We start from the raw sequence: 72,089 nt of genomic DNA on the forward strand, positions 1-72,089 counted from the left end.
TGGTTGGTATTACTTATCCCGGTATACGTTTGATACCATTTTATTATAATTTTTTATGTGATTTTGTGCAATTTCAATAAAATGAATATTTGTATTTATATAGCCAGCATCTCAATAGCAGCACTCTTATTTTGTTTCATGTGCTTTGGTTGCAAGATTCCAGGACTTGCTAGTTTTAAGTGCAGCAGCTGAGTGCAGTATGGATTTGTAAATTTGATACTTGGCGTAGCGCCCATTTCTTTCATATCAAAAATAGTGTAATACGTTCAGAGATTTTAACCATAGAGAGCACCAAAATAAATCCTTAAAGACAACTCATCATATACTATACCTGTGGATTTTTCTTCCAACATTTAGAAGCATAGAGCTGTGAACCCCCGGGTACTGGGTGTAAATATCTGCAGTGTCACAGTGTATCGTACATTACACTTATAAACATTTTCTGCCAAAAACCCAAGTCTTACCTGGGTTTACAGACATGGGGCCTGATTCAGACCCGTTTGCTAGGCTGCATTTGCACATAGCCTGCCGATGATTGCAATCTGCGCATGCGTACAAGATGCAGTGCACGTGCGCGAACTAGTCCATGAAATCGAGAAGCATTTGCACCCTGTACACAGACGCTCCGCTAGAATGAGTGACAGGCCATGCCGTTTGTGAGTGGTGACACGGGGTGATCGATGGTAATGGGGGTGTGGTGGTGTTGCGAATGCAGGCGTGTCTGTGCATCTGAAAGCCATTTCAGGGGCAGTGCTTGCGGTAGGGTATGGTCTGATGTTACTCGATGTTACCAATTGTTTCATACACTTCCTGTAGATGACACAGCAAGACATAGCGGGCATGCTAATGTCTTGCTAGTGATCGCGGGATTTGCATACTTTGGCTGCTGATGGCTGCGTGCGAACACATCCTAGCAAATGGGTCTAAATCAGGCCCATGGTTCCAACCCAGGTCAGACCCTGTTTACACTGCACCTTCTATCTGGGTTATTCCTTGGTCAGCCCCATTCACACTGAACCCGGGTCTGCCATTCTAAACATGTGAGGTCATAAAAGTGTCCCAAGTCAGATAACCCGGTTCGCGCCATTTATACTGCACCATTACCCAGGTTCATCCCAGGTCCAACCCTGGTACTGTAGCTACCTGGGTTGGATTCTCAGATCACTTCATCCATATTAAGTTTCAGGGACCCTTTATCACTGACCTGATACCCGAGAAGACCCAGCAATAACCTGAATTATTGCAGCAGTGGAAAAGGGGTATTACTCTGCTCCAGTATGCAGTGTGGTGTAGTGGGTGCCAGTGTAGTGCATGTAGATAGTTTGGGCATCAGGCCATCTCATAATAACAGCAGTGAATTAATCCATACTAATATAAGAAAGTTATGTCTGTCTTTGTTCCAAGTTGGCGCAAAAATAACTGAACCAATTTTCATGAAAACTGCATCATTTTATAGTAAAAACTAATAGCAATAACCTGCACTTTGTTTCATATTGATCTGCCAAGTTAAAGCTGAGTAATAACAAAAACAAAATGTATTGACATTAATGCAAGAGATAGGTGTGGCACCATGCCGTGCGGCCAGTAAGGGGTGGGGGGAGAGGTTCTTTGTGCCCATGTTCACTTGAATAGGATAGGCTACATAGCAGTCTGTGCACAGGGCACACAGTGACATTGGTGTGATTGGTGGGTGAAGGCGCTGCTGCCACCAGTCTGTATCTGTAGTGCTGCTTGTCATGTGGGCCTCTCCTGCGACAGGGCCCCCATGCAAAACAATACAACTAGAACATGTCAAATAAAGAAAATGTTGGCAGAAGCAACTTCATTGTGGGCGAAGCTGTCGGCAACAGTTAGACTAGAATAAAAGCAGGCATTAATTAATGGTTACATGTTTGGTTACTTATATCTCGCCAACTCCTCCTGCACATGAATCATATCGGTTACATCAGACCACAGTGGTACACTCTACTCCATACTTGCCTACTCTCCGGGGATGGTTGGGAGCCTCCGAAAATCAGGTGCCACTCCCGGCTGCCAGCAAGAGTAAATAAGTCTCCCAGAATGGCTGCCGCTCCCCGTGCCCCCCTTGTCTGCACCCGGTAGCACCCACTTAGCGATCAAAAGTGGGCAGTCCCGGGGGGACAATGATGCATTTCGCGTTAAATTACATAATTGTTTCCCTGCTCAATCAGCTTTGAAAAATGGGGCAGCGATTATGCGATTGCACTGGCATGACCCTACACCGCCCACTTAAGCTACCCCCATGCCCCCTGCTGCACCAAACTGGCTGCTCTACTTTTTCCAACACAATAATTTGTTACAATGGCATACAGGGCCTCCATCAGGGGGGGACTGCCGGGACTGGAGTCCCAGGCCCGGACACCTGGCAGAAAGGGGGGGGCCCGCTCCACCTCCCCCCCCCATCATTTCTAGCATTTTTTTTTCATTGTACGGAGAGCAGCAGCAGCGCTGCTGCGCTCTCCATCAGATTCAGTTGAGCCGGCGGGCACTAGGACCCGCTGTGGCTCTAACAGCCCATGAAAACATGCAGGCACGCCAGTGTTCAGGGCCCGACCAGGACTCAACAGAGGAGACAGCACACAGCAGCAGACGCCAGACAGTAAGTTTAAAAGTGCTGTGCTTGTGAAAGTGGAGGAGCACGGGGCTGGCTGGACACACACAGAGGAGGGGGCTGGCTGGACAGATAAGTGGGACTGGCTGGACAGATAAGGGGGGCCTGGGCTGGACACATAAGTGGGGACTGGGCTGGACACATAAAGGGGGCCTGGGCTGGACACATAAGGGGGACCTGGGCTGGACACATAAGGGGGACCTGGGCTGGACACATAAGGGGGACCTGGGCTGGACACATAAGAGGGGCCTGGGCTGGACACATAAGAGGGACCTGGGCTGGACACATAAGGGGGACCTGGGCTGGACACATAAGGGGGGCCTGGGCTGGACACATAAGGGGGGCATGGGCTGGACACATAAGGGGGGCCTGGGCTGGACACATAAGGGGGGCCTTGCCTGGACAGATAAGGGGGACCTGGGCTGGACACATAAGGGGGGCCTGGGCTGGACACATAAGGGGGGCCTGGGCTGGACACATAAGGGGGGCCTGGGCTGGACACATAAGGGGGGCCTGGGCTGGACACATAAGCGGGGCCTTGCCTGGACAGATAAGGGGGACCTGGGCTGGACAGTTAAGGGGGTCTTGGCTGGACAGATAAGGGGGTCCTGACTGGACACATAAGGGGGTCCTGGCTGGACACATAAGGGGTCATGGCTGGACACACACAGAAGGGGGGCTGGTTGGACACACACATAAGGGGGACTGGCTAGATACACATAAGGGGGGCTGGCTGTATGTACACAAGAGGGATATGGCTGGATGCACAGAAAGGGGGACTGGCTGGATGCACATATGAGGGCAGGCTTGATATTTTTGGGGCAAATTTTATTTTGAAGGAATAAGGTAGTGGGGGAAGGAGGGCCCAGACAATTTTGCCAGTCCCGGGCCCCACAATTTCTGATGGCAGCCCTGGTGGCACATGCTGTAAAACAGGCAGCAGTACATACCACATTCTGGGACCAGTAGTGCCATGGCATCACAGGTTGCAATCTCAATAAGACACACAGCAGCGAGTCCCTTCCAACAGGGACTCACTTACTGGGTGCACCACCTTCTTCTTGCTGGTGACCATTCTCCACACTGTTGCTTCTGAGACTCCATACAGGCATACTGCCCATGCGATAACCCCCACTTACTATGGGTGCACTTATCAGGGGTTTTCTACCAATACGAGGACCCAATCCTAATGGGAAGCTCCAAATTATGCCACGTGACATTGTAGCAACTTAATGACTGTCCTCATACACATCATACATCTGGATCACTTTTAGGGGTCTATTTACTAAGCAGTGTTAGGAGATAGAGTGAAAAGTGATAAGAAAGTGATAAGATGCCAGCCAATCAGCTCCCAACTGTGTTTGAAATATGACAGTTGGGAGCTGATTGGCTGGCACCTTATCCCTTTCTTATCACTTTTCACTCTGTCTCCTAACACTGCTTAGTAAATAGACCCCTTAATGAGGTAACCCTAAAGTTGGACCTAAACTATCCCCCAATTGCTGGTTACTGCCAAGGTCTTTCACTAAGTCATTTCTCTCTTTTACGTGCCCTTCTATTGTGACTGGCAGCACTCTCCGTCATACTTTGCAAGGGTTCTCTCACTCAAGCTGCAGGCTCTCTCACTCAAGGTGCAATCACTTGGTACAGCTGCAGCCTAATTACACAGGCATCTTATATTATATTACAGGGGTCTTCCTCTTTTTTAAATAAGGGGTTTCATTCTAATGGGCCTCTTTCTCAGTTGGGCTGCCCCTATTATAGATAAAAAATATACGGCTACTTACTTACAGCAATGCACCTCCCTCAGGGGATGGAGTTAAGGGCCTGATTCAGAGTTGGGAATAGAGAGAGATCTCTCTCTCTCAACTGATCATCTTGGTGAAACCATGCTGCACTGCAGGTGGGGCAGATTTAAATTGTGCAGAGAGATTTAGATTTGGGAGGGACATGTCCAAACTGACATCTAAAGTGCAGTGTAATAATAAAGCTGTGCAGTATTTGTGGGCTACATGTAAAAGCAGCCAGTATTTACACTACATGCAAAAAAATGTATGTATTTACACCCCTTGCATTGCAACATGGTTTGCCCAGGTACACAGTTAAGTGCTATCTCTCTCTCTATTCCCAACTCTGAATCAGGCCCAAAACCCGGGCAAAAGCTGGGTCCTACACAGCTTTAGACTGCCATTCTCACTGGTTCCTTAGAAGATGTTTACAGTAGGGATTTCTTTATCAGGTAATGTCTCAGAAAGAAAGAAATATACAATAGTACAGTATATCCAAGTTGATGAGAATTATTGTATAATTTAAGAACAATACCTTTTAGAAAATGAAAAACAGCTTATCTGTATATTAGTGCAGCTCCAGGTAACGATATCCCTCTGTAGGACAGCTATCTTCCACAGTAGCCAGTGTAATGCACACTTCATGCTGTACAATGTGAAAATGTCAGAAAAAGGTGAAATACTATTTAAAAAAAATATTTTTTACTGCCAAAGGCTTAAGTTAAAATGTCCATTTATTATATACTGTAAAAGAAAACACAGCTTCTCTGCAGCAGCAATAGGGTCAGTCTCTTAGTGCAAAGAAAAAGAGCTCCAAGCGCAGTGTGTAACTACTGGAGATGATCAAATGCTCCAGAGTATCCTCAATGCATCAAGTCTGCCAGAGACTCCTTCAGAAGAAGTGGTGTCTGGCAGAAATAGGTTTATATTTAAATAAACAGTACAGATACAAAGTATACAGAGACATGAAGAATAGATAGATAATTATTTGACGATGTTGTTCAAAGTAAGTAATGTAAAGCAGTATTACATTTCCACCACCATCACAAAGAAAAGAAAAAATATGTTACATATGCATGGAAAATGGATACAGTTTTGCCACAGCTTGCAAGCATCTTGTTCTGGCCATTTACTGAAACATTTCATGTATGTAAACAAACATATTACTATGACTATTTTTAAGGGCTAGGCCAACATACAGGAGATAGTAATGATATAATGATTGATGTACTGTATGCAGTTCATACATTACATTATACACAGTATATTACAACAGTAATTCAAATAATAACAGATTCATTTGTAGAAATTTTGATATGGGGCCCCAATAGGTCTTGCAAAAAAATGGATAAAAAACATATCAACCCAATATTTAAAGAGGACACTCTTTCCCAGTCTTGACCGTGATCAACAATACAAGACTACATACAAATGCAGGATGTTTGATCAACCATAATACTTCTGCATCTTTGATCCTAGGCAGGCTTGGACTGGCCCTACAGGTCCTAGTGCGGGGTGACATGTTGACAATTATCTGTATCTGAACCTGTGAGTAATAAAAAGAAAAGTTTTTTTGGAAGAAGCCTACTGAGTTCCCTGTCTTTACAAATATATATATATTTATGTGTGTATGTATTTTGGGTGGAGAACCCGGCACACCAATAATGGGACAATTGAGTAGGTAATGGCCATTTAACAGGCTAAGGCAGGGGTGGCCAACTCGCGGCTCTCAAGCCACATGTGGCTCTATTGTTTCTAAAATGCAGCTCCTCCCACTGGAACTGGGAATGCTGGCCTCTTAAGCGATCAGAGACTAAAGAAGACTCTGATTTCTTCAGCAGCCAGCGTTCCCAGTGATGCATTGCGCTGGTGACATGATGTGAGGAGCCTGCCCTGCGCACCTGCTGGATCTAGTTAGATCCCGTCAGAGGCTGCGGCAGTGGGAGCCAGAGTGGGAGTCAGAGCCAGCATGGTCAGGTAAGTACTTTAGGGAGCACAAAAACAGGGGACACTGCTTAAAGGGCACTACTTTAGGGGGCACAAATCCAAGGGGCACTGCATAAGGGGCATAATACAGGGGGCACTGCATAAGGGCCAAAACTACAGGGGGCCCTGCATACGGGGCACAAATACATGGGGCACTGCATACGGGGCACAAATACAGGGGGCACTGCATAAGGGGCACAAATACAGGGGGTACTGCATAAGGGGCACAAATACAGGTACACAAATACAGGGCACTGAATAAGGGACACAAATACAGGGGTACAAATACGGGGGCACTGCATAAGGGACACAAATATGACATGCTCCTGCAAATGTCATACCAAAGGAGTGCGCACAAAAATGGGCGTGGCCTTGTGACAGCTAGGCCATGCCCCATGTTTTTGTGCGTGTCTCCTGTAGGCTCTTTAGCTTAGCTCCAAGTATATTTTGGCTCTTTGCCTCTGGTTGGTTGGCCACCCCTGGCCTAAGGTGTCAGTGAGAAACTGTGGGCACAACAATGTGGTATGATGTGAAATAAGGACACTATACAAGCATAATTATGCTTGTATAGACACAAGCATAATTATGCTTGTATAGACCATAATGTTAACTAGGGTACTACTATGGGGCATACAATGAAATAGGGCACTACTGTGCTGCATAAAATGAAGAACTGATGTGAAAAGATGTATCTCTCTAGAAGCATTAAGGTGGGAAACCCTTCAAAAGGGTTGCTATGGGACCCAGAAAGTTCTAGTTACGCCCTTGACTAAAGGACTGCCTTGGCCCATACAAGTTGTCTCTGTGTACATACAACTGCTGTGATGCCCAGTATCCTGCAATGCTGAGGACTTTCTTATTCAGTGCAGAAAATTCTCAGCAGTGTCACTAAGCCAATTGGAGCACAGATACGCCCCCACATTCACCGACTGACAAAATAGGAAGAAACAAGTGGTTGCTGCACAATGGAGCAGAAAATGCAGGCAAAAAACAGTGTCATATGTGTGTGTGTGTGTGTGTGTGTGTGTGTGTGTGTGTGTGTGTGTGTGTGTGTGTGTGTGTGTGTGTGTGTGTGTGTGTGTGTGTGTGTGTGTGAGAGAGATCAGTGTGATCTGTGTATTTTTCAGCATATACAGATTGTTTGAAATGTTAATTTTAAAAAAAATATTACATAGTGTCCCCCGAAAAAGCATAACCCGCGGCCAGCACCTGTACCTTACTGTAAAAATGTAATAAAAAAAATCACAATATTTTACAATTTTATTACATACCTACCACATTCACATATACTTACATGTGCTGTCCCCTTGTCCAAGTAGAAATCCAATTGATTACCTGTGAAAAAATCCTATACTCACCTTCCACAAGTTCCAAAGGGCAGACACACTGGCACCAGTAGTTCCACTGTAAAAAATAATAGTTTACATTATTATTATACCCATTATTACCCCTGCACCCACTGCCCGGAGCAGGGAAGAACCTTGGGCTTCAGCTTAAGCCTGGGGTGCATGGGAGTGGGAGTATCCCTTTATTGGGGGTTCCCCACCTTCCCTGAGATCCCTGGCTTTGGATGACTGGCTTGGGGTGATAATGCTTTGAACGGGGAGACTCGGTGAAAGGTTTCCCTGGCTGTGACAATACATCCCGGCTAGATATGAGTCCGGTGCTGATTTTAAAGATAGGGGGAACCTTATGCAATTTCCTCCCCCTACTTTAAATCCAGGACTGGCTTAGCAGCCCAGTGTGGTTCCTAAAATACGGGGGAACCCTACACATTTTTCCCCCATATTTTAGGAACCAGGACTGGCTGAGTAGCTCGGGGCTGGTTATGCTTTGGGGGGGGGCTACATCATTTTTTTTTACAATTAAACCTTTTTTAACATGTAAAACACACAAGCAGCCTTCACATATCTCACTGATATGTGCAGGCTGCTAGTTCGGGAGAGTTTGGCTGCAGTCAGACACTGCAAACTCGGGTGAGAAATCTCGATCAGATACATCATCGGAAAACGCGATTTCAGCAAAACATGATTCTTGGTAAATTTGAGTGTTTCAGAGGCCTTAAATCACCTGTGTTTCAGCGAGCGATTCTTAGCAAATTTGCCCCACAGTGTGTGTGAGAAAGACACATGTTTGTGAGAGGACCAGAGTGTGCATCACTGCTTGTTAGAGACACCGAATATGCGGCAGTGTTTATGAGAGGCACAGAGTGTGCATCAGTGTGTAGGAGAGGCACAGAGTGTGTATCAGTGACTATGAGTGGTACAGATGGTACACGCACTATATGGACAAAAGTATTTGGCCACACCTGTTAATTATTGAATTGAGGTGTTTCAATCAGAACCGTTGCCATAGGTGTATAAAATCAAGCACCTAGCCATGTAGTCTCCATTTGCAAACATTTGTTATACAAAATGAGTCTTTCTGAAGAACTCAGTGACTTCAAGTGTGGTACTGTGATAGGATGCCACCTTTGCAATAAGACGTTCATGAAGTTTCATCCCTGTTGGATATTCTATGTTCAACTGTAAGTGATATTATTAGAAAGTGGAAGCATTTAGGAACAACAGCAACTAAGCCTCAAAGAGGAAGATGACGTAAAATCACAGAGCAGGGTCAACGACTGCTATGGTGCGTAAAACTCACCACCGCTCTGCTGCTTCCATAGCTGAAGAGTTCCAAACTTCCACTGCATTAATGTAAGCACAACAACTGTGTGGCAGGAGCTAAATGGAATGGGTTTCTATGGCCGAGCAGCTGCATGCAAGCCTCACATCACCAAGTCCAATGCCAACCGTCGGATGGAGTGGTGTAAAACACACCGACACTGGACTGTGGAGTAGTGGAAACGTGTTCTGTGGAGTGATGAATCACGCTTCTCTGTTTGGCAGTCAGATGGGTGAGTTTGGGTTTGGGGGATACCGGGAGAATGTTACCTGCCTGACTGCATTGTACCAACTGTGAAGTTTGGTGGAGGAAGGATAATGGTATGGGAATGTTTTTCAGTGTTTTGGCTAGGCCCCTTATCTCCAGTGAAGGGCAATCTTAATGCTCCAGCATACCAAGAAATTTTATGCTTCCAACTTTGTGGCAACAGTTTGGTGAAGGCCCTTTTCTATTCCAACATAATTGTGCCCCAGTGCACAAAGCAAAGACTATAAAGACATGGTTTGATGAGTTTGGTGTGGAAGAACTTGACTGGCCTGCACAGAGCCCTGACCTCAACCCTGTCGAGCACCTTTGGGATGAACTGGAATGGAGATTATGAGCCAGGCCTTCTCATCCAATGTCAGTGCCTGACCTCATAAATGCTCTACAGAATGAATGGGCACAAATTCCCACAGAAACACTCCAAAATCTTGTGGAAAGTCTTCCAAGAAGAGTGGAAGCTGCAAAAGGGGGACCAACTCCATATTAAAGTATATGTATTTGAATATAATGTCATTACAGTCCCTGTTGGTGTAGTGGTCAGGTGTCTGAATACTTTTGTTCATATAGTGTATAATCATTAGCCTAAAGTGTGCACAGGTTATTATTAGTATTAGACTAAAGAGGGCACAGATTAACATTATTATAATTCTACAATTCTGCCACTGATTACACTCGTCAACATGATTTTTTTCACAAGAAAACTCAATAGTGACCCTAGGGCAGCTTTAAATTCTAAATTCAAATATGTGATTAGAATTTTTCCATTAGGCATAGGGCCGTATTCAATTATTTTCACATCCGCAAAAAAGTTCCGATTACCTGACTTTTTTCCTACATCGCGTGTTTTAGATGCAAAAACGTATCGTGTGCGTCCCCGCTTTTCACCGTATTCAATTACTAAACAAACGCAAACGGCAATCGGCGAATGCAGAACAGGTGGAAAGTACTGTCAGAATTGGGGAAATCAGTCTGTACCCCAAAAAAAGATGCACTAACATTGGGGATCAATGTAGAAGTGTTCCAATAGCACTAATAAAACTATTTGGGGTACTGAAGTTGTTTCAAATCCTTGTTATTAGCGTCCTTGCAAAAATGGTGAAGAATGGCATTAAGCAGTGTTTTTTTTGTAAAAATAAGTAGTCTTGTCAAATATGGATACTTGAAAATGGCACTAGCATATTTTAATGTCTCTAAAGTGAAGTTTTATCAATAGTGCAATTCCTCCTGCATACAAGCACCTGCAATCCCCAAAACACTTGGCCCCTTCTTACAGCACCCCCAGAAGCTTATTTTGCTAGTTTTTTAAGTTGTTCCCCCACTTTTTTCATTTTTGCTCCAAATTTCTAAGGCGTTTTTTGTAGTGTTCCTGGAATTTTTTATTTATTTCTTGGGGTGAATTGTCCTTTGGGGGGTACCAAGGGTTATGAGAGGTTTCCCAACATCTGCACCCCAAAATATAGGTTTTACGCTTTTTTTCTCCTGCTATTCTGTGGAGAAAAGTTTCGCCTATTTCAGTGCCTTGACTTTTTGCATAGGCGAAAGCGGAATCGAATTGAATACGGAGATAAAATTTTCAGGTGAAATATTCGCAAAAAAAACATGCGAAAACGGCTTTTCACACCTAATTAAATATGGCCCATAGTGTGTTTGAGACAATTACTTTTCTTTTTTCAAATTTCAGTGTTCTTTATGGCCTGTCATACACAGACAGACAGACAGGGGTATACAAACAATATGTCTCCCTGTAGTCCCTCCCCACTCTCCCCTCTCACCTTTATGTGGAGCCTCCAGCAGCTTCCTCTTCCTCCTCCTCCTCCCCCATGCAGCCTGACTTGCTGGTGTAGCCCTGTCCCCAGTGGCGGGATGGGCCGGGGGGCAGGGTGCCATGTGCCCCCCGGGCCGCAACGTCATGCGGGCCGCGGGCAGTCTGTGTCACTGTGAAACAGACTGCACCACGTGTGTAGCACTGACAGACGGGGTTCGGTCAGAGCTACACAAGTGACAAACACACAGCCGCCGGCTTCGGCAGCTGTGTGTTTGTTGTGATCAGCAGCCAATGAGAGTCTGACAGACTCTCATCGGCTGCTGCTCCCACTGCCAGAGCCAGACATCTTCCGGTTTCCGCACTGGATACTAGGAGTGACAGGTCACTCCCATGACACGTCACTCCCATAATGCAAAGCAGCGGACGGAGGAGCTGATCTCGGCGGCGGGACCAGGACCAGGAGCGGGTGTCAGGTAAGTGTTTTTTTTTTTATATTATGTGTGTCTACTGCGGGGGGTCTGGCACTATAAGGAGGAGACCACTACTGTGGGCACTACAAAGGGGGGGACTACTACTACTGGGGGCGCTACAAGGGGGGGACTACTACTACTGGGGGCACTACAAGGAGGGGGGAATACTACTACTGGGGGCACTACAAGGGGGGGGACTACTACTACTGGGGGCACTACAAGGGGGGACTACTACTGGGGGCACTACAAGGGGGTACTACTACTGGGGGGACTACTACTAGGGGCACTACAAGGGGACTACTACTAGGGGCATTGCATAGGGGGAGGGAACTACTACTAGGGGCACTACATAGGGGGGAGGGGATTACCACTGGGGGCACTGCATTGATGGACCACTGCTGGGGGCTCTATATAAAGGGCAATAGTGGGGGTACTGCATAGGGGGAAGACTACAACTGGGGCCACTATTTAAGGGGCACTGCATAAGGGTTACCACTACTGGGGGCACTATATAAGGGGCTTACTACTGGGGGCACAAGGGGCACTGCATAGGGGGGATCACTACTGGGGGCACTACTTGAGGCCTGCATAAGGGTGTCCTCTCCTGAGGGGGGGGCGCCGTAGCACGCACGTTCTTTCGGGCACCCTGGCTACACGCTACTCCTCTGCCAGGGCCGCCTGCATGCATTTGCCCCCCAGGCCAAAAGTTGCCAGCCAGCCCCTGCCTGTCCCCCTGGTCGGGTCAAAGAAGCATGTGTGGGGGGCTCCTCCAATCAGGGCTCATCAAATTGTCCTGTGGCGCATGGGTGTCTCTCACCATAGAGGAGCCTGTTAGCACAAGTCACTATTTAAGCACTAATTTTATAAAACTTTAAATGTACGTCACAAACAAACCCTGCCTGATGGAAAAAAAATCTGAATACATATTCGAATTCAGCACAAAAAATACTTTTAGATTCAGATTATTCGTTTTTGTGAAAGAAAAAAAGTTTATTTTTGTAGACCAGTGTTATTATTATTATTATTATTATTATTATTATTATTATTATTATTATTATTATTAGACTAAAGGGGGTTCAGATGAAATGTATTAGACTAAATTGGGCACAGTGCTGTGTCTGGGAATCTGAGTATGCATAATATACAGTGTCCTTTGTGGGTTGTTAATCCCCTCCCATTGATGACCACACCTACCCAGTGGTTGGTCACATCCCTTCCGGGGACCCCTGCAGCTGCATTTCCCTGGTGGCCCTTAATGCTGACACTGACCCTAGGTAATCATCAACATTCACATATTGTAACACCCATCTTATTTTCAATTTTTTTTAAATATATATATTTTTTATATGGTTTAAACTGTAACACTTTTCTATGTTCATGTGCATGCTCTTTATAAAAGTATACTTACAAATAAAGTATGTATTCAACACATATTGCTGGAACTTTCATCCATGTGGCAATTCTAATGATATGCCATGACCTCCTGATCCTCAAACTCCTGCGTATCGGCCAGTTCATCCTATGGCACATCCTATGGCACTCTTCTTTTTATGACGATATCATGAAACACCACACGCAGAGTGATAATTTCACATACTACATCTGGTACATACATGAGGGCTCCTCCAGACCAGTCAAGGCACCATTAGAGGGCCTTCATGAGTCCATAGGCCCACTTAATGACCTATCTGGTGGGTCATAATTCTGGAATCAGTAGCCATTGGTTACAAGAATATCCAATCTTTCCTGCAACATTAAATTATATGATTAGTTATACAAAATGGAGATTTGTTTTATAACTTATACATTTAATTTAGTTTAATAATGAATTACCCAAGAAGTATGCATCTCCTCCTTGCCTCATTAATAATTTCTGCCATAACACTGGTTGCTACATTACAAAACATTGTGGGAACTTCCCAGAAATTTGGCAAACACTGAAAGAATCTGGAGGGAGGCTCCTCATACAGCCATTGCATTTAGTGAGTGAAAATACTTCCTATTGCAGAATACATGCTAATTTCTCATTATAGGCACTAGGGCTATATGGGTGCCATGCACAACCCCTATAATGCATGGGAAAACAGAAATTTCCCTAAACTGCCGCTTTGTCACAAGTAGGGAATCCTCGTCTAAAGGAATGTTTATAATCTGGCAGTGGCTCAACAGGAAGGCCTTCGAAATGCACTTCAGGGTCTAACTGAAAGTAGGCTAGGAAATGCCAGCTACCACAACAACCTTGGGCCCATATTCAATTTGAGGTGAAAAGTCCAGACTTTTCACCTGCTGGACTTTTCGCCTCCTTTGCCTGTATCTCGCGCATGCCCACTATTCCCTCAATTCAATCAAAAAATAGGCGAAATCAAGAACAGGCGAAACTTGGATCGGCGAAAAAATCTGGGAATTTTCAGGAAATAATTGATGTCTAGACCTCGGAGATTACTATGGGTACCCCCGTTTTTGCCTGTAGAAGAAAGTCGGCTTTTTAAATAGATGCGGCAGGTGGTTATTTTTCCCGACATTGAAGTAGTGATGCAGAAGAGCACTTAGGTTTTTTTTCGTTTTTAAAAGTGGTCTCATCAAATTTGGGGTACATGAAAATGGGTACTAGCATATTTTTAAGTCCCTAAAGGTAATTTAAAAAAATCTTCAAAAATACAGCTGCCGCTACTCTGCGCAATGAAAAAAACACCTGCCACATACTTGGGGACCACTCCAGAATGAATTTCGTTAGTTTGGCATTTTGTTTTCCTATTTTTTTTTTTCACCCCAAAATTTTGAAAACATTTTTTGGGGTGTCACGATTTTTTTTTTAATTTTTTTTGCACATTTCGTTTTAAGGGGGCATTCCCAAGGGTGCAGGCTATTTTTTTAAGCCTGCACCTCTAAACCCCAAATCTGCACTTTTTTTCACCTGCTATAGGTAATTCAAAAATTATCCCTGTTTTTTTTAAAATGACCCTTCACCCCATTTACAAAAAAAAAAACGGGAATTTTTGGTAAATATGCCTGGGACCCCCCTAAAGATGCCCAGACATGGGGGATCACTATGGGTACCCCCATTTTTGCCTGCTGAAGGAAGTCAGGGTTTGTAATAGCTGCGCAAGGTGCAATTTTGCGGCTATGAAGAAGTGGTAAAGAATAGTAATTTTTAGGGGGAGGAAAATAACTATTTCTATAAAATTTGGAGTACATTAAAATGGGGATAAGCATTTTTTTAAGTCCCTAAAGTTATTTTTTTTAAATCTGTTAAAATTGCACCTGCCGCTTGTCCCAGCAATGAAGAAAACACCTGCCGCATACATGGGGACCCGACCTGAATTAATTTAGATAGTTTGGCAGTTTGTTCCCCTATTTTTTTTTTTACCCCCAAAATTAAACATCATTTTTTGGGGTGTCCCAAATATTTTGAAACTTTTTTTTATCTCGTTTACATTTAAGGAACTGTCTTAAGTCTGTACCAGGGTTCCCGCATTGTTGTACCCCAAAACCGCAATCCTGCACTTTTTTCCGCCTGCTTTTCATAGGTGAAACTTTTTTGCCTATTACATTGCATTGACTTTCTGCCTAGGCGAAAAGTCTTCCAAATTGAATATGGAGGAAACTCAAAACAGGCGAAAATGATCTCATCGCCGAAAAAGTATCGCGGAAACTGAATTTTCACCTCAGATTGAATACGGCCTTGGTTTGAAAAGATACTGAAGTGCAGAAGTGTAACAATGACAATAACTGTGTCAGCGGTGGAATTGCTGTTGAAATGTCAATTAATGGCTCAATGTCGCTCTCCACGACATGGAGTGTTTCCAAGATGACGTGAGCTAGAAACTTTAATCAATGCACCACCTCATTGTCAGGTATTCCAAATAGGGAAACACATGGACGGTAAATATGCTCCCTTGGCCGGTAGTGGCAGCAGAGTTGCTGCTGCTGCTCTATTTGAGGATGAGGAGAAGGGTTGGGGTGATTCCTGGCCCACACTACTTACCACTCCAATTCTACATATGTAAAAAAATTTAAATAATAAAAATTTTACAGCATTTTACAGCATAATAATTACAGATTAACACATGGCCATGTATATTTGAGCATGAAGGATTTCATGGTTAAAGTCTACAAGTCTAAATAATTTAAATAAAAAAGTAAATTGCTAATATCATTTACTGTACTAAGGGCCTGATTCAGAGCTGAACGCTCTGACCAGAGCGCTCGCTCTGAATCAGGGCCCTCCTCCTTGAAAATGGAGCGGCCTCCTGGCCGCTCGCATAGCTGTGGGTGACCACCCACAGCATATGTGAGCGGCCAAAAAGATGGTTGCGATGGTCTTGACCATCGCAACCATCGGACTTGCGACGGAGACCCAGCGGTAGGGTCTCCCTGCCACAAGCCCTGGAGTGATTTTGGCTCTATCAGAGCCAAAATCACTCCCACTGACATCACTAGTGATGTCAGTGGGGCCGGCTTCAGACGGTAGGCGTTCCCATGGGAATGCCTCCATCTGGCAGGCACGCCCCCGGCATGCCCACCAAAGGGGGCGTGCTGTCAATCAACATCGACAGCACGCCCCCTTTGGTGCGAGACCCGGGGCGATGGTGAGCCCGTCGCTCCCTCCGTCGTGCGCATGCGCAGTGGGGAACATCGACCCGCTCGCGAGCGGGTCTGAATCACCCCCTAAATCCTTAATGAAAGATAAAAACATGACTGACTGTAGGTATTTAGAAACTGGTTTCAAACAGACCAACAAATCATAGCAGTATAAGGATAAACACCTGAAGACATGTAACTAGATAGCATAGAACGCATAGTTGAACAGAGAAATTCAAAGAAAAGAAGAAGATATTGCCCTAACCTAATGTATTGAAACATATTCCCAAATAATAAAGCTAGGTAATTAAGCTGTTACAAATGCATTCTGTCAGACAAGTATATATTTGAGCTAATAATAGCATGAGAAACAAGCTCACAAGCACCCAAGCATAACAATCACAGCACACTATTTGCTCAGTGTTCAGAGGAACAAACGATCAGTCATAATAGTATCAGTGCTTACACCAGTCCTCAGCCAGGTGCAGTGATTATATCAGCACAAGACAGACTGAGCATGGCACCTAAATAATTGCTGTTCCATTCAAATGCCCATGTCCCCGCTCATAACACACCCACAGTCCCAACTTCTTGCAAACTCTGTGAACAAGCATTGACATTGGTTGACCCATGCACTGAGGACATTTTCACCTACATTTGTATAAATTAAGTGTCAGCCCCATTCATCATTCCTGTATTGCAGGATATATCACATATATTTCCTGGTTACAATTCTCCCCCTATAATTTGCACAGTCCCCATACTTTAGTATGGGGAAATGGAAATTAAGTAATTCATCAAGTTCTGAAAAGCATTTTATTTGGAACTGGTGTGTGAAACTGTAAGCCACTCTGAGAAGGTGTACAGCCCCCGATACCATTCACAAGCTGCCATTTACATGGCAGCTTGTGCAGTAGAGGGATCTTTTCAGATCCCTCTCTGCTGTGTTCTCATACTTTCTGTGGCCGCAGCTGTCAGCTCTAATCCCGTCTTTCCTCTGCTCCGGGTTCCTGGTGCACCCAGCCTCTCCTCTGGTTCCAGCTTCCGGCGCACACAGCCTCTCATCTGGTTCCAGCTCTTGGCACACACAGCCTCTCTGTTGGTTCCCAGTGTACACAGCCTTTCCTGTGGTCCTGACTCCCGGTGCACACAGCCTCTCCTGGTCCTGGTTTCTGGCGCACACAGGCTCTCTTCTGTTCCTGATGCACACAGCTTCTCCTCTGGTCCTTGCTCCCAGCAGACACAGCCTCTCCTTGTCCTGGCTCCCAGCTCATACAGCCTCCCCTCTGGTCCCAAATTTCAAAAGGATCCGATGGCACTAATCAAAATTTTTACATTATAACTAGGGATGAGCGGGTCCGGATTTACTCGGATTTACTCGGTTCTCAAAACGGCATTTTATTGCCTATCACGTGTTTTGGATAGTAAATTGTCAGAGTTCAGCCAGGGATCGGCCATCCCTTACCGGCCCGCCGGCTTTCTCTGACTTCCCGTGCAGTCGGGCGGCTGGTGCGGCGACGTGGGAGGTGCTGAGCATTCTCCCTGATGCTGGTGTGTCAGGGCGGCCTGGTGCGCGGGGATCAGAGTCTACGTCATGGGCGCCGCCATGACACTTCCTTCTCTGACTAGCCTTCCTTCCCTGACAATCTGGCCAGTCAGCTGACGCTGTGGACCAATCAGTGGGCTTCCAGGGGTATACATCCGACTCCTGTGTATCAGGTAGTTGCCTGAACAACCATTGTCGCTGCTAGTGTTACTAGTGGTCTCTCATTCCAGGTTCCCTTGCTTCCAGTGATCTATCCCTGTGTGCAGCTATATTGTCCATCTCACCAGTGCTTTACCACCTCAGCCTGTGTGCAGCTATATCATCCATCTCACCAGTGCTTTACCACCTCAGCCTGTGTGCAGCCATATCGTCCATCTCACCAGTGCTTTACCACCTCAGCCTGTGTTCAGTTATATCGTTCATCTCATCAGTGCATTACCACCTCGCCTGTGTGCAGTATACCTCCATTCCACCAGTGCATTAACATCACAACCTGAGTGTAGTTACGTACCCATCTCTCCAGAGTCATCATCTCTGGCTGGTCCCAGCACCACTACCCACCTTGTTACTGGACTCTGTGGTCCCTACCTATGTGCTACAGTATTGCACAGTGGTGTACTCCTTCTGACCGGCAACCCAGTAGAGTGTGTCCATAGTGCACACGTCCTTGTACCTCAAGTACTGTATCCCGAACTAGGGGTTCCACCCATGTCCTCACGTGCCTCTTACTGGCACCGACCCTTTGGGCCACCGACCCTTTTTCCTGCGGGCTTTGGTCACCTAGTCAAAGGACCGCGACCTGCTTACGAGGTGCAGCTCAAGCCCATATCCCGATTGGTGGGGTCACTGGCGAACACCATCTCGTGGGTTAGATTCCGCACCTTTGACTAGGTCTCACCAATGACCAAGACCCGTGGATGCGGAGGTCATGCATTCAGGCCCCTCGCCTCCGTTTCCTCCCACAGCCTCAGGCCTCAGCTTTCAGAAACCTGCCTCCCAGCATGACACCAATAAAATAAATCTGAACTTGCGGTAAAGTGACGATAAGAACCTAGTAAATCTGAACCCGCTCATGCCTAATTATAACAGATAATAAAAAAGTCCAATTCAAGACTGCAGCAATTATAAATGGGGTATCTGTATTCCCCTCACTCCTGAGATTCAGAAACAAAGCATAACAAACACATAATTGTGCTAGTCTGTATAGAGGACATTCAATTAAAATACTTAATGGAAGTCTGGTTTACATATTAACACATATTTAATTATATTGCAAATATAAAATCACATAAACATAATATCAAAACATCAACAAATCACCAATTAGACGGTATACTAAACACTTATTCAATGGCATTAATCCTTGTAGGGATCAATACTGTCTAAAAATGGGGACCACTGCTCCTAAAAAATCCAGTATTAGAATTATACCAGCTGGATATAATGTATCAATTTCTCTAGCAAATGCCTTTAGATACCAGCCACAAAAATCAATCACGTTAATTTGGTATACAATGTTGCAGACAATAGTAAATGTGTCAATAGATGATATTACTCACTCTCCACTCGATAGATCAAGTTCCACGCTGCTTGCTGCTCACAAGCTAAACAGCATTGTTTATACAAGCAGCACCTTCAAGGCAGCCGTGGCCTCCAATAAGTATATAAGGTCACACACAGGCAGCTCCTCCAATAATGGCATGTGCTGAACAAATCTGTGCAGGGTAGTGATGTATACCAGACAGACTGTGTAGCAATTTTAAGTGGCATATGCCTGAAGTTACAGGACCTGGCTCTCTCACTAGTCTGCACCAAGCAACGGTGTCAGTATAGCGGTTGACTCCGTGGTGCTAGTTAGCAGGTATACCAAGAAGTGCAAGTTTGAGGACCCAATTCGGAAAATGCAAAGGTCCGCATGAAAGGCTCAATGCGCTGGTGGCCGGTAAATCACTGTAGTCACAGCAGGTGGCAGATGATTTAGCTGGAACTCCAAAGATGAGAGCAGTCTGGAAGCCCCACAGTACTAACACGTTTCTCTTCATTAGTGAAGATTCATCAGAGGATTGTGACAGACTAGCACAATTATCTGTTTGTTATCCCCTCTGGTCCTGGTTTCCAGTGCACACAGCCTCCCCTCTGGTCCTGGCTCCCAGTGCACACAGCCTCCCATCTAGTCCTGGCTCCCAGTGCACACACAGCCTCCCTTCTGGTCCACACTTCAGGCACACACAGCCTCCCCTTTTCTCAGTGGCTGTCACTCCCCCAACTAAATGGCCTAGAAAGCAGGGAATGGTGACAGCTCTCAGGCATCACATCCATGGCCACATAGCAAGCAGGTGGTGTAGATGACGCCGCAAAAAGAGTAGCTTTTTGGAAGTGATGCTTTTGTTAATGAGGCATGATGAATGCCTCCCAAACTTTGTTTGAACTCGCAGCAAGTTAAAACCTTAATTATCAATAGTGATCAGTAACAATTATTACTAAAACTGCTCAACATGGTTCCTATTCTTTACTTGCAAGTATATTTATTATGTATTATGCTCTCCCTATTCATACCCATGCATTCTATGTGCCTTCAGCATATTACAGGCAAGCAGGTAATTAAGCATATTCTATCCAACAACATGAACACCCATATGGAATATATATATATATATATATTGGTATCTAACAATAATACAATAATAATGGTGACTAATTTACAAACTAGAGTACTTTTGAAATCTTCTTCCCCAGTGATGGTAGGCTTATTAAATGTTGAAAACCCAGGTTTAAGGGGCAATTGTTGATTTCCTAGATATATATATATATATATATATATATATATATATATTCACTTCAAAGGTTGCATACAACTATATATATATAAATATATATATATATAAATATATATACATATATATATATAAAAATATATACATACATATATATATATATATATAAACTTCAACAGTAGGTTAATGCTTTATTTTTGTATATATATACATATATATATATATATATATATATATACCATAGCAGACATGCTGGCACTCGCTAAGTCCATGCAATTGTTGGCGCCGGTGCCTTCCCTTGTCCAGGTAATATACAACAGAAATAGGAGGGGCGGCACTCTAAGCGACTTGTAAATAGACAATTAGTCTCCTTTAGGTTAGCGGTTATGGACGTTTCATGAATTTAATTTATTTCATCAGGATATAAAAAAACATAAACAGTGTACATACCTTTATAGCCATCACCTCGTGAAGACGTTGTCCGCCCGCCCGGAAGCGGAAGATGACGTCAGCATAAAACAAAAGTGAACCCATCACCATGGTAACTGACAAAAAATAATAATAAATGACCAAAACATAAATACAACCATATCAACATACAATGTATGCACAATAACATCTGTAAAATGATGATGATGTGCAAACATGAATAAATGTGATACTAACTTGATCACTACAAGCAGTTGCAACATGCGGCAGCTGATGTCGTATAATTAAAGGACACAAACAGAATACGTGCTTTAAATAGTAACCATCGGCATGTAAAATGGTCCCAGGACTATAAAGAAGACAATAATAGAAAACTGTTACTGTGCTGTTAGTAAAAGAAGTTAAGTATTATGCGCTTATGCATAATCAAATACAATGTAGCTAACTGCTAGACCACAATCATACCGTGGTTGCCTTGATGGTATTGTCAGGGGAACTTGACATGGAGCGTTTAACCTGTCGAGCGTAGAACTACTATCCCCAAAACTACTAAACGAAACATTGCAAACCCAGATTTTCGTTCAGCCCCCGTGGGGCAAGAGTGTTAAGACAAAAAATCCAGTGAGATTCTAGTCTTAATAGTGCTTTAGACCTGTCTCCCCCTCTTGTAAGTGGGGGGACATGGTCTATAATTTTGTACCTTTAAGTTGCCAAATTGTGTTTGGCTGATAAACAGTGACGTGCTACTGGTTGCTCGGAAGAGCCTTTAGATAAAGCACTACGAATAGCACTTCTATGGAGTGCCATTCATTCCTTGAACATCCGTTCTGTTTTCCCCACATAGATCTTACTGCATGGGCAACTAATTAAGTAAACCACATACTTAGTAGTACATGTGAGGTAATGTCTGATTGAATACACTTTGCCTGTCAATGGATGATTAAAGGAATTGCCCATTAATAAATCTCGACAGGTTAAATAATCTGGACATTTGAAGCAACCCTTTTTCTTGTATTTAGATTGCTGGGATTTATCTTTATGCATGTCTGAGATGTCAGTTTTAACTAACAAGTCCCTTAGGTTCTTGCCCATTCTAAAACTCTGCATTATTTTTGTGTCATGAAAACCCTTTAATTCAGGGTCGGAAGTAACTATTGGCCAAAGTTTTTTTATTTCATTGTTGATGGTGGAACTTACGGGACTATAGTGATTCGTCCATGGAATTCTAGATGTGCTACCACTGTTTTGTCTAGATTGGTTTGAAAGTTTTGCACTAGGAATAGCAAGAGCTTTTTGTTTTTGAGTTAGCACTAATTCCTTCGGATATCCTCTGCTTAGAAATTTTTCGGCCATCTTATTTAATTGAATCTCTAAATGAGCTTTGTCGCTGATAATCCTACAAGCTCTTAAAAATTGGGAAAAAGGCAAACTACATTTGGTGCCCGGAGGATGGAAACTATTAAAATGCAGAATGTTATTCCTGTCTGTCGGTTTAGAAAAAAGATCTGTTACTATGATGTTATTCTCTAGGGTAATAGTAACGTCTAAATAGTTGATAGACTTGGTGCTGCAAATGTAGGTATATTTAATTGGATGGATTAATGCATTATGGTCATTGAAAACATTTTCCAAGATAGATACAGGGCCAAACCACAGTATAAGCAAATCGTCAATATAACGTTTGTATAAATAAATATGTTTGGAAATTGAAGGATCAGTAAAAAATAATTGATTTTCTACCTCAAACATAAAGCAATTTGCCTGGGAAGGTGCCACGGCTGAGCCCATGGCACACCCTGCTACCTGTAGGTAATAGGAACCATCGAACAGAAAAAAGTTTTTGTTAATGTCAACTCCAACAGTTGTATGAAAATGTCAATATCTGGTCCAGTGTAAAATGGATGATTGGTTAAAAGTCGTTGAACTGCTCGTAATCCAGCATTGTGAGGAATGCTGGTGTATAAATTTTTAACGTCCGCTGTACACAGAATTAAATCCAATGGTGGATTAGTTAATAATTCCAAATGATTCAGTAAGGCAGTAGAGTCTTTTAAAAACGACTTGTGACTTTGTACTACTGGCTGGAGATAACAATCAAGATACACAGCAATAGGATGTAACAAAGAGCCCCGAGCAGAAATTATAGGTCTGCCCGGGGGTTTCGTCAAGGATTTGTGAACCTTGGGTACCATGTGTGTGTGTGTAAGTAGAGATAAGATGGCACCAATAACAGATAACAATCCCCCTCAATACAAAACAAATATAACACAAAACACCTATGTACTGTAAGTGTATACTGGAATGTATATACTGTATATGTTAATAGGTATAAATAAAGTGCCCTCCCTTTGTGTATCATGGTGTCAGCTTAAACAGTTTAAGAAGCAAGGGATAGATGCTATAAATAGTATATAAATGGGTGTACTGCTCTTAGCGACTGTCTAGTTTCTGGTGAGTGAGTGCACATAACTTAGTGATAAGCAGATATCATTATATAAACTGATAAGCATCTGTGCCTTCTAATATGGTTTTAAAGTGCAAGTGAATAAATAGCAATTCAGTGGATAAATAAATAAACAAAGTGGTGGTGAACATATAAGTATAAAAATATATTTATTCTGGACAATATATAAAAACAGTGATGTGCATTTAACATGAGAGAAAAGATACATATAAATACAAAATAATACTACTGGATCTAAAGATACAGTTTAAAACATGAGAGCCATAACATTAAGAGGGGTATAGATAAATTAATGGAGTTTATGACCACAATAAAAAAAAATTAAAAGCAAGCTATTAGTACAGGAGTTCATAGGATCAAATTTCATAACATAGAAGTACTCAGTAAAATAGAAAAATTCTTAAATAAATTAAATAAGAATAATGAAATGATGGGCAATAAAAAGACAGTTATTATCTGAGTCAAATATCAGCACAAAGTTCATGATGCAAGAGGAACCACTGTCCAATGCGTTTCATCCGTAAGAATTCTTGAAGAAGTCTTATGGACGAAACGCGTTGGGTTATGGCTCATCTTGCCTCATGAATTTTTTGCTGATATTTGATTCAGAGAACTGTCTTATTATTGCTAATCATTTCATTACTTATTTTAACATCTATGTTATGAAATTTGATCTTAAGAACCTCATATATATAGTGTAGTATTTTGTAGTATTTTGTTTAAAAACCAATAACATAATTAATATATATTGTGCACCAGAACAATACTTGAATAACTGCATATAATGCTGTGTATCCTGATAACTCCTTCAATATCCCATGATGGCCCCAATAGTTTGCATACAGGTAGATTTGGTCGGCTTCAAATAAGCAGAAAATGACCCTCTCTCAGAAATGCTTTTTCCCAATGGGGTTTTAATGACACATAATACAAGGGGATACAGAGTACACAAGGATTAACAAAACATTAAAATAAGATAATAGGATGCTTATCTGCAAATGGTCAGCAGTATGGAGAAAGACTGGAACAGGGGTCCCAACGTGTTTCATCCAATTAGACTTCCTCAGGGGTGCTGGTAAGCCTCTTGGGGTGCCCTTTATATACTGTACCTAAAGAGGTACTGAATAGCGCTATTTCGGCATCTAGCGCCATTCTGCACATGCGCAGTCACCCGCGGCCATTTTGTGTGATGTCATCCATGATGTCCACCATGTCCCATGATGCCGCGCAGTGCGTGTTGCGCATGTGCAGATCACGGCAGCCAGCTGACAGTGCCTGCCACAATCGCACCACCCAAATACATTGCTAGGTGGACACGAGAAGGGAAAGTCACTCCGTGTGGGTAGGGGGAAGGAGAGCACAACCTGTGCTGCTAATCGACACACAGATGGCGGTGGCCATCTTTTTGGTTTCTACTATGTCATTAAAGCGGGCGGCCATTTTGTTGGTGGTATATGGCCCATAGTGTGACAAATAGCAGCCATTTTGTTGGTTTCTAATGATTTCACTGAGAACAATGTAATCACATATTATTTAGATAGTGACTGACTACTAACAGTACAACAATAATAACATACAGTTAAAAGACAAAATGGGGATCAAACTGCACAATCATATAGATTAAATGACATAAAAAATAATAATATAATAAATAATATATACCCCTCATGATAGCTAAGATATTAGGGACTAAAATGATTTTAATTAATGAATAGAAGTAAAAATGAGATGTAAAATAGAAATAAAAACATATGGCATCAGTTTAGGAGGAAGATAAAAAGAGATATGGCACTTGACAGCATAAAATAAACCTAAATCTATACAGTAATTTAGAATTCTAAGAACCATAATAAGATGCAATAAAATTATTAAGCTAAAAACAATCCTACTAGAGACTAATAAAAGCTTATAAAAAAAGGTGCAATCTCATAGCTGTCATTGAGGCCCTGAGGTAGTAAGGTGTTCAATTCAAAGATCCAGAACATTTCTCTTTGAGACAACCTGTTAGCTAGATCTCCACCTCTCGGACCCAGTTTGACATGTTCAATACCTATAAATAATAAATTCTCGGGATTGGCATTGTGATGTGACTTGAAATGTTTAGACACAGAATGGCTCTCGATTTTGTTCTTTATATTCCTGACATGCTCCTGGATTCTGAACTTTCTCTTGGTTTTGCCAACATATTTGAGGCCACACGGGCACTTAAGTACATAAATAACAGAGCAAGTATTGCAGTTAATAAATTGTTTCATGTTGTACATTTTGGAGTTGTCCGAGTTGGAGAATTGTCTTCTGTTGGGGTGCAGATACCTACACATATTACAATGTCCGCATTTATATGCACCCAGACATTTGTTTAGGTCTTGTCTGATGGATTTTGTTTGTTGGAGCATACTGGGGGCTAAGATGTCTTTGAGGTTTCTTGCTTTCTTAAAGATAATGGTTGGTTTGTTGGGTAAAATTCCTGATAGGACAGGATCCATTTTCAAAATTCCCCAATGTTTCTTTAAGGCCTGTCGTATTCTGCCCTCTTCCTTATTGAACTGTGTGATAAAGGACACCATATCTTCCTTTTTAGGCCTGGTTTTATATTTAAGAAGTTCTTTTCTGTCCAAAATTTCTATTTTTGAAATGGACTCTGATATTAATGTTTCTGGATACCCTCGTTCTTTAAATCTATCTGTGTATAGATCTATTTGTTTAGAGCAAGTCTCTCTGTTGCTACAATTACATTTGATGTGGTGGAATTGGGTATACGGGATATTGTTCTTCCAACTTGTAGTATGACCACTTCTATAATGTAAATAACTGTTAGTATCAACATATTTTATAAATATTCTTGTGGATATGTTGTTGGTAGTTCCTTCTAGAACAACATCCAAAAATTCAATCTCTGTTTTTTGTAAGTTGGACGTGAACTTCAAATTTAAATCATTGGTATTAATAAAATCCATAAAATTGCTAACATCCTGTTCATCACCTTTCCAAATGATGATGATATCATCAATATACTGTTTGTAGAGGTGTATCATATGTTTATATGGGTTATTATTGTGTATATGCCCTGCTTCCCAGTTACCCATAATAAGATTGGCATAACTGGGAGCAAAAATGGTACCCATTGCCGTTCCACAAGTTTCTAAAAAGAACTGGTCTAAAAATGTAAAATAATTGTATTAAAATGAATAAAACCAGGTCACAGATGAAATATTTGTGTTCAATATTAATGGAAGAGTCTTCATCTAGGAATTTTCTGCAAGCTTCAATACCTTTAGAATGCTGTCTACAAGTGTATAAAGATTGAACATCTATAGTGGCCCACATGTAGCTGTCATCCCAACTAATCTCTTGTAGAATATTCAAAAGATTTGTCGTATCTTTCAGATATAATGGGAGTTCTTTCACATATTTATTCAGAAAAATGTCTAGATATTCTGATATGTATGATGTTGCGGAGCCAATCCCTGTGTTAATGGGATGGCCCAGTGGATTCCTTATATCCTTATGAATTATTGGTAGATGGTAAAATATAGGAATTACCGGGCTTGACACCATTTTATATTGATATTCATCTTTTGTGATGACATTTTTGTGTAGGCCTTTCACTAGTACTTCCCTCAGGAGAGCAACATACTCCTCTGTGGGATCTTTAGTTAGTGATTTGTATGAATCCAGGTCACATAAGAGCCTGACAGCTTCTTTAGTGTAATCTGTCTTATTCATAATCACCAGACCTCCTCCCTTATCAGCTTTTTTAAGTACTAAATTATTATTTTCTTGTAAGGTTTTGAGAGCTTGTCTCTCTTGAAGATTAAGATTGTTTTTGGTGGATACCTCCTTCTGTGTATCTATTAAGTCTCTTTTAACCATATAATAAAAGATAGAGATATTGCTGCTTTTTGATTCAAGGGGAAATAATTTGGACATAGGTTTAAGGCCTGATTTGGAAATATTTGCATAATTAGATGTGATTGCTGTGTCCTTTCTAATGAAATGTCTTTACAAGGTCAACTTTCTAACAAACTTTTTTTAAATCGATGAATAGCACTATTTCGGCATCTAGCGCAATTCTGCGCATGCGCAGTCACCCATGGCCATTTTGTGTGACGTCATCCATGATGTCCACCATGTCCCATGATGCCGCACGGTGCATGTTGCACATGCGCAGATCACGGTAGCCAGCTGACAGTGCCTGCCGCGATCATGCCACCCAAATACATTGCTAGGTGGACACAAAAATGGAAAGTCACTCCATGTGGAAGGAGAGCACAACCTGTGCTGCTAATTGACACACAGATGGTTGTGGCCATCTTTTTGGTTTCTACTATGTCATTAAAGCGGGCGGCCACTTTGTTGGTGGTATATGGCCCATAGTGTGACAAATAGCAGCCATTTTCTTCATTTCTCATGATTTAACTGAGAACAATGTAATCACATATTATTTAGATAGTGACTGACTACTAACAGTACAACAATAATAACATACATTTAAAAGACAAAATGGGGATCAAACTGCACAATCAGATAACAATAGATTAAATGACAAAACAATAATAATATAATAAATAATATATACCCCTCATGATAGCTAAGATATTGGGGACTAAAAATATTTTAGTTAATGAATAGAAGTAAAAATGAGATGAAAAATAGAAATAAAAACATATGGCATCAGTTTAAGAGGAAGATAAAAGAGGTATGGGACCTGACAGCATAAAAGAAACTTAAATCTATACAATAATCAAAATAGACAGGACATATCCTTGAGAAACAGATTCACTACACTTGAGAGATTTTAATCCAATAGTGATAGTGATTTTTTATCCCCTACCCCCACACCTTACAATCGGCGAACACAAAAAAGAATCATGTTCAGAGACCAGTCGAGAATAGCATCACCCATAAAAAGAAGACACATAGAGGAAGAAGAACAGGTTGTGGAAAGAGAACCAAAAAGAAAAAACCCCTGCAGGTTATGAAAAATCCAACCACACAGGGGATCTTTAATTTATCAGACCACCAATTAACAGCACCATAGACATCCTTATTCAGTAAAGGTCTCAATATTGCACCTACACAAAAAAACAATAGGTTCCAAACTTTCATCGATTTAAATAAGTTTTTTTAGAAATTTGACCTTGAAAAGATATTTCATTAGAAAGGGCACAGCGATCACATCTAATTATGAAATATTTCCAAATCAGGCCTTAAACCTACGTCCAAATTCTTTCACCTTGAATCAAAAAGCAGCAATATCTCTATCTTTTATGATATGGTTAAAAGAGACTTAATAGATACACAGAAGGAGGTATCCACCAAAAACAATCTTAATCTTCAAGAGAGACAAGCTCTCAAAACCTTATAAGAAAATAATAATTTAGAACTTAAACAAGCTGACAAGGGAGGAGGTCTGGTGATTATGAATAAGACAGATTACACTAAAGAAGCTGTCAGGCTCTTAGGTGACCTGGATTCATACAAATCACTAACTAAAGATCCCACAGAGGAGTATGTTGACCTCCTGAGGGAAGTACTAGTAAAAGGCCTACACAAAAATTTCATCACAAAAGATGAATATCAATATTTAATGGTGTAAAGCTCGGTAATTCCTACATTTTACCATCTACCAAAAATTCATAAGGATATAAGGAATCCACTGGGCCGTCCCATTATCGCAGGGATTGGCTCCGTAACAGCACACATATCAGAGTATCTAGACATTTTTCTGAATTAATTTGTGAAAGAACTCCCGTCCTATCTGAAAGATACGACAAATCTTTTGAATATTCTACAAGAGATTAGTTGGGATGACAGCTACATGTGGGCCACTATAGATGTTCAATCTTTATACACTTGTAGACAGCATTCTAAAGGTATTGAAGCTTGCAGAAAATTCCTAGATGAAGACTCTTCCATTAATATTAAACACAAACAATTCATCTGTGACCTGGCTTTATTAATTTTAATACACAATTATTTTATATTTTTAGACCAGTTCTTTTTACAAACTTGTGGAACAGCAATGGGTACCATTTTTGTGCCCAGTTACGCCAATCTTTTTATGGGTAACTGGGAAGCAGGGCATATACACAATAATAACCCATAGAAACATATGATACACCTCTACAAATGGTATATTGATGATAACATCATCATTTGGAAAGGTGATGAATGGGATTTTAGCAATTTTTTTGATTTTATTAATACCAATGATTTTAATTTGAAGTTCACGTCCAACTTACAGAAAACAGAGATTGCGCATGTGCAGAATGGTGCTAGATGCCGAAATAGCGCTATTCAGTACCTCTTTAGGTACAGTATATAAAGGGCACCCCGAGAAGCTTACCGGCACCCCTGAGGAAGTCTAATTGGATGAAACACATTCCAGTTCCAGTCCCTCTCCATACTGCTGACCATTTGCAGATAAGCATCCTATTATCTTATTTTAATGTTTTGTTAATCCTTGTGTACTCTGTATCCCCTTGTATTATGTGTCATTAAAACCCCATTGGGAAAAAGCATTTCTGAGAAAGGGTCATTTTCTGCTTGCTTATTTGAAGCCAACCAAATCTACCTGTATGCAAACTATTGGGGCCATCATGGGATATTGAAGGAGATACCAGGATACACAGCATTATATGCAGTTATTCAAGTATTGTTCTGGTACGCAATATATATTAATTACGTTATTGGTATTTGAACAAAATACTACACTATATATGTGTTTCATCTGGCTCTTTTTGAGCCCCTCCTATTAAGATTTCTGGATATTTTGGAGTCCCGGGTCCATCCCACCACATGGAATCCCAGTAAAAAAACTACAGATAAGCCTAAAAGTTTTATTATCTGGTACGCACATTTATATTTGAGCACATGCATTTTACCTTTAAAATTACTACACTATCAGGCGCATGTTCTTTCCAAACTTCACTTCCAGATCACATTTGTCCTGATTGACATTCGGGAACACAGGAAGACTGCTGCCACCTTCACCAGAAGTATCAAAGTGTCACATCTGTTAGCATTAAATGGATTCTATATATTTATAAAAAAAATTCCCGCAACACAGTGCAACATTATCTGAGACTTGAACCAGTGTGCCATTCTATAAATCTTCTATACAAAAAAACATATATATATATATATATATATATATATATTTACCCCTTAGGCCCACAATCAACATTTCTCAGCCTCGCTTGAATCAGGGCAGCTTGACTTTCAACTAGTGCTAATTTTCAGCTGTAACAAGCGGGAACTCAGGGCCTGATTCAGACCCACTCGCTAGATGCATTCGCACGCAGCTGTCAGCTGCCAAAGTATGCAAATCCCGCCATCGCACGGCAAGGCATTAGCACGCCCTCTATGTCTTGGCATGCAAACATGGTGTGTATTTAGATGCCCAGCAGCCTGTCTTAAGACATCCACTTTCCCTTAGTGATACACATCATCTCCAGGAAGTGTATGCAACAATCGGTAACATCAAGTAACATCGGAGCCATATGCAGCTTTTGTGGCTGACCATACCCTACCGCAAGCACTGCGAGTGCTTCAGTGTGTAAATCAGCCATGTGACGTGTATTATGATGCTGGGTCTTAATTATGCATGCCTCAAAAATGGCGTTAAGATGCTCAGACACGCCTGCGTTCGCACCACCTCTCCCCCATTTCCATCGGCCAACCCCTGTTACCACCCACAAACAGCTTGTCCTGTCACTCAATCTAGCAAGGCATCTGTGTACAAGGGGTGATCGCTTCACAATTGCATGGACTGGTTTGTGCACGTGCACTGCATCTTATAGGCATGCGCAGATTGCAAACATCAGCAGGCTACATGCGAACACAGCCTAGTGAACGGGTCTGAATCAGGCCCTCTGTCCCTGAACCTCTCATTAACTATGACATGATGTTCTGGGCCAAAATGTATTTTCCATAAGATAAGTTTAATTTTTATTTTTATTTTAAAGTTGCTTCTGAGTGCCTTCTTTTCTAAATACTATATATATGTATATATATATATATATATATTATATATATACATATGTGTGTATATATAATATATAGGTATATAGAATATATATATAAACTTGTGTTTCTATAGCTCCACGCACAGTTTCTGTGCCTATTTTTCCAGAAAAATAGCCCTGCCAAGCGGTACAAATACTTTTGACCACTGTGACTTCAATAAATGGTGTTTGCACACTAATACCTTTCTGCCTCTCATTTGTGACACCAAACAGTTACACCCACTATTCCTAAGGGCTTGACCTACATCCACAATTACCATCAAAGGTTTAGTCCATTTGCACCTATTCTTTTTTTCCCATCAGAACAAACACACACCACTGAGGCGCAGACCATCAGAATCTATTATATTTGCAACAAGGGTGGCAAGTGACCTCTCCATTTTGGATGTGCTGCCACTCCTACATTGAGCGCCTGGTACCCCCATTTCTAAGTTTTAAAGACATCCCATAGCTTTGTATGAATTCACTAGATCACTCACTATATCATGATAGTTTTCTGCTTTATGATTTTAAGAAAAACAAAAACAGATATTTTTGAGTGACAACAAGGCTGCTTTTTCCTGTGGATTTAACAGTTTCTGAAAATTTTCATCATTCATTACTGATCTTATTTGTGGTCCTTTAAAAATTCCTTCTTTTAACTTGAAATCCCCTTGCATACTGAGCACTAACTACATCATGCTTGCTGTTTGCTGCTACTAACAATTGAATTGCTACATACGGAATTGGTATGATTTACCGCTGGACGCTTGTCCGGCGGTTGGAATCCTGACAGCAGCTGCCCGACTAGGGTGAATATCCCGATCGTCCCCAGGTAAGTATTCACTAACCTAACCTCCCCCCCTAACCCTAACCCTCCTTATGGGTGCCAACCCTAACCTTCCCCCCAGTGCCTAACCATAATCCCCCCTCTAAGTGCCTAAACCTAACCACCCCTTCCCTTCCACCTAAACCTAAGTCCCCCAGGGGGGTGCCTAACCCTAAGTCCCCCCCGGGAGAGCTAAACCTAACCCTCCCTCCCGCGGCTGTCCGCACTCGGCGCCCGGCATCACTTTGATCAGATTGCCGGACGATGGTCTCCCGGCATCGGTAAAATGACAGGTGTCTAGATTTAGACGCCTGTCATTTAACCCTCGCTGGGATTACGCAGTCGGGAAGCTGGCTGTCGGGATTAAGTCCGCTGGCTTCCAGACTGCATACCCTACATACGGCTATCTCTCCATTTACTAACAGCTTTGGATTTGGACATATGTTTTGACCTGCAGTGTCTCATCAGTCCCTTTTTATTAACTGTTTTTATATACTTACAGTCAGCGGTATATTGTTTATCAACTATATCAAGAGGATACTATTGTGTGCACACAGATTGTCATTTCTCAGTATATCATTGTCTGTATTATTTTTCTTAATATTCTGCCACTTCCTGTTTTTTTATTGGATATATGTATAATAATTTTACTGTTATTGGTTGTCATTCAATTTCTATATTGTACCGCACCCTCGTTGCATTTTTTTAGGTTTCTTTTAGTTTTGCATCACTTACTTTTGGAAATTTAGATTTCAAATGCATAAATGCAGCAGTTTTTATCAATTGCTTTTCCAAATTGTTTCATCAGTCCTACTATAGTTTAATATGCAGTGAAGGTAAAAACACTTTTTCAGGATTCACAAAAGGGATATTTAACACATTTTTCGGCTCAGGAATAAGAGACTCACATTTAGGCCATTGTTTTCTAATGAAGTGATACTTCCTATCCCTGCTGTCCCATTCACACAAGAAAAAGAAGAATTTAGTGTACACAAGTTGCAAACCAAGCAATGAAGCAATGATCTTCAAATCTCCACAGATATTCCAGTTATATTTTTCATACTGGATTTTTTCTGACGGCAAATTCAAATTTTCATACGTCTCTTTCATATCAGCTGCATGTGCTACAGGTATTAATGGGAATTTATTGCCGTTATGTAGAATTTTGATGAGTCTATGAACAATCGCCACTCACCTGGCCGATGTTGATGTCCAAGAGCCTTCATAACAGAACAAAAATTCTTAGAAAAAACTACAACTTTGCTTCAGAGAAGTACATTAGTCTTTAAAATCACAATGGCAGGTACGATAACTGCATATTCTTACATCTTTGAGGAGAAGATTCCATCCTTTGAGCCTGGAAATTAAAAGTTCAGATTGTTGTTTAGACAAGTTTAAATCGTTAATAAGATCATTAAGATCTCCTTGAAATAATAAGTGAGGTGCTGATAAACAACTTGCTTCGAATGTAGGATCACTTCTCAGATTGCTGTCTGTTTCTTCTTCAGTATGAGTTAAGGCCCCTACACACTAGATGATTTTTTTAATGATTTGACCAATACCAATGCATCGGAACGACAAATCTTTCAAATTGTCCAGTGTGTACGCACTATATCATGAGGTGCGTGCTCCCGTTGGGTCGTCAGTCGCATCGTCTGATCGTCCCTATATGCATACAAGCAGACGTTGTGGCTGATGACCCCATGCAGCGGGATGCAGCAGGGGCTGACATACAGGGCAGTTGGCCACCGAATCGTACTGTGTGTCCGATATGTCATCCCGTCTGCGAGGGGTCATTTGTCGCAAAGCTGGTGCACACATCATTTAGTGTGTACCCAGGTTTAGATCAGACTCAGAGTTATCCCTTAAGGTCACAAAATCTGGACACTTTAATATAGGAAACTTCACTATGTAAGACAGTATTTCCTCTGTTAGATAAGCAGAAATAGCAATCAGTTGAATGGTCCATTGGTTCCCTCCAAATCATAAGAATTGCAAATGGCATATGATATGAACCATTTTTCCAGTCAGTGAGACACATGATACACAGTATATATGTGGGGCCCAGTTCTTGTTCTTAGTCAGATCGCCAACTTTATGCCCAAAGTAAAGTTCATAACACTTTTTTTTACAAGTAGAGTGAAATTTTGCCTCTTGATGGCTTTACCACACACATAACACAAAGTGTCTGGATGATTTAAACATTATTGAAAATATTCTAACAACTAATACACCAAATACTTGTGCTAACAGTCTTCTCTATGGTGAGAGACAACCATGCGTCACAAAACCATGTGCTGAGCCCTGATTGGAGGAACCCAGCACACATGCTCCTTTGATCGGACCAGGGGGTCTGGGCTACACCGGCAGGTTAGGCTGCATGGAGGAGGAGGAAGCTGCTGGAGGCTCCACATAAAGGTGAGAAGGGAGAGTGGGGAAGGGACTACAGTGGGACATATTGTTTGTATGCCCCTGCCATCTGTCTGTGTATGACAGGCCATAAAGAACACTAAAATATGAAAAAGGAAAAGTACCTGTAACAAACACACTGTGCCTGATTGAAACATTCTAATTGCATATTTGAATTCAGAATATAAAACTGTGCTAGGGTTACTATTCAGTTCTCTTGTAAAAAAAAAATCATATTGACCAGTGTAATTGCAAGTATTGATTTGGCTACAGTTTTACCTGTCACTATTACAATAGAATGTTACTGTTATATTAATAACTTCATGTCTGCTTTTTTAGATTCTATTGATATCTCTATGTTCAATTCTTTACTTCTTTTTTTTCTGTCTTCCCTATAGTAAAGTAGTGGGTACATTAAAGAGGCTCACTGAGTAACAGACAGACAGCTATATGGATCTGTAATAGTCATTCACAAAGGCCTATTCATGTTTTTGCACTCACACGTCCATGACAATGTGCTGGAAATGGTTGGTTACTAACAAAAGAAATAATTGGAATGTACACAGATTTTCCATTAGTTATCGGTGTTGAAGTTGTTGTTTAGTTGAATATATATATATATATATATATATATGTGTATATATATATATATATATATATATATATATATATATATATATATACTGTATATATATATTTACAACTTTGTGATTTACTTTTTTTCTCCAAATTACTTTTTTATTGCTGAAATCTCTCTAAAATTTGTGACTATCTTTGAGATACTTTGAATGAATTATCATGAATTACAATCTTTGTCCCAATAATTGTAACAAATGTTCTGTAGGTAATTGTTACTTTTGTATAGTGGGCACCTGAAAAAAATTTATATTTGGAAAATTCCCTACATTCAGACAATTCACATTCTAGTATTTGCATTTACAATTTTCATATTATCCAAATTAAGAAGCAAACTCTTTTTGCAAAGAATATAAGTTGTGCAGTCAACACAATAATATATGGACCTGGGTTCCATCTTGTTGAGTACAGAAAGTTGAGCATTATTCCATATATGATGGTATGGGCATTTATTTGTTATTTTTAATAAACTAGTTAATTTTTGACTATATAAAACTGGATGACCGCCTTGGTTTTTCATTTTTAATCATATTTACACCTGCTGGCGAGACCTTATTCTATGTGAGGATTCCGCACCAGGGACCAGAGCCGGCTCTAGGCATAAGCAAACTAAGCAAATGCCTAGGGCATTTGGAATGCCCTAGGGGCATCCAAGCCCACCTAGGGCAGGCATTAAGGCACGGGGCACCTGCTGCCGACTGGGGCAGCTGTTACTTAGTTGCGCAGCATCCACTGTTTGCTGCTGGGACTGGCAGCAACAAACAGTGAGTGGACAGGCAGTGGCGGCAGTTGCAGGGGTGGGGCACCTGGATGGTGAGGCTCTGCTAGTGGTTAGGCAACCGTGATTTGACCTCTCAGCTCCAATTGGGAAGTGGCTGCAGCAGGTAGCTCACAGCCAGAAATGGTGGGCTTCCGCTGCAGGAGCAAGCAGGTCTAGGGAGGCTGGAGCAGAGTAGCAGACTCTGCACAGTGGGAGCAAGGGGCCCTGGGCATGAATAATGGCTGCTGGTCTCTGGAGGAGGGCTGTTACACATGCCCAGCCACTCTTCCTCTCATAGACCTTTGCGGAGTCCAGCAGGCTGAGCCTGCACTGACTCCCTGCAGTGAGGAGGATTCAGCAGGAGCTGCAAAACAGCAGGGGTGGAAGCATAGGCAGCCAGTTTTAAAAAGTGACTGGATGAGGATTGCTGTGTGAGAGAGGGGTGATGGGTGTTGTTGGTTGCCTCTGTGCTCTGTGCTGCTGAATGTTGGGTGCTGTGATGTCAGGTAGAGGAGGGCTGGGACAGAGGCAGAACTAGTGGCGGTGCAGCTGGTACATTGCACCAACCTGGGTTTGCCGCAGTGAAGAGGCCTGCAGCAGGCAGCAGTATATTGAATCTAACTAACTCACTTTACGCCATTCACCTCTGCGCCATGAGCCATAACAAAGGAGGATGCCTGGAAAGTTGTATATTTTGTACGTTTAGTACGTGTTTCTTTAATAAGAAAAAATAATCACTAAACCAATGTGTTATTTTTGGTGTCCGTGTATAAATAAACACTAAACTTGGTGGTGGGATTATCTGCTAGGGGGCACCAACTAAAATCTTGCCTAGGGCATCAGATTGCTTAGGGCCGGCTCTGCCAGGGACAACTAAAGATACTCTTATATGCAAGTACTATGTTATTTGAAGTAAGCATACGTATAAGAAGCCCACCTTATATCATCTCCCCTCACATGTGGGTGAAAACTACTAAAGGATTAGGATCTGAAGCTGGGAGAGGACCCACATTCACCATCTTCTAATTGATTATACACATCCTTGTGGTAGTGTATCTTCATGAAGTGACTGTATTACACTATTGTACACTCTTGTTGTTTTTTTCATATGCTGTGGTTCATCCATATCGGAGCAACTTGGACACTGTACCATACGAATTATTGGAACAATTGATAAGCGCATATGAGGTTGTTTTCTTCTGTACAATAATATATGTGCTTGAGCGTGATTTGCGAAATGACAAGCTATTCACAAGATTTAAGCAACATACTGTAGAATGCTTTGCAAAATACAAATGACCAATCGTAACTTAGATATCTAACAATTAGCAGAGAGTGAGAGATGCATGTGCAGCCAGTTACAGTCTACTTTCCCATATTAGTCTCTCTCCATCTTGATGTATTATCTCATGAATTCACAAATAAAAAACTAGAACAGTAGTGCTAATATAGGTGCGTTACCGTACATAAAAATCACAGGGCCTAATTCAGATCTGCACGCAAATGCTGATGTTTACACACATTGAGCGATTGCTTGCCATTGCGCATGCTCGGAAGCTGAATTATGATTATGCTTGCACAGTGAATTCACTCACAAACTGAGTGGCTGGTAGTCAGCATTGGGGGGAGGTTTCGGGGAGTGGCTAGAGAAACACAGGCTTATTGGTAGCATTTAAACACTGTTGTCTGGGCGTGCATAAATTAGCCACAGGGTTCTTACTTGTAGCAGGAAAGCCCTCTGTGTGTCTGGAGACTGGCTATGTCTGCAACAGCTTAAACGTACTCAGAAGGCTGATGGCCGCCTGATCAGCGTTTGATGGTTTTGTTTTTTTACCTGAGCGGCAGATGTGAAATGCTTTCAGTGGGCATCTCCAATCAATGGATGGCAATTTAGTCATTAGCATATTTTCGCAATTGCAATCCGTGAGAGATTACAGCTGCAATGGCATTTACGCGCAGATCTGAATCAGGCCACAGTACTAATTTACTGTAGTATGAAGTAAATAATTGTTACAATTAGTAACAATATATGTTGTTGTTGAGGTTTTACCTACATTAAAATGTACATGTATGACAAAGAAAAAAAAAATTTCATAAGCTAAAATGTGAAGTATGTAATACATTGGCATAATGTAATGCAAAGAATGACTGCAATCACTGATAATGTTATACATGACAAAATAATTACTTTATAAAAAATTAAAATCTATTGCAAACACATTATTAGTATTTAGTGACCCTGTTTAAAATGCAAAAGTAGAAAAAGATAATCAACACTCAGATGTGATCAATATGCTTAATTATATGAAGATATAGTAAGTGTTTCTGTGATTAATTGTACAAAGGTGACATGATATGACCGTTAATTAATCAATCATTTCCCCAGCATGTAATGAATTATATGTAGCTTTCCAAAGACAAGATTAAGTTATTTAAAATTGATATGTTCATATTATCCGTGATAAAATCTGTATTGCCACATAGAAGATTATACAAATCTCCATGCTGATGATCCACAGCAAATCTACATATACAGAACTGATGGTAGAACCAACTAGTCCATCTAGTCTTTTGTTTTTATTATTTGATGAGAATAGTTTAATTGGTTCACATATGGTCATATTTATTAATGTCATATGTACTGTAGTGGGTCCACACACAGATTGTCATAATGGAAAATGGACAATGCTGCATATCCCCAACCCATTTGTGGACCACAAGGCCACTGAGACTCCAAGTGTACCCTATTATTTCATAAATACCTGTTGCAAGATGCAACTAAGACAAGAAATGTCTATTTTAGGGCACTCATTAAACTGATTATGGTTGATAGTAATGCAATGAAATAGTAAAACTTAACTTTTAATAGGTTACACCTCTAAAAGAGTGATTTAATATACACTCAAAAATACAAAAAAGTTTATTGTTTAAAATTAATTTCTATTAATAGAAAAAGAGTTTTTAGGAATCTGCACATAAAATGGCAAAACAATTTTTCAAAGTAAATATCAGATAATACAGATATGGGCGAAAATATTAAATGCACCCCATTGTAACATATATCTAGGTCACAGACCTCCAGGAAAATACACTATACTCCATTAGTATAAAACAACAATCTCCATAGACTGAGTTTTAGTATAGGGATAGGATTCACATGAATAAATAAAACAGTCCAAAATGTAAGTACAAATACAATGTATCAAAGCAGACCATGTTCCATAGGTCCTAATGGTCACATTTGTTTGCATGTGCACTGAACATAAACATAAACATTGGACATTAAACATTAATGGCTTATGACCATAGGGCTCACAAGCCTATTTATCACCAACTGACAGATGTAAGAGAAAAAAATTGTGCCTGATGATAACACCTGGTATGTGGAGAAATCACAAATACCATGTCATGCACAGCCTGTCAGCTCTAGATGGAATAATCACGTGAGGAAGAAAGAACAGTCTAGGGTAGCAGATAATACATCTATACACTTCTACTGTCCCAAGTCTGAATCATCGAATGGGATGAGAGAGTGTAAGATGTTAACCCGGAGAAACAACAGATGAATCTTCTGCTGTTTGGAATATCAGTCATGACTCTATCCTGTTACCATGGAGGCATTGCAGGGGAGGTCAATGGCATCAACCCAAATGAGAGAGTGCATTGGAGGGATAGATAAATACCTCCGGTCCACTGGTCCCTGGAGTAAAAGTGTTAGTAGTGGTGCAGTGGTGCTGCCGCTCTGAGGGCGGCTCGTAGTTGGACGTGCATTTCGCCCGAGGGCTTGATCACCTGATCGCTGTGGGACTAGTTAGTTTCCTGGTTCTATTTACACTGTGATTTCACCAATAGCTGCTCTCTATTGCTAACTGACAATCCTTGTAGCCAATAGTCTGTCAGTATCTTTCAACCAATAGAGACAGGACTATACAGAATGGAATGTATAATTAGCATATGTAACCAGAAGTGCTACTCTCTCATTTGCTGTGAGGCTATTCCATATATAAATACAATATTTACATGATAAATTGTTAATTAAATTAATAGTGATACTTGGGTTAATCAATTTGGCATGTAAGAAAATAAAGGTTATATTATATTAAGCAACAATTAGGAGAGAATTTAAGGAAAATTAGAGAAGATTTATAGAAGATTTATAATACTAGTATTAGCCTTAGAATACCTAAATACCAATGAGTAAAGGGAACAAAAGTAATATTAGTGTGCAAATGTCAATCATGTTTATTAATAAATAATTATATAATTATGTTGTGAGGAATCCAGGAGACCAATTTTATTTAAGATACAAGTGAGTGTGAGCACCAACTTAGTGTCCATATCCACTAATAATATTAGAAGATATAAATCATAAATTAAATATAATAATTATAATAATTAACTCTGCTTGCAAGTGAATGGATAAATACATAGTGGGTGAAAGGATTATGTTACAATTAAAAATGAATGAAGTACCTATAAAGGCAAAGTATGTAAATAAATATGCCACTGGTGACTGAATTCATAAATTGTCATATTCTAAAAAAGGAGGTCACTATATAATTGGTGATTGTGTAAAAATTGTGCATGATATAAAATTAATCGTTTTATCTAAAAAATGGATAATGCCAAGTATTGACATTGAATAAATAATGTGAAGGAAAATAGAGAATATGTAATATAATAAAAATGTATAATATATATATATATGAAATATATATATATATATATATATATATATATATATATATACAGTATATATATATATATATATATATATATATATACATACATATATAAAATAGTGAAAAATTTGTGAAAAAATTCTGGGGAATCTAAAATGAGTGCAAAAAATGTGTGTGTGATAAGTATCTAACCTTATTGACCATAGTGTGAAAGCTAATTGGACCATAACTAGCAGTTATCCTATTATAAAAAAAGATGACAATGTGAAGGACATATACAAGTTGATACCAATAAATCTATGTAAAAATAAGTGTAATAAGATAAAACGCAAAAATGAAAAATTGTAGAAATATGAAGAATAGAAAATAAAAAATAAAAAAATAAAGATATAAAACTATATACAAAAAAAAATAATAAAACCAAAAAACAAACAAAATGGGGTTCAATATCAGCATGACTAAGCTGAACCAAACAACATTTGATGAATCCCTGAATAAAGTGTGTGCAATGAGTAGTGAAATGATTATGACAAGTGTTGTCTAACAGCCAAATTGGCCTAAAATCATGTAGTGATCACTAAATCAATAACAATCTGTTCAGATTACAATCAAAGTTGATTGAGATGATTAGGTATAAACATTACTAATTGCAGATGACAAAATTTGGTTAAAAGGGGAGAAGAAAAATCAATGGGTAAGGAAAGGAAGAAAAAAGGGTGGGAAAAAGAAAAGAAAAAGAAAGATATTATTAATCTTTAAGAAATACAGAATAATTAATATTCTCATTGAGACCTCTCGGTATGGGAGTACCCATCTTACATATCCATTCACTTTCTTTTTTCTGCAGTCCTTTGGTAAGGTCAACACCCCTTAATCCCAGCTTTACTCTGTCCAGACAAAAGATTTTCATATCTTTTTCACCTCCTGAATGTTTTTGATGGAAATGTCTGGCCACAGTCATTAGTTGTTTCATTTTCCTGATGTCTGAAGTCGCATTGTGTATATTACCAAGATGTTCAAAAGCTCTTACTTTAAGCATTCTAGTAGTCATCCCTATGTACTTGATCTGACATGTATATGTGACACAGTAGATAACATTGCTAGTCCTACAACTGAAGAATTCTCTTATTTCAATCTCTTGGCCAAATTTGTCTGTGATTGTATTGACATTTATTATGTGTGAGCATGCTTTGCATCCACTGTAGGGATAGCTACCCACTTTTAGTGGTGGTTTATTTGTGGTCATAGACAAATGGCTTCTGACCCAATGGTCTCTCAGTTTGGTGCCCTGTGCCAGCTCATGTTAAATTGGTCACGTAGATTTTTCACAAGATCTTGATCCAGAAGTAAGATATTCCAATGTTTTTGTAATATATCTCTAGCTTCTTTCCAGCTATTACAAAAATCACCAATGAATCTAGTGACAGTATCCTTTTCTGTTTTTGGTTGGTCACTAAAGATGAGAGATTCTCTCTTAATTTTATTTACATCAGATTTTGCTTTCTTGATGATCTGATTACTATATCCTCATTCCTTCAGTCTCAATACCAGATCTTTGCTCTGTGATTCATAAGAGTCGTCATTAGAACAATTTCATTGTAGCCTCAAAAATTCCCCTTTGGAGATATTTTTGACTGTGGGTGGAAAATGTGAACTGCTACAATGAAGTAGATTATTAGTGGAAGTAGCTTTTCTGAAGATCTTTGTACACATATAACTATCTGCCCCTTTAAACAGTCTAAGGTCAAGAAAGACTATGCTATTTTTATTACTGTTGCATGTCAATTTAAGATTCAAATCATTGTTATTTAGATGTTTCACATAGTTATCAAGTACGACTTGAGTGCCATCCCAAATAATAAGGATGTCGTCAATATAACGCATCCAGACAACAAGATGTTGGGTGTAGTTATCTTCACAATCTTGGAATACGTATTCCCACTCCCACTATCCCAGAAAGAGGTTAGCATAAGTGGGGGCACAGGCCGCCCCCATAGCTGTGCCTCTTACCTGGATGTGGAAGTGGTCATTGAATGTAAAGTAATTGTGCTGCAACACAAAATCCAATAGTTCCAGAAGGAATTTTTGGAAATCACCTATCCATTCCATAGTCAGAAAGTATTTCACAGCTTTCAATCCTAGCTCATGTATGATGGAGGTATACAGGGATTCAACATCCAGGGTTACTAGGAGATAGCTGTCTTCCAAAATAACATCATGTAGATTTATCAAAACATCTGTTGTGTCTTTAACATATGATGGGAGACTCAAAAAATGGTGCCTCAAATGTACATCAAGAAACCAGCTGGCTTTTTCTTGAAGACCTTCGATGCCTAAGACTATAGGTCTCCCTGGTGGGTTCGTAAGATTTTTGTGAACCTTCGGAAGAAGGTAAAACATCGGGGGGTTTGGATATGGTGTCAGTAGATATTATAATTCTGGGTTAGTAATTATACCATTATTGAGTGCTTTATTGATAATTTTAGAATATAATGCCTTAAAGTTATTAGTGGGATCAAAGAGGGTGGTCTGATAGCATGTGATATTATGTAATTGTCTATTGGCCTCTCTTAAGTATAATTCCAGTGGCCAAATTACAATATTACCACCCTTATCCAATTGTTTGATAAGAACAGCATCCCAACCTTGCATTTCAATAATGGCTCTTTTCTGTAATTGATTAAGGTTACCAAAAGGTTTACATCTTTTTTTATCGAGATTATCAAAATCTCATGATACCAGATTCAGAAAAACTCCAGTTTCTGGACAGATATTGTCTGATGGAAAGAAAGTTGAACATGTTTTGCATATTGGTCTCTGATGTGGAGTCTGAGTTGATGAATCTTCAGCTAATGTCTCCAATGCTGTTAGAGCCTCCTCTTCTAATACATCTAGATTATTCATGTTTGAATTACTGTCCATGTCCATGGGCTCTGAATGCCTGGAATTGTAAAATTTAGTTAATAGGAGTTTTCTACCAAAAAGTCGTAAATTGGTTTCCCACCTGAATCTATGGAATTTATTTTAAAGGAGAAAAGGATAATCCTTTACTGAGAACTTGTGTTTGTACTTCACTCAAGGTATGTTGGGACAAAATGATAATTTTCAGTGCTGAGGTGGATGTTTCTACATTTTGTTCCTCCTGGTTGTATAGTGATTCAGAGATTGGTACTCCCATTGTTCTTTTCTTCTTTCTCCCCCACCTCATTTGGGTCTTGTGGGGCATCTGTGGGTAATCACATGATTATTCCATCTAGAACTGACAGGCTGTGCATGACGTGGTATTTGTGATTTCTCACATACCAGGTACTTACATTTCAGACTGTTTTATTTTTTCATGTGAATCCTATCCCTATACTAAAACTCAGTCTATGGAGATTGTTGTTTTATACTAATGGAGTATAGTGTATTTTCCTGGAGGTCTGTGACCTAGATATATGTTACAATGGGGTGCATTTAATATTTTCGCCCATATCTGTATTATCTGATATTTACTTTGAAAAATTGTTTTGCCATTTTATGTGCAGATTCCTAAAAACTCTTTTTCTATTAATAGAAATTAATTTTAAACAATAAACTTTTTGTATTTTTGAGTGTATATTAAATCACTCTTTTAGAGGTGTAACCTATTAAAAGTTAAGTTTTACTATTTCATTGCATTACTATCAACCATAATCAGTTTAATGAGTGCCCTAAAATAGACATTTCTTGTCTTAGTTGCATCTTGCAACAGGTATTTATGTGTTAAGCACAAATGTTTTTGGGAGCACCGCCAGCATTAGGTCATCCATGATATACTATGAGACAGACCATTAGTTGGTTTCCTTGCATAGAATAAATTCTCATATTGATTAATTACTGGTGCAGACTCACGTTTTCTGATATTAGTACCCCATTATTTCTCAGATGTCTTATATATGTATATATATATATATTGTATATATAATTTATGCACTCGGTGCCAGTACCTAAACTGATAAATTCATCACTGGTGTGATTTAAAGTAGTGAAACATAATGCAAGTAATCCCAAAGGCATTAACCTAGATGGGCATCTGCTCCTATGTCAATAGTCTGTAGTGTTGGTGATTACACTACTTTGTAAATAGAAAAAAAGGGGGGTTTATTGACTGTGGGTGACCATCCTAATATTGGTACATAGTGATAATCATATAAAAGTGCTACGTGCAATTGTGCTTAGTGATCAGCTATACAATTGTATATAAAAACATAGAATAGTAAAGTGCTTAGTGCAATGAACGTGCCATAAAATAAATAACTTTAGCAGTATAGACCAATGAAGTGACAAAAGATTGCTAATACCATTTAAATTACTAATTTAATAAAGTTTAAAAGAGATAAAAATACACACTGTGGTTCCTAGAAGAGGAACTACCACCAAATAGCAATAATACAAATATATAAACAATAAAACTATCCAGGCACAATTCAATTACCCCAAATGGGCACCCATCAAAAAATGGGAAATTATGTTATAGTAGTAGAAAAAAACGATTCTATTCATCTCTTGTCTCCTTCTAGAGGAATGGTGCGATTTCGTAATAGTCGTTAAATCCTTTGGGGACCATTGTGTCAAGAGTAAAAATCCAGTACATTTCACGTTTGGACAGGTTTCCTAAGTCACCCCCTCTTTCAATCAACATTATGTGTTCAATAGCTTTAAAATTAAGGTCTTCCGGATTGGAATTACGTTTCTCAGAGAAGTGTTTAAACACTGCATGGCCTTCTACTTTGTTCTTAATGTTCCTGATATGCTCTTGAACACGTATTTTTAATGCTCTTTTAGTTTTTCCAACATAATTTATTCCACAAGTACACTCCAACAAGTAGATAACTGATGTGGAATTGCAATTCATAAAGCTTTTAACGGGGAATTCTTTAGAGCCTGCTGAATTTGTAAAAGTTTTTCATGTGGGATATAGGTATTTGCATATGTTGCACCATCCTCACTTAAAGCTACCCTTGCAGCTTAGGATTCCACTCCCCATTTGCTTAACGTCTTTTCGCAAAAGGCTAGGTGCTAGAATGTCTTTTAAGTTTCCTGTCTTCCTAAAAACAATCTGTGGTTTGGGTGGAAGTATATCCTTCAAAACAGGATCCATAAGGAGAATATTCCAATTTTTGTTTAGGGATTTTTTAATTTTATTCTCATAACCATTAAACCTAGTGACAAATGGAACCAAATCTGTCTTGGGATTCTTATCTTTGTACTTCAACAAATTGTTTCTATCCAGAGCTTTGGTTTTGTTCAGGGCTTTCTCAAGGATCTCTTCCGGATATTCTTTATCCCTGAATCTGTCCGCATATTGTTCCAGTTGTTCATTGCATATTCTTTGGTCACTACAATTACATTTTATTCTATAAAATTGATAATAAGGGATGTTATCTTTCCATCTACTTAGATGACAACTTTTAAAGTGCAAATAACTATTGGCATCAACATGTTTAATAAATTCATTGTGGAGATTTCACCTTCATCTCCCGTTAAAAATAAGTCTAAAAATTCAACAGATTTATTGTTAAAATTAGAGGTGAATTTTAAATTCATGTTATTATTTGAAACCCGAGATAAAAACTGATTAAAAACTTCTTCTTGCCCTTGCCAAATAATTAAAATGTCATCTATGTACCTTTTATAAAAGTTAGTGTTCGCTTTGTAGGGATTATTATTGTAAATGTAATTTTTTTCCCAGCATCCCATAAACAGATTAGCGAAACTGGGAGCTAAAGTGGTTCCCATCGCTGTACCACAGATTTGTTTATAAACAAATCTGTGGTACAGCAATGGGAACCACTTTGAATTTAAAATTCATCTCTAATTTTAATAATAAATATGTTGAATTTTTAGACTTGGTTTTCACGGGAGATGAAGGTGAAATCTCCACAAAGAATTTTATTAAACATGTCGATGCCAATAGTTATTTGCACTTTAAAAGTTGTCATCTAAGTAGATGAAAAGAGAACATCCCTTATTCTCAATTTTATAGAATAAAACGTAATTGTAGTGACCAAAGAATATACAATGAACAACTGGAACAATATGCAGACAGATTCAGGGATAAAGAATATCTATAATAGATCCTGGAGAAAGCCCTGAACAAAACCAAAGCTCTGGATAGAAAAAATTTGTTGAAGTACAAAGATAAGAATCCCAAGACAGATTTGGTTCCATTTGCCAGTACGTTTAATGGCCATGAGAATAAAATTAAAAAATCCCTAAAACAAAAATTGGAATATTCTCCTTATGGATCCTGTTTTGAAGGATATACTTCCACCCAAACCACAGATTGTTTTTAGGAAGACAAGAAACTTAAAAGACATTCTAGCACCTAGCCTTTCTTGCGAAAAGATGTTAAGCAAATGGGGAGTGGCATCCTAAGCTGCAAGGGTAGCTTTAAGTGAGGACGGTGCAACATATGCAAATACCTACATCCCACACAAAAAACTTTTACAAATTCAGCAGGCTCTAAAGAATTCCCCATTAAAAGCTTTATGAATTGCAATTCCACATCAGTTATCTACTTGTTGGAGTGTACTTGCGGAATAAAGTATGTTGGAAAAACTAAAAGAGCATTAAAAATATGTGTTTAAGAGCATATCAGGAACTTTAAGAGCAAAGTAGAAGGCCATGTGGTGTCTAAACACTTCTCTGAGAAACATAATTCCAATCCGGAAGACATTAATTTTAAAGCTATTGAACACGTAATGTTGATTGAAAGAGGGGGTGACTTAGGAAACCTGTCCAAATGTGAAATGTACTGGATTTTTACTCTTGACACAGTGGTCCCCAAAGGATTTAACAACTATTACGAAATTGTCTCTAGAAGGAGACAAGAGATGAATAGAATCGTTTTTTTCTACTACTATAACATCATTTCCCATTTTTTGATGGGTGCCCATTTGGGGAAATTTGAATTGTGCCTGGATAGTACTTGGGAGGGAGACCCCCAAAGAATACCAGGTGTGGTAGATTTGCCTTTTCCTCCAATGACTACTATCAAATCTAAGTGGTGACTAGATGGTGAAGAGCCTTGGGAATATCTACTACTATACCAGTGTGCGTGTGCCCAAACTCGTCTGATCTTGGAAGCTATACACAACTGGGCCTGGTTAGCATATGCAACAATCATTAAGAAACCTCTACTCTTGGAAAGGAACATTTTTGTATTAATAATTCAGTATAACTTGGAATCTAAACCCCATTGGAATTCAAACAGCATCAGTCTCTGCTTTCAATTTAAAGACTAATGAATAGAATTACTTTGAACTTAATTATCAGTAGTCCCCCATCTCTTCCCAACTAAAAGAAGAAGGGACAGAACTAATAACTTTCCTAATTGGAACTGTACTATACCCATTATTATTTATTTTATTTTTTTTATATATTTTAGGAACGTTACCTATTAGCTATACTCAGTGACATCTAATATTTATTATTTCTTTCAACAATACTCCTTTCATACTTGCATACATAATTTATCTATATATGGCTTATACACAAAGTATTTAATTACACCATATGATGATTTGTACCAAGGATTAGTGAGATTACTTGTTGGTGGACAGCTTTATGTTCAAAGGTCCTGATCCTTATAATTTATGATTGATTTTATCTATTTCTAGATATGGCCCATTATTATTATTAAAAGGTATTACAACTTATGGACAATAATGACCGGCAACTGAGGGCGGAAGTTAACCACATCTTCCATAAGTGCTGGCGGAAGTATATGACATGAACTGCATAGCAGCCGGAGGAAGTATGGAGCGCTGCACGTGACCAAGTGACGTAGATGCATGACGGAAGCACGGAAGCAGGAGGACGGCGGTGCTATGGTGTTTTCCGGAGTGACGCACTTGACCGGACGTGACGGAGGAATGGCGAAAGACAGAACGAATATGCTAGCCTGTCCCGAAGCGGGACATGTGACCAGACATGATGTAATAGGCCTGGCGGAAGAATACACATGTAAGGGCGGAGGCATGTGATTATTCTAGGCCCGATGGTCTAAACTAACTAAAAGTTTTTATGGACATTGCCTATGGTGGACATCTAGATACACTTTCTATATGGATATGTGCGATATTGAAATTTTCGACATGTGACCCAGATACACAATTGAACTGTGACCTGGAAGTTGTTAGTCCCTAATGAAAGGTGGAAAAGGGGTATAAATAGGTGATCACCATTCCCTAACCTTCATCCCCAGGAAGAAGTCAACGGACGAAATGCGTTGGGTAATAATCACTTGCCCATGAGATTTACATCCAGACTCTCTTGCATTGATATTCAGATAAGCTAAACTCTCCTATTCACTTCTGAAAAATTAACCATTTTATTGTTTATATATTTGTATTATTGCTATTTGGTGGTAGTTCCTCTTCTAGGAACCACAGTGTCTATTTTTATCTCTTTTAAACTTTATTAAATTAGTAATTTAAATGGTATTAGCAATCTTTTGTCACTTCATTGGTCTATGCTGCTAAAGTTATTTATTTTATGGCACGTTCATTGCACTAAGCACTTTACTATTCTATGTTTTTATATACAATTGTATAGCTGATCACTAAGCACAATTGCACGTAGCACTTTAATATGATTATCACTATGTACCAATAGCAGGATGGTCGCCCACAGTCAGTTTTTATATATATATATATATATATATATAGAGAGAGAGAGAGAGAGAGAGAGAGAAAGAGAGAGAGTGAGAGACACGAAAAAAAGGGGTGCACTTACCAGACTGGTGAGTGCACCCCTTTTTTTCGTGTCTATACAAAGGACCTGGTGGTTTTTTTATGGGTGATCACCCCAGCAAGCTTTAAATCATATAACGAGAGTGTGGACACATCCTGACTATATATATGCTCCAACAAGGTCAGCGGCACTCTCAGGACTTATAAGTGCTTATGTGTTTACAGTCTCTTACTTGTTATTATTGAAGTCCTGTGAGTGTCGCTGAACTGGTTGGAGCATATGTTTGGTGTATATTGTTACACACGGAAGGCATCTGGGCACGTTGTGACTATTTGTGGAAGTGCCAGCTGATTTTTGGACACATATATTTCTTTGCATTACACCTCTGCCACCCCCACTAATGTTAGATCCTAAAATCACCCAGCCCATGGGCATATACTTCCCCACCCCTCCCACACATGCAGAGCACAGCGGAGCGTGTGTCAGGGGGGACTGATGAGCAGTCCCCCCCAGCTACAGCTGATCTCTGCACTTACAGAACTGATGTCCAGCGTGGTTGATTGTGATGTGACATTGCCAGCTGAAGCACTGTGGGCTGCGGTTGCATCATATGCAACATCTCCAGGCAAGTGGTTAAATGTATATGTTGCATGCTCCGGGGGCATATCCATGGGATAATGGGGGCATGACCACAACATTGAAAGTGTGTTCTTATGCCTCCCTGCAATCCTGGGCCCTTACAGTGATCTGAGCCCAGGTAATAACTACCTGCTCCCCCTGTCGACATCCCAGGTGGAATATGGCAGTCATTACAGCCAGCATGATCTGCAGTGGGTTTAAGTACTGCTCTATTCCATTCTTGGTGTCCTGTTCAAAAGTGTAGCTGTTTTATTTGCCCTCATAATGCGAGTGATCACTTGTTTAATGAAGTAATCCAGTCTGCCCCTTTGGTATTCCTGCAATGGTAGAATACTGGCCTGTGCTAACTGCATATGAGGAGCTCCTTCCATGCTGCCCTGTGCTGGTGCTCTTCTGGTGGTAAGTAGGAGTGCGACTGCTGATTGTGAGAAGAACAGGCCTCGTGGATCCATCAGTACTTACCCGTCTCTGCAGGCAGGCAGCTGTGACTTCAGTACCGAGGTCCCATGCAGCTTCCGGCTTGTACAAGGTATACGTCTCTCCCCGGCTGTTCATAGACATGCGGCTTCCATGCAAACAATACACGGGGTGGTCCGGGGTTCAAATTTGTTCTTAGAGAAGGCTGGTAATTTTGTTAGGGTATATATTCTCCCAACGTGTTTGGCTTAGTTGCTGCCTTTTTCAAGGGATATCATGTCCTGTTATCAACGTCTCCTTAATGTACTTCCTAGATTTGGTGGGAGTGTGATCTCATTGGTTCAACTTTCTTACATGGGTGCAGCTGGAGTTGATTGACAGTACTTGTGACCGATTGGAATGGTGTGGATAAAACAATATGGATACATATACACAGAAAAAATAATAAAAATAACAGAAAACAAACATGTCTGGAGTTGTCTCTTTATAGTATGAAACTATTTCACCTAGTGCAAGCAAGTATGAATAAAGTATAGGCTATTGAATTGTTTTTGTTCTTATACTAGCTATTAGAATATCTCCATAATCATGTAGTGTGATATGTATGATAGGAAAGGCTGTGCCTCACCTGACTGCACATTAATAATACATGCATATTCAGCAGTGGAGAGTAGTCATCCACAAGCATTGAAGAGCCCATAATTATCTAAATACAATCCATATAAAGATAGAGCAGGTCCTCTGCCTCTTAATAAGTCCTGTACTCCCGGTTCTCCTGGGAGATATAACGTGCTGTATACCAGCTTGTTACTGAATGAAAAAGATCTTTAGGTATACTGATTTGTCATCAAAGTTTTCTTTGTTCCTGCAGCGATATTCCAGGAGTGCATCTCTTCATTGAGAACTTCTTTATATGTGTTTTCTATTATTGTATTTTGTTGCCAGTAGTTGTTAGCTTAGGTTATCAGCTTGTTTCTTGAAATTGTCCAGAGTTGTGCAATTTCTTGTTATGCGAGTGCATTAACCCTTAGGAATATTGTTGAACCACTGCGGATGATGTCCGCTAGTAGCCTAAATGAAACTATTTACATCAACTTGTTTATAGTGAGTTATGGTTTGCATCCTTCCATCTTGTACTGTATATGTATATCTAGATCCAGGAATTGTACTGTTGTTTTACTGTATTCAGCAGTGAATAGTAGGTTTCTTTTGTCATTGTTAATTTGAGTGATTAATTTTTTCAGGGTTTGTTCACTTCCTTCCCAGATGAAGAAAACATTGTCAATGTAGTGTTTCTAGAGGACCAAGTTTGTCCTAAAGTTATTGTTGTTCTAAATCCCCTCATTCCCCCAGTGGCTCATAAAGAGATTGGCATAACTAGGGGTGAACTTGGTTTGTATTGCTGCAGCTTGCTGTTGTAAACAGAAAATGCCCTCAAACCATGTGTAATTGTGGTTAAGGATGAAGTCTATGGTTTGTAGGAGGAATTCTGTTTGTTGAGGTTCCATGCTTGTATCCTGTCCCAGAAAGTATTTTATGCTGCATAGACATTGTATATGGTTAATCACCATATATAGGGAGGTGATGTCACATGTTGCTAACCACATGTTTTCATTCCAGGTGATTGCATTGAGTACTTGTATGGTTTGTGTTGTGTTTTTCAGATGTGATGGTTGTTGAGTGACATAGGTCCTTAGTCAGCAAGGATTGCAATTGCAAAGCTGCACGCAGGCAGCTTTGCAATTGCAATCCTTGCAACAATGCAAATGCAGCAGGAGGTGTATGACACCCCCTGCTGCATTTGTGATCCCAGCACTGCAATGAAAGTCGCAGGCTGGGATCACCATTGCGTCCATTGGTGGTCAATTGTCATGATGGTGGATGGTGCCGGGCAGCAGGACAGCTGAATAAGCCTCAGCTTACTCAGGGTGGCTGGCTTGTGAACCCAAAAGACTGCATATGTCCATGCAGTCCTGGGGTAGGCCACTCCCATAAAATATGGCAGATACTCCCTGTTTCTGGGAATGATGGCTGCCCTCTCCCCCATACTGCCCCTTAAATGCCTCTGCCTGTCAATCAGCAGAGGCATTCAAGGGCTTGCATGTGATTGAGCAGGACCCATTCTGCACACTCACAGAATGGGTCCTGTGCATGCACAGATTCCCAATAATCAATAAACTTGAGTGCACTGCTGAATCAAGCCCACAGCTCTGAAGGAAATAATCAATGTACTGTGAAAGGTTGGCAGTGTTTAATGTTAAGAATATACATTTAGTTTAATTATATTAGTGTATAAAAGGAGAAAAAGGATAAAGGTTTATTATCTATCATTTGTATTTTGAACAACACATGTTTTTTATTGTCATTATATTTTTAATATTTATAATTTCCCCACAGATGTTTTCTTATCAGTGTTCTTCTCCTTTGCTCTAATGCCTTGTGCATGCTACTTCATCAGCTTTGAGAAGATTGGAGACTGTGATAACATGTTTTTGAATTTTTGCTGCTAAATAAAACTACCTGTGGTACCCCTAACCTATCTAACTACTCTTTCTATGATTTCAAATGGTCCTTGCCATTTGGCAAAAGATTTTCTTTCTACCATGGAAACCAAAATAAGCCCCCTGTCATCTGAGAAATATGCTCAATAAACATCTAGATTCCTCCCATGTCTCTGCAAGGTAACTGCAATATCCAGCCATCCCCTTGATTATTTTCCACACAGCAAAACCCCTGTGGAATATTTTAGAACTTCTCTAATGGCCATCAATAAATAGGGTAATAAATAATCACAATTTAATGTTTTGTTAAACCTCTCCACTATACCATGAGTCTGAGGATGATACATTGAGGTCCTTAGCTGAGTAACCTTAAACAGATGGCACAACTCTTTCATAATTCTTGACATAAATGGGGTACCTTAATCCTTCAGGATTTACTTGGGTATTCCCACTTTGCTAAAATATGTACTAGCTCCCAAGCAATTGTCTTTGTTGGCATATTGCACAATGGCATCACTTCTGGGTATTTGATAGTGTCATCTCCTACCACTAAAATATACTGATGACCCAGGCAGACTTTATTAGAAGTCCAACCAAATCCATAACTGTTCTCTCAAACGGGACCTCAATAATGGGTAATGGTGCAAGCAGACTTCTGTAATGTGACCTGGAAGCATGGTACTAACACTCAGGGCAGGATGCACAGTGGTCAGATAAATATTTATGGACCTCTGGCCAAAAAAATGCTGCAAAATTCTCACAGAGGTTTTTTTGACCCCTAGATAATCTGCAATTATGTGACCATTACAGAGGTCTAACACTGTTCTTTTATATGCTTTAGGAACTGTCAATTGTGCCACAATATCTTCTTTTTTGTACACTTGTTACAACACATCTTGACAGACTGTCATACGAGGTATGAACACCTACTATCAGGATCTACTGGGTTTCCATCAACAGCTTTTACATTCTCTCTAGCCTTTACTAAAATAGGGTCTTTTAACTGTTCTGAGACAAAGATATGTTTTCTTACTTCAAGATCAAGCATGCAGACAACTGGCTATCCAAAAATTTCTACTTCAGTAGGAGGTATATAATTTTGCGCCCCACTGCGGCTTTCATCATTTTCTGACTCCCCAATCATGCTTGAAAAAGAGAACACTTCAGACTCGGGGAACACTCCAACTGCCACTGTGTCAGTAACATTTTCAAAAGGGTCTGGGATATTTGCTTCTGTAGCAAATTGGGTTTCCCATAGCATCCAGAAGTTGAAAAAAATCTGTTCCCAATATAGCATCAAACATCAAATAAGGAACTATTCTCACAGTGGCTATAGTGGAACCACACAGTGTTTCTATGTTCACTTTTAGAATGTTCTGTATGCACATGTATACAGATTACACCAACAGTTTTCCCGTGATGTCTTAAAGTGTTCACCAACTTTTACAAGAGTAACCTGGCTAACAGAATCTAACAGAGCCTCTACATGTTTGCCTTCTACAGTGATTAAACTTATTTCTTTAACTGGCTCAGCCTGTTGGTCTGCAGTGCAGGCTAACCGAGCAAAGACAGATACATAAGCAGTATCAAATTGTATAGGTTCAGAGGTAAGTGGACAATTAGCTGCAACATGGCCCAAGCCACCACATGTAAAACACCTGATCCAATATTTATCAAGTCTATAAGACAGGAACCTTTCTGGCAAAGCTGGCCAATCCCCAGGTTCTAAGCCTACAGTTTTTGAATGTTCAAGTTCAGGGCTGCCAAGAGCCAGGCTCGGATGAAGGTCTCCCCCTTAAAAAAAACAAGAAGAAAAGGATTAGCTGTGAGCCCCTCAGCCTGGGCATATCCGGGGGGGAGTGATCATCCTGATTGCTCCCCCCCACAGACAGAGAAGACTACTGCTGCTCTGTAGCAGCAAGCAGTCTCCCTTTGCAGCCCAGCACACAGCAGCATGTGCTGAGCTGCTCAGTTGACAGGGAGGAGGAGGGCAGTGACAGACCCAGGCCCTTGCTTGGCCTCTCCAGCAAGCTCAGACCTGGGTAATTACTACCTGCACCCCCCCTCACAACACCCCTGTTCAAGTTAATTCCACCTCCTAGCAACATTTTCCCCTGTAATAGTTTTGCCAGAAGTCACTGGAGATTGCCGTTGTGGGACTACGGTCTTGTGGGGTACACTTAATAGTTTCTTGGCCGCCACATATCTCTCCATCATTTCCACAAGCTGATCTACTGTTTCAAGGACCCTGTGGCTCACCAACTTGTGCAGAATGGCAGGCGGGGACTATACCAGCCCATAAAGACCCTTTCTATGATCTGTGGCCTTGTCAGAGTCTTTAGTTGTGGACACTTCTTGGTGAGATGGATGTGGTCATGCTTTCTAAAGTTGCGAGTCATATCCACATTATATTACCAGCAATGATCTCATTGTGGTTGAACAGACATGCAAACAAATTAAAATTTCAGTTTTGAGTTTGTCATAGTCTAGGGCATCAGTAAGGCAAAATATGCCTTTTGCGGTTCTCCTGACAAGAACAGTGCCAAAAGTCGTGCCCACTGATCTTTAGGCCAACTCTCTCTCAGATGTTCTTTCAAAAGCTGTTAAATAGGCTTCGACATTACCACTGTTTGTCATCTTTTGCAGAAAATTATTAGCCTGTATGGAGCTGGGGCTATTTGTGACATCTGTGGAAGCAATTCCAGACAATGCTGCTAGATGCTGCACCACCACTTTTAAGCTTTGTGGAACTGGTGCTGGTGCCTGCAGAGTTAATTTGTAACCAATTGCCATTGACTCCAGTTTTCCTCAACAGCCTGGCAACTTTTGGATGAGCCAATGTAGCCTGTAGCAAGGCTTTAACTATGTCTTCCATGTTATCTCTTGGTTTAGTGGAAAGGCATAAACTGATGATGACACTGCCATGAAGATCACAATATTACATTCCCGTCCCTTCCCCAAAAACAAACAAAAAACGGGTGTCTGTCATTTTACATTTTTTTACTTTTTTATGGCTGCAATTCAGATGCAATGCTCATATATTTTCCACTCTGTGTTGCAAGTTCAGGTTAGGGGCACTGCCTCCTAGGGTCAACAGCAGCACTTCTCATGCAGCAGCCAATCAATAGCACATCAGTCCAGTGTCTCTATAAAAGTATCTGCAGTTACTTTTATTTTGCAGCCTATAATAAGCAAAACATTAAAATAAATCCTAGCCTGTCCAGCTATAACTAACATAAAGTTCCCTATCTCCAGGTGGAAGGGCCTATGGGTTAGTTTACTAAGACTCATGTTTAGCCAAGATTGCATTCCCATGTGAGTTTCCACTATTTTGCAACTTAAGATAAACTAAAGATAAACAAGAGTGCAAAAACACAATACTGCACAGAAACAGATTTGTCATCTGTTTCTGTGCGGGATTGTGTTTTTGCAAATCAAAGTCAATAGACTGTCGATCCAACATACAACTCCCTTCCATAGACAGAAATACAACTCATGGATTTACTAAGTGTTATGTTTCTAAATGCAATACAACACAGAGTAGAGTAGAAGAATTACATTAAAGTACCTGTGAGCTGTGTGTTCTGCCAAATTACTGCAGAAGTTATTGTATCAGATTGAGTCATGGTAGAGGTGTCTATAATCATGGACAACTCTATAAGCCTGACCAGATGTCATAATGTTTCAGTCTGGTGTGCTTAGACCAGTGTCTCACTTGGAAAAGGTAATTTTATGCCTGACAGCATTTGCATGAGAAACTGGTGCAGAAGATGTCATCAAATCATATGCCATTTCAGTTGACAACTTGCTTACAAGGAGCTCTTTTTAGCTCTTTTTCAGTTGGAAAGAAATACATTATACACAACTTAATTATAGGATCAAGCATAATTGCCAAAATGTACTGATCCATTTGCTATAATTGGCAAACCCTTTGGTCCTTATGAAGCAAATTAAGTAATTGATTTACTAGTCCAACATACTTAGCAGAATCATTTAATTTCTGCTCCGCCTTCAGCTTCTCTAGCTGATTTTCCATTTGTTTAATTACGGGTAGGACCTGACTCAGGCTGACAGTGTTTAAACTCGCTTCATTGGTTACAATTTCAAATGGTTTTAGTAGCTTATATAAAACCAAGACTATTTTGAGTGTGCTGCTGGTTTGATATGTACATTTGGGTCACTTTTGCTGTTCCTCTAGTCACTGAAGAACATAAAGGGTGGAATTCCACCTGGTTACTATCTCTTGCAAGTTGTTGGTGGAATGGCAAATGGAACTGTTCTTGTAGCTGCTGCAATCTTCTACATGTGGTTTCTGAATGTATGAAAATGTCCAGAATTTTTTGGTCCACAGACAGCATCTCCTGCATGCACCTGTCATTTTTTTTAATTCTGTCATTTATTGTGTGCAAAACATAGTACGTGTTCAAAATCACCAAGTTGTAGTGCTCATACATTGCTACTTGCATTATCAGTAATGACAAATCCTGGGGATAGTCTTAGCGGGGTAAGCCATTTTGCTATCACATTCCTGAGTATTTTCAACACTTTGGCACTGGTATGTCTCTTAGTGAAACCAGTGATACAGAGAGTAGACTGCCTGTGAATGAGTTGATGTTGTGTGTTAGATACTGCTGCTGCTGAAAGTGATACACTGACCAAGTATTCCCAATCATGTAATATTTAGTTTGACCAGTACTGTTTATCCACATATCTGCAGTTAACTGGATAGTTGGTACAATGGCATTTTCATAAAAATTTTTAACATAAGGATTTGCTGTTCTGGTAAAATGGAATCGAGATAGAATTTGGTAACAGGGACACATGACCTCAACTAAGTGTCAAAAACCAGATGCATTGATGGTGGTTATTGAATATAGATCTAATACTAAGAAAGCCGACATGACTTCAGTGATCAGCTATTTTGTTCCTCTTGCAAATGATTGTTTCACAGTCAATTGTTTGAAACTACTTGTCTTTTTGTTCCCCTTTCATGATGAAGATACACTACCCCAGTATCAGAAACATCAGCAGCCTTAAAATGCAAGCATTCTTCTTGGGAATTCTGGACAGGGGAAGAACCAGTTAGCCTTTGCAATTTGTATATAGGGGGCTACTGCCTATAATTAATGAGGAGAATCAAGTTGTTGGCGGTGGAGATTTCATGTGCTGGGATCTATCCAAGAACCGGATCTATCAATGCTGGTAGCTGATGGTAGACTGCTTGTTATTATTTTACCTGAATTTTCAGTTTTTGATAAAGAATTTGCATGAACTCATTGCAAATGACATAAAAATGGAGTAGTTGCCTAGATGGTTAACATCCCTACCTTTTCTTTCTTTGGCCTCACAAATGGTACAGATGTTGTCAGGATTTTGAAAAAAATTATTCCACATGGAAGAGGTGGCTTTTTTGGTTTTATGCCGGGGTAATGGGTTAATTATAGAAATAATATTGTTCTTTACAGTGGGACTACAGACCCACAATAGCCATGATTGGCTAAGAGTCTGCTCAGAATCACTTTGGGGTTCCAAGTAGAACCAAGTCAAGGCTCGGGTATTATCGCAATTTGGAACACAGATTTAAAAACCAAACTCAGGTTTTGGACTGTATGTAAACAGGTCCATATTTCATCATTTTAGCTGTTTTTATCAATCTTTAAATAGATTTTTATAAATTTGAAAGGAATCCAAAACCAAATCTGTACCAAAACACTTGAGGGTGGTGTTGCCAAAACCACAACATGGGGCTACGTGTACATCTCTATTTTAGAGAGAGTTTAGGGAGGTTTTTTTAGTTTTAAATAAAAAAATTTTTTTTTCATTATACTGTTCTGGGAAGATTGATATAAGTTAAGAAGGTTACAGAATAATAAATAGTTGAGTCACATTCTGCTGGATGTTACACTATGGACATGATGAGTCATAAGAGTGGTGACTAAGCAAGTAAACCTTTCTTAATAAGGGGCCTATTCATCATCACTAAAATGGCCCATTACACATATTATGCTATTGTATTTTTATTTTATTTTATGTTGTGGATGATTATATCGGAACCATCTGAACATTCCCCAGAAGGACTTGTGTTGACTGTTTGGAACAATTCTTAGCGCATGTGAGTTTGTATTTTTCTTGTTGGCTTGCAAGTTTATTCTATGCTTTTTTGTGTTCTTAAATTTGTGCTTTTCATTTGCTATTAATGAATCCACTTATGTAAATTAGTATTACATATTTGCATATAAGTTTCCAAATGAACAGAGTGTCCTTTTACCTGTACATTCTAGAGGGTTTGTTTCCTCTCAAAACATGCAGCACAGATGATTCATTACCTTGTTGTCCTGGAACATCTATAAAACTGGTGAAAAACAGAAGTGCTTGTCTGTCCAAAATATTTGGAAGTATAATACTCAAATATTTGATATAATTCCCAACAGAAAATGTGCTTGAACCAATGAGAATTTTTACAGCATGCATCTGGATGATTATTTTACTGAAAAAAAGCTTGTGTTAAGACTTTGGGGTAAATTTACTAAGAATCGAGTCTGGGAGAGTTTGCTTTTTTTTTCAAATTGATTAGCTTCACCTAAACTCAGGTGATTTGAAGCTCCTGAGACTCTCAAATTTACAAAGAAGGGAGTTTAACTGAGAGTGAGATGGCCGATGGTGAAGCAGAATGAGATTTCTCTGCCGAGTAGCAGGGTTTGCAGGAGATGATTCACCCGAGTAGCAGGTTTTACAGGAGATGACTCACCTGAGATTGCAGTGTCTTCTCTCTGCAAAACTCTCCCGAGCAAGCAGCCTGCACATATCAATGAGATATGTGTAAGCTGCTTGTGTTGTACCTTGCCAGCCTGTCCTGGTTTCTAAGATTATGGGGCACAAAATGTGTAGGGTTCCCCCGTTATTTAGAAACCAACACCAGGCTGCAGGGACAGTCCTGATGTTAAATATAGGGAGGAAAAATTGCTTAGGGTCCCCTCTATATTTAAAACCAGCACCAGACCCAGAACGGCTGGACTGTAATGCCACAGCCCGGAGACCATTTCACCGGGGCTCTGGGTCCAAGCATTAGCAGTCTAAGCCGGTCAGGCCAAGCCGGGGATCTCAGGGGAGGTAGAGACCCCCCAAAAAAGGGGTCCCCCCTGTCCCTTAACCCCAGGCTTGGTCTGAAGCCTGGGGCTCTTCCCCGCACCTCAGGAGCATTGGGTACGGTGGTAATAAAGTGGGGAAATATAATTAAACTATTGTATTTTACAGTGGAACTACAGGTGCCAGCATGCTACCCTTTGGCACTTGTGGAACTACAATTGACAACAGATGGGCAGCACCTGTACCCCCACTGTAAAATAAATAATTAAAGAAAGACAAAACACACACACCGTGCAAAGTATAACTTTATTGCACACACCTACCCATTCACACATACTTGTTTCTGTCCCCTTCTCCAGTAGAATCCATGTTGACTGGCCCTGCAAAGAAGATTTCATACTCACTCACCTATATCCTGGCACTGGTCTCCGCAGTAATCCATGGCCTTTGTAAAACAAAAAAATGAACTTACCGCACCACGCACCGGGTATCAGTATGTGTGTTGCCACACATACTGATACCTCCCGAGTGCCAGCTGACGGGACTGCACAGGCTTTGCAAGTCCCGCCGGCCAATCAGCGGCCACACTGACTGTAGAGTGGCCACTGATTGCCTCCAGCTACTGACAGTAGGGAACTTCCCTGATGTGGGAACTGTCAGTAGCTGGAGCCAATCAGCGGCCGCTCTACAGTCAGTGCAACGCACATACTGAGACCTGGTGCGTGGTGCGGTAAGTTCATTTTTTTGTATTACAAAGGCCATGGATTACTGCAGAAACCAGCGCCAGGATATAGGTGAGTATGAAATCTTTTTTGCAGGGCCAGTCAACACTGATTCTACTGGACAAGGGGACAGACACATCTTGTATAGGTAAGTATGTGAGAATGGGTAGGTGTGTGTAATTAAGTTATACTTTGCACTGTGTGTGTGTTTTGTGTTTATTTAACTATTTATTTACAGTGGGGTACAGGTGCCGCCCGTCTGCTGGCACTTGTAGTTCCACAAGTGCCAAAGGGCAGGCATGCTGGCACCTGCAGTCCCACTGTAAAATACAATAGTTTACTTAAATATCCCCACTTTATTAACCCCATACCCAATGCTCCAGTGGTGCAGAGAAGAGCCCCAGGCTTCAGACCAAGCCTGGGGTTAAGGGAGAGGGGGGACCCCTTTTTTGGGGGGTCCACACCTCCCCTGAGATCCCTGGCTTGGCCTGACCGGCCTGGGCTGCTAATGCTTTGGACCCAAAACCCCCGGTGAAATGGTTTCCGGGCTGTAGCATTACAGCCCGGCCGTTTTGGGTCTGGTGTTGGTTTTAAATCTAGGGGGGACCCTGCGCAATTTTTCCCCCCTATATTTTAAATCAGGACTGTCCCTGCAGCCTGGTGTTGGTTTCTAAATTATGGGGGAACCATACACATTTTGTTCCCCGTAATCTTAGAAACCAGGAAAGGCTGGCAAGCCTGGGGCTGGTTAAGCTTTAAGGGAGGGGTCCCTATGTCATTTTTTTTAACCACTTTTGACCTGTTTTTTTACAGGTACAACACAAGCAGCTTACACATATCTGATATGTGCAGGCTGCTTGCTCGGGAGAGTTTGCAGAGAGAAGATACAGCAATCTCAGGTGAGTCATCTCCTGTAAAAACCTGATACTCGGGGGAGAAATCTCCTGCAAAACCTGCTGCTCGGCAGAGAAATCTCGTTCTGCTTCACCATCGGCCATCTCATGCTCAGTTAAACTCCCTTCTTTGTAAATTTGAGAGTCTCAGGAGCTTCAAATCACCTGAGTTTAGGTGAAGCTAATCAAGTTGAAAAAAAAGCAAACTCTCCCAGACTCGATTCTTAGTAAATTTACCCCACAGTGTGTACAGTATTTATTAAGATTTTCTCTCTTTACAACTTTGCCTTAGAAAAAACAGTGGACCATACATTTCAATGAAGTTTTGTGCAAAGAGTGTACCTGGTGGTAGAGACCTCTCTACTACGAATTTAACCATATGTTTCTTTATACACTTGATTGAAAAAAGCCATTTTAAGACTTGATGGTTAACAGAAAACTTACTGTAACGATATGTATACTGTACAGTATAGTAAAATAATATGAGCGACCTATTATGTCCTTTTATTAAAACTTGATTCTATCTTATAATATTCAAAAGTATTTTATAGAAAGTAAATTATAATCATTTGAACCACACAAAACTTATTCATTTGAATGAAAAGGCATTTGAGTGTGTGGGTGAACTAAAAGGCACATCTGTGTATAAAAAGAACAAAAAAGAAAATCAATCTCAGTTGATATAATGTAAATTACACCTACTATATAACGCCATTATATTGAAATATGCCTAGAAAGGAATGTCATTACATTACTGTAGGTGTACCTCTTTGTAAACTGATGTCAGTAGAAATTTGGGACTTCACTGTGAATGTAGTTGTGCAAGTATATAATAGAGCTGATTCAGAGGTGGACGCGCTGCTGATGCCGGGCACAGTAGAGTGATTTTTTTGCTCCTCTGAATGTGCCAAAGTCGCACCGAACATGCAACCCAATTGTGGCCGTAGAGAGTCACAGTTGTGATTTCAGATGCACAAATGGAGAAGTGTAATGTCAATGTAGTGGTCATTTCTGGGCGGAGACAATTAGATGGCTTAGTGCACCCATGCAGATGGTCCATCCTATGGGCAAGTTATGGGAGTGTTGCGGGCAGTGGGGCAGGTCCACTCTCCCTGGCTGCTACCTCAGACTAACTGCTCTGACCAACTGCTGCTCCTCTTCTACCAACTGTTCCCAGCCTTCCAGCTGACCTATCACAAGGCCCCTCTTGGCTTGTGCATGTGTAGAAAAGCACTATGTTCTGCAGCAACTGTAATACCTCAAAGATTGGGGTATTACACGGGCAACCAGCAAAAGACGAGGCCACTTTTGTGCCCACCTCTGAATGAACCCCAATATCTTGTAGGAACAAATAGAGAGAATGACTCCTTGGTGGAAGTACTCTTATTTGTGGTATGAGTACTTATTGTAGCTAAAATGTATAACTTTATGGGGTAGATTTATTATAGCGGCACGTACCGTGCTGCTATAACGCTTCCCGCCTCGCCTCTTTACCGAGGCAAAGCAGGAAGCACTACCGATGAGATGTAAGAAACATCTCATCGGCCGGAGAGGGGGAGTGTTAACTCCCCCCTCCAGTGCTACCCGTTAGAGACAGCAGCGCATCAGCCTACTGCTGATGCACTGTGTCTCTTCCTGCCCGGCTCCACTGAGCATGCGCAGGATCTCGCAAGTATCGCAGTGCTGTCCCTGCTGTGGGGATAGGCTAGTGCCAGGCTGTAGCTGTCGATAACGACAGCTACAGCCGGCTGAATGGTCATGTGTTATGACCGTTCATACATGGCCCTGCCGCTCGGCGCTGCTATCTTGTAGAAAGCAGCGCCGATAATGACAGGGGCGCATAGCGCCCCTGTCATTTCCCGCCCAGACCCCCGATCATACATCGGGGAGAAGCGGTATCAGCGCACATAACGTGCGCTGATACCGTTTCTGGGCTTCGTACATCTCCCGCTATATATGAAACACACATATACATTAATGGTAAAGAAACACTGAAGAGCCCTGTAAAACATAGGGTAATTTAAACTAATTGATTCAGGGGTCTATTTACTAAGCAGTGTTAGGAGACAAGGTGAAAAGAGATAAGGTACCAGCCAATCAGCTCCCAACTGTCATTTTTCAAACACAGCCTGTGACATGGCAGTTAGGAGCTGATACCGTATCTCATTTGTCTCCTAACACTGCTTATTAAATAGACCCCTCAATATCCAAAGGGAAATGGTGTATAGTTGCTATAACTGAAAACAAAATTATTTTAACTATGTTTCAGATGGCGAAGTATCAATCTCATAGTATTTATTATGTAACTGATGTAAATCTTATAATAAAAACTTCAAGAACAATGCTGAGATGCCAGATGTAGGAAGAGTAAAAGAGAAGTTTTAGAGTATACTTTGTGGATGTAACACATGGTGTAAACAATTTGGTTTTCATACATCTTATATATGCCACAAATAATAAATATCCACACATAACCACATGATAATATAATAATAATTGCTCAGAATTGTGCATATTCCAAACAGGTTATCTTGCAGGTAAAACCTGTATAGATATATTGTATCCTCACAGATGCTTATGTTCCAGGTTCATAATCTTAAATATTAAATTTGAACATGCACTAAACAATAACCATATAAATATATATAAATATATATGCAGAATAAATTGGTGACTATTATCCTGATATGGTGTAGCTAGTCATATGTGCCCAAATATGTTCTTAGCATAACTCAACAGCTGTCAGTCTGTCTGATGCAGATATGAACAATTCCACTCCCACACACACTGCACACAGTTACTAATGTGTGGACAGGAATTCACACATTATTTCAGCATGGCAATGCACCACTGCACAGGTCTGTATCAACCAGATTATGGCTGGAGGAACATTTGGCATCATTAGTTGGTCCCCTCATTCACTAGATTTTAACCCAATAGAACGCATGTAGGATGCAGTTCAAGATGCCATAAGTAGCAGTGTTCCCCCCACTAACAAATATTAGGGAATTGTGGACCATTATTCATGAGGCAGATGCCAATCTGATGGTACATTGAATACTGGGCTCACAGTGGACACCCAGGCCTATGCTCCAGCCACACCTGGATACTCAGTAGGGAGCAGACACAGTCTCTGGTGACATCTCACTATTCAGAAGCAACTTAATTGGCTTTTGGCCAGTCAACCTAGGAGGCATGAGTAAACTGTGTATTTTCAATCTGCATACCCTACCATCCACAAGGGTTTTATGATGATAAGCACCTATATGCACATAACAGTGTTTAAACTCCAACTAACCAATGACTGCTCACTAACCTCATAACCATGGGCTCAAGTACCATAGGTGCAAGGGGTGCAGCTGCTATGGGGCCCAGAGCAGGGGGGGGTCCATCTTCCTTGTCAAAGTTACATGTGTTATATACATTTGTCGTGATTGGGTGGTACATAGGGGCCATAACAAACTTTTGCTACGGGGCCTTCAAATACCTAGTTACGCCCCTGCTACTAACTATATTTCTGTGCTGCTATACGCATGAACTATTTATATTTACAATCTGTATGGGATATGGTGTCGACAAACATAAATATACCAACTTTATTGTATATTGACTATTGCTTCTAATTGTTGCTGATTGCACTATGGCCCTGATTCAGACCCGCTTGTTGCTGGAGGCAGCTCGCAGGTCTGAAGGGCTTTAGCGAGTGGCCAGGTGATGGTCACGATGGTCCCGACCATCGCGACCATCGGGCTTGTGACGAGACCCTTGTGGTAGTGTGATCAACATCGACAACCGCCCCGTTAATAGCGAGCCCCGAAACGAGTGAGATTCTCACTCGCTCTGGGGCTCATGCATGCGCACTGCCCAGCCATCGACCCACTTGTGAGCGCTATGCGCTTGCCAGCGGGTCTGAATCAGGCCCTAAGTCCAGTAAGAAAATATATCTACACCAGAAATTAGTGCTATTCCCAGTGCTAATCCCATTAAGATAGCAGTACTGGCTTGATGTTAAATTATAACTATATTGAAGCATGCTCATGTTGTTGATACCCTGTGGCCTCGGGTTTCAACTATAGAATGCACTGCTTTAAAGTGATTGTTTACAGATGTTCTCCATATTATTGATTTTATTCAATTGTCTTAACAACTGTTATTTTACTGAATAAATATACATTTTTTAATATAGAGTATACAGCATTCTTTCACAGCGCACTTATTTTTTATTTAAGTTATATATTTTTTTACAAGGGTTCAGGCCCTGTTGTGTACTGTAAGTGCAGCAGCAGTTGCTGTTTTATGCAGCAGCAGTTTGCTGGAAAAATTAGTCCAGTACTAGCATTCCCCCTGTCTCTGCTGTCTTGTCATGTAACCGATCATTATATGGCAAAAGAGAGGACAGGGGAATAGTTGCTTATGCTGTTGGAATGGAGACCGTAGAGCAGGGCAGCACTCGGAATCCTGTGCCCCAATGAGAAAGCATAGAGTGAAGAAAACAATACTGTAACATACCTGGTGTAGTGTGTAAATTAAACCTTTCTTGTGTCTGGATTAAGGAGCTGCCAGCGCTAAATTCAGATTTAGGGATCAATTATCACCATGTTTGAGGGTGTCTGCCAATGTATTAGCAATATAGCAGATCTTTCTTTTGGATTCCAATATCAAAATTACATAATCAACTAATTACATATTACGTTCTGTTTATTAAATGTCCTGTCAGAAGAAAAAATAATAGTAAAAGAATCAAAATACCTGAGACCAAAAAGTTATTATTTCAAATTTGGCACTAATCTAATTTTACTATTTAGCCAATTATTGTTATATTTATTGTTTTACTGCAATACATATTAGTTCAGCCTTTGTTATTTTAAAATAACAAACAGGAGTTATGTATGAATATTGGTCTCCATGAATATTTAAACATTCAAAACATATATTGCAAGAATTATGCAAAATAAATTCAGAGACTTGTCAGGTACATATAACATATTTGGCATAAGATCATGATCATTTCTCAAGTGCTATTTAAAAACCAATGTAATTGTCAAAATAATACATGCTTAAAGTGCATTACTGTGACTAGCGAGGTCGAAGGTGGAATTGAAGAATATGACAGTCTGAAGCCTGAAAATATATTTTAATATTTTGTCAATTGAAATAACGGAAACCTACAATATCAAAGACAATTATAAAGACACTCATAGTCAGTTATTCATAACACAGGTCTGCACAATTTAAGGTATTGAAAGCTTTTTTAATAATACTTTTATATTCTTAATTATACTCCTGTGTACATCAGGAAATAGTATATTAAAAATTACCACATCACATTTACCTATAAGGGGGTTACATACATTTTTAAGAAAAAATAAGTTTTGTTTTTGACATATTTATTGTGAAATACAAAAGTGTAGATGATATCACTGTGTTTTTGTCTTAATTACATAATAAAATAATGTAAAATAATCCCAGACCAATTGCCACCCCTCTGTTTTAATCCAAATCCATAGAATGGCAGGCCCAGAAACGGCTCCCAGGTCAAAGTTTTGCCCAGCATCCCTGGGTCAAAGTTCTGCCCAGCATGCACCAACATGAGGTCTGCCCAGGATCTCAACCCCTTAGTATGTCTCCTGGGATCCAATATTGCTACTCTGTAAAGTTTTTGTCCAAATACATACAGTGGAATGCTCAGAACAGGCTCCCTAGGTCAAAGTTCTGCTCAGCATACACCAACAGAAGGTCCGACCAGGACCCTAATCTCCCTAAAATCTGGCCAGGATCCAACTGGACCACCTCACATTGATTTCATTTCAATTGGTGCAAGGGTGTCCAAATGCATAACCAGACAGACAACAAATAAATCAATTAATTTTATGTATACAGTAAGATAGAAGAGGATACAGTCAGCACTCCACGGATATTTAATTAGCCAAGCTTCTCAATACATTTCTGTGCAATGTTTCAGATATCTTTATTACTTCCATCAAGCCAATATGTTAAACTAACCGTCTTACCTTAAATAACAGTTAAAGTGAGACCAGCGCCGAGCGGGCATTCCTCTGCTTCTGGTGGCGTGCACAGGAATATATTGAGGGAACTGCAGGGTTACTAAAGTGCATTCCCACCATTAAAGTTTATGGGAGGACTGCTCATTGGCTGAAAGTTGGAGGCTCGCCTCTCTCAGCTAAGGAACGTTCAAGCCAATGCACTTCTATGGGAAATACAGGGGCTAAACCGGCATTCGGTAAGTATTGTCCTTAGAGAACAACATATTTTGCCAAAAATGTGGGTGCCTACATGGAAGGAAGAGGACCGGAACTAAGGTGTGTGGGAGTATGTTTTTTTATTGATCACTGTTCCTGATTGTGGATTCTTCTGGAGAAGGGGACAGACCAACGCATGGGACAAGGAAAGTATGTAGTGTGAGTGAGTTAGTGAATGAGTGAATGTATGGATGTGTAATAAAAATATACAATCTACGGTGTCTGTGTGTCTTGTCATTTGTCCAAGTACCAGCATGCGGGGGAGGCTTGCTGGGACCTCTAGTCCTCCTTCAAAAGTTAATATTACTATGTATTTGTTTTACACAATCCACCCCACATCTGCCAGACAGAGATTCAAGGCATAGCCCTGGGGTTCAGCCTAGGCCTGGGGTACCTTGGATAGGAGGGACCCCTTTATTGGGCTGACTAGTGTGAGGTGCTGAATTATTTGGCTGGGGGACCTCATAAAGTGGGTCCACTGGCTGAGGCATTACACCCCCACTAGTTAGAGCCCGGTGCTGGTTGCAGATAATATGGGAGAACCCTATTCATATTGTCCCACCTATTTCCACAACCAGGCCCTGCTCACAGAGTCTGGCGCTGGTTGATAAAAATATGAGGGACCCCTACATCTCCCCCCCCATATTTTACAAACCATGACCAGCGCACATAGCCTGGTGCTGATTGTGCTTTTAGGGGGGACCTGATATGTGAAGGCTTCTGTGAAACTCGCAATTTGTACTGAAATTCGTATTACAAGTTGTGAGTTTTCTCCAAGAAAATCCCGCATTTACACGCATCACACTCACACCCTCCAACTCGCACTCTATTACATCGGGGGCAATTCAATTACAAGTGAAGGTGTGCGAATTGCCGTTGCCCTGGCATTTAATCGCCGGCAACGGCAGCCCATATTGGTGCCTTTCCCATAGTGTGAGTTTCAGTACAAACTCGCATCATACTCACTGCGAGATGATGTGAGTCCATACTTGCAATAAAACTCGAACCCTATTACATTTCACCCATTGTGTCAGTTAACCTCATTTCTATGTGTACCTATTTCTTCTTTGGGGTCTGCCATACACATTTCGAATACAGAAATTTAAAAGAGAGCTTCAATACCTTACATATAACATTTTTGAACAGAGAAGAAACTTTCTATTATATCAACTTATATTCCATACAGGCTTGGACTGGGCTGCCGGGGATTCGGGTATTTCCCCGGTGGGCCCAACTGCATCGTGGCCACGCCCCTTTCTGTGTGGGGGCGGGGCTTAGCGGGCCGTGAAGGGGGAAGTATGCTGCCGTCTTAAGCAGAGCCAGAGGGAGCCAGGGTGAGGGAAGTCCCCCTCCACCTGTCATTTCTGCTACTTTTTTTTTTAAGGAGATTAGCAGCAGCGCTGCTGCTGACTCCATGAGGTTTGTTAGAGCTGGCGGGCACTAGGACCCACCGTGGCTCTAACAATGGCTGCATCACTTTGAGAGGGGGCGGAGCTTAATGGGGCTAAGGGGCGGAGCTACACGGGACTGTCACTAGAGAGATTTGGAAGTGCTGCTGCTGTCAGAGGGAGAGGAAAACTTGCTGCAAATCCAGGACTGACCCTTCTAGAGTCCGAACTCTGCTGCTTTTCAAGGTAAAAGAACATGGAGGGAAACGTGTGTCTGTGTTTGAGTGCGTCACTTGCATGTTTGCTTCTATTTGTGCATGCTGGTGAAGAATGTGTGTGTGTGTGTGTGTGTGTGTGTTGGAGGTTGAGGTAGTGGGAGAAATTGGTATACTGAGAGCTGTCTAGGGCATGAGAGGGTCCTGAGGCAGGGGAGTATCTACCCCTCTGCCAAGATGGCACTCGCCAGGGATACTGGCCGAGGGGGGCAATCAATGATATGTGTGTTCCCTACATAACAACACTGCCTGCCCCAAACATTGTGCTGTGTGAAGAAAGCACAGGGAGCTAGGACTCAGAGGGGAGACTGATTGTTGCCTTGAAAGACATGACGTCACTATGTGACCTATATAGGGGAGTCCAAACCATAGAGAGATCACCACTAGACAAGCAGTGAGTGGTGCTGGGAAGTGGCTGTGTAAATACGTGTTAAGGTGAAGAGGTGGCAGATTCTGCCGTGCATGGTGTTCTATGGGACCATGGTAGACTGCGATGGCTGGACGTGCTTTTGGGAAGCTGTGGAGGAGGTTGATAGCGCTATCACGGTGCCCAGTCTCATACTGTACCTCTTTTCTTCCTACAGAGACCACAAGATACTAATAGCGGAGATACCATTAGCACGTGGGGCTGAAAAATTACTGATTTTCCTGCTGATCCTCCCTGTGTGCTGCGATAGAAGGTAATCCTCCTCATCACTGTGCGAGAGGTGTGTGTGTCAGTAATCCATGCAGCAAGTTACCATGGAGAAGGTTATTCCTTCTCCAGTATCACCCCAGCTTTGTGTATGAATCGCATCACCATACTTTTGTATGGTGAGTGCAATTTATTAAGGAACGGAAAGCTCAGCTTTCCGTTCCTCCCCTGCAGTACAGATTCATCATCTGAGGATGGCGTCTTCTGTACCGCAAGCCGAACAGAGTATGGAAGTTGCATACTTCCCTGCTGTCTGCCCAGCACCTGGCACTGGCTCCACCCCCTTTTTCCAAGCGTGATTTGAAGCAGGTCTGACCTGACCTGCTGCTCTCAGATGCCGAGCAGTGAGAAGCAGGCATATCAGGCTCACTGCTTTCAAGGATCGCGGAGGGGCAGCACAGCACCCAAAGACACCTGGGAGGTAAGTATACATGAATGACTACAAAACTTCACTATATATCATATCAATGTGATGCGATATATAGTGATTTTTTTCGGTAGCCATTTCATGTTCTTTATGAATAGACCCCTAAGATGCCAGGACTACTGCACCGTTGCACTATATATATATACATATATATATATATATATCTCAGGGATTGCAAAATACTCACTACAGCGCATTTTTACATGCTACAGGCTGTTGGGGACCCAATTTTAAAAACAGCCAATGTGTGCTGCCAATAGTCACCGGTGGCATCCTCACAACCAATAGCCAAAAGTGGAGCTTCCTCATCTAGTCCCCACCCCTCACCCAATCTCCAGGCAGCTCCGACCAGCTCACCCACTCCCCGGAAAAAGCAGCAGCATTGCCTCCAGCCAATCACTGGGTTCATCTCTTCAGCCAATCGCAGCCTGCAGTGTCTTCCTTCCCCTCTCTGTGCCTGCCAGCGCAGCGCGTTGATCTACTGGTCTCTTTCCTCCAACTCATGTCAATCTCCAACGGTGCCTCTGCATCCTCTACAGGGTGCACTGACTCCTTTAGCCGCCGCCAGTAGCATGTACCTATGCCTCAGAGACTGGCCTGACACCCAGTGCAGTGCAGCCACCCTCCTCCTCCGTAAAGGTAAGCGCTGCTCTCTGTCACTGCACCATGATGCGTCCCCCTCCCCATGCCTGCCTACACCTGCTTTGCATCTGAGCCTGGAGAGATGGTTAAGACTTATGGCTGTGACCCTGTATGGTAGGGATGTGTGTATCCCCTGCAATAGTGTGTGTCCCCCTGTGCCTGCAGTGCCTTAGAGCCAGTGGCGTAACTAGGGCAGGGCGAGCGGGGTTTGTGCCCTGGGCGCCGTTGGACCGGCGGTGCGGGGGGGCGCCGCCGGCCACGGTACCGGCCCGCCTGCCCTAGATAGCCAGTGTAGCGCCGACCGCAATGAGTGTGGTCAGCGCTACACATTTGCACAGGACCGGCGCTAGGCTTCCAGCGCCGGTCCTGTGCTGCACGCCTGAGACCATTCCCTCCTACTGAGCGCTTGCCCAATAGCACTAGGAGGCGGGCTCAGGCTGTGCATAACACACGCATCGCCACCAGCGCTGGCGGCGATGCGTGTGTTAAACAGCAGCCAATGAGAGTCAGATAGACTCTCATTGACTGCTGCAGCACCCACTGCAAGAGCCGGACTTCCGTCCGGCTCCTGCAGTGGGTAATGGGACTGACATCATGACGTCAGTCCCATAATGCTGAGCGCGCCAGCCCGGGCGGACTGGCGGGCGGGAGCGGCATCGCGGACAGGAGCAGGAGCAGCGTGGAATCAGGTAAGTATATTTTTATATATATTTATTTATTTTTAAACCTATCTGCAC

This window comes from Taudactylus pleione, unplaced genomic scaffold (genome assembly GCF_031769625.1).
Source record: "Taudactylus pleione unplaced genomic scaffold, aTauple2 ptg000179l, whole genome shotgun sequence".
Lineage (NCBI taxonomy): Eukaryota > Metazoa > Chordata > Amphibia > Anura > Myobatrachidae > Taudactylus > Taudactylus pleione.